Source organism: Cynocephalus volans, chromosome 8 (genome assembly GCF_027409185.1).
Source record: "Cynocephalus volans isolate mCynVol1 chromosome 8, mCynVol1.pri, whole genome shotgun sequence".
Taxonomy (NCBI): Eukaryota; Metazoa; Chordata; class Mammalia; order Dermoptera; family Cynocephalidae; genus Cynocephalus; species Cynocephalus volans.
In genome coordinates this window covers 111,195,941-111,268,029 of record NC_084467.1, presented here as the reverse complement: position 1 = coordinate 111,268,029, position 72,089 = coordinate 111,195,941, and the positions used below count along the sequence as shown (strand labels likewise).

The 72,089-nt window shown below is 42.1% G+C and overlaps 2 protein-coding genes across 2 annotated transcripts; both read right to left on the bottom strand.

The window, feature by feature from the left end:
• Positions 1 to 48,035: 48,035 nt before the first annotated feature.
• On the bottom strand, positions 48,036 to 50,764 carry LORICRIN (loricrin cornified envelope precursor protein). Its single transcript, XM_063106823.1, has 2 exons — positions 50,744 to 50,764; positions 48,036 to 49,523 (listed from the first exon to the last, which is right to left on the bottom strand). Exon 2 carries the CDS (start codon positions 49,498 to 49,500, stop codon positions 48,274 to 48,276), a length of 1,227 nt encoding a protein of 408 aa, XP_062962893.1. The 5' UTR covers positions 49,501 to 49,523; positions 50,744 to 50,764; the 3' UTR covers positions 48,036 to 48,273.
• A 13,648-nt stretch (positions 50,765 to 64,412) lies between these two features.
• LOC134384274 (eggshell protein 1-like) lies at positions 64,413 to 64,890 on the bottom strand. Its single transcript, XM_063105838.1, has 2 exons — positions 64,763 to 64,890; positions 64,413 to 64,683 (listed from the first exon to the last, which is right to left on the bottom strand). Exons 1-2 carry the CDS (start codon positions 64,888 to 64,890, stop codon positions 64,413 to 64,415), a joined length of 399 nt encoding a protein of 132 aa, XP_062961908.1.
• Between the last annotated feature and the right edge of the window lie 7,199 nt (positions 64,891 to 72,089).

The window sequence follows — 72,089 nt, the reverse complement described above, 5'->3', positions numbered from 1 at the left end:
TTTGCTCTGACATCTGGAATACGGCAATGTGAAAGAAAACAGTGGGGAGGAGGGGGGGCTAAGTCTCAGGGATGTAGATGCCCACAAATCATCTCCACTCTGTCCCCTGAAAATCATCTCTGTACCCTGCCCCAGGGCTGCCAGTGGTGCAGGGGAGTGGGAGGAGAGGGGCACAAGGCCAAGGGTGGGGTGGCTCTGGGAAAGGTACACATCTACCAGAAACTTGGAGCCAGACAGAACAATGACCAGGTGTGTTTCTGGCCTAGCAGGTTCTGCCAGGTAGGGAGGACCGAGGGCAGGGCCTTGATTAGAGGGGAGCTCTGGAAGAGGAAAGGTGCTATTAAATGGAAGGAGTGGTGGGCGGGGGTGGAGCTCCTGGGAGGTGTGGCAGGGACCTCCTGGGGGATTTTCCACTGTGGGCTGAAGTGAGAAGTGTCTCCCCAAGGGAAGGAAGATGGGGCTCCCTCACAGAATGGACAAGAGCCCTCTGTTACCCAGGAGCTGCTACAGGAATGAGGAGCTGGGGAATTTCCTCCTACCCTCCAGTGCTCAGCTCACAAGCCACTGCTTCTAAGAGTATGGCTCTCGAGGCCCTTAAATTAGGACTCTCCTATTCTGTTCTTCTGTGGCACTCACTCTGATCATTTGTGATTACTTATTTCTGTGTTTCTCTCTCTCTGTATGTGTGTGTGTACATGTTATATCGTATGAATCTCCCACTGGATTATAAACTCTATGAAAGTGGGAACTGTGTTTACCCCGCTCATGCTCTGTACCTGATCCTGGTGCATAGTATGTGCTCAATTAACATTTTAGGCATGCTGAATCTCAAGGTCTGGGAGCATGCACTGCGATTGTCTCTTGGCTTGTCTTGGAGCAGGCGCAAATACACTAAGTCTGCCTGGGTCTGTTCCAGTTCAGCTTCCACCGACTCATCATAAGGAGGGTGGGAGGAAGGGACTCAGAATGTGAAGATGGAGGGATCAGAAGGAAACTGACTTGGTATCAAACCAAATTACAGCAGATCCACAGAGTGGATACCCATAACTGATAGCTGAGAGGGCTATGTGCCTAATAACATTTGACTGTCCTCTGTGCGTGCAGACTTTGTGCTAGCCACATATACATGTGATTTCATTTAATCCTCAAGACAGCTCTGTAGAGCAGAAACTGTTGTTCTTGTTTGACAGCTGAGGAACCTAGGCTGGGCTTGGAGAGACTGTCACTTCCTTTGGGTCACTTAGCTAGTCCATGTCAGTGCTGAGCTGAATGCTGTCCCTTTGTCCATACCACACCAGCTGTCCTCCAGGTGGCTCAAATCCTTTTGGTGGTTGATCACTGAAGTGGACAAAATATCAGGCCCCCCCCTGACTCAGACAGAGTTCACTGGAGCAATTATTTCCCTTGATCCAACAATATTCTTCAGTTAATAAGAGGATACACATAAAAGCCCTATGTAAATGGTGTAGTTCTGAATTCACACTGTAATAGTATTTGACAGAGTAACAAACCAAGAGGGTTGAAGTATCCAAGTATCCTTGGCCTCATTGGAACTAGAATCTAAAGCAATAGATGATTATATTAATTCTAATCATAGTTTTATGGTTAATATTAATTATTATTAATCTTATAATAATATTAATAGTAACCATAGCAACGCAGTCCAAGATTGCTTTACTTTTCTGGCCACAGCGTCACATCATCACAACACTATTAATCCACCTCTCACCCCATCATGCCCTCACCAGGCCTGTTTTTCAACCTAACTGCAGGACTCCGGTTTGTCTTGATGTAGTGTCATATTAGTAGTGTTTCCCTATAGTTCAAATATGTTGAAATCTTTTTGAATCTTGATTTTGTCATCCTCTATGAGTCATTGCTCATTTTTTTATCTTTAGCACTTTATTCAAATCCTTCATTATCACCCACTCCCCAAACATCCACATGTATCGGGCAGTGAGTGCCGGACACTTTTATGTACATTGCCCCATTTGACCCTCAGAAGAAGGCTGCAAGGAGGGCACTGTTATTCCCAATTTACAGATGGGAAACAGGCTCAATGGAGCTTGAGTGCTCATTTCCCTGCACTACTGTTGCCTTGTGTAGTTTTTGCAGAGATCTACCTCCAGGCTAATGGTAATGTATTAGCAGGCAATCTCTGCTTCTGTTCATTCCACCAAACACATAAGCACTGACAGGCACTATCTATCATCCAATCCCTATAATTCTTTGACTGCTCGAGGGAGAGAGGAACTGTGGCTGGAGTGTGTGTGTGTGTGTGTGTGTGTGTGTGTGCATCTGTGTGGTGCACTGTGTGGTGCACCAACACCACCGGTCATTACTATCAACTAGTCCATTTTGATTGGTGAGCACCCCCAGACATCATTTCATTTATCACCAATATTCTTACGACTCTCAAATCTGGAATTTTCATTATTGTTTTTCACTAAAAGGTAGGAGCTCCTTTAACTCCATTCTTACTCATCCCCCACCATCTCAGTGTTTTTACACTCATGTGATGAGGTTCACGTTTCCAGTGTGCGTCTTCTGGGATTGTGACCAGCTGACACAGAGATGGCCCCATAGTTGTTCAAGTTAGCTTTGGGCACACCACCCTATTACTGAACCAGGCATAGTATTATATTCATGGAGTAAACCACATAGGACCCATGTAAGGATTTTTCAGTTGACCTGTGGCTTGTGTCAGGGGCACAGAGCTTCATGACCCATAGACTTCCGGCGTTTGAGAAAGTTAAAGGTGTGTGGCTGCTTAAAAATCACAGGGAATTTTGCTTTCGATTCTAGTTGCCGTGAAGCCAAGGATACTTGTGCAACCTCTTAGTTTGTTACTCCGTCAAATTTAGGCACCAATAAAATTCTCCAGGTTGCTGTTTAAAGGGAAGAGTGGAATAACTTACAATATCACAAATAAGCTGAAGGATAAAATACTCACATATTCTCAAACTGAGTAAGCTAAGGGCAAGCAATATTGCCTTCCCCTAAGGAGATTTTCATCTGGAGATTGGGTTTGTGAGGGAGGGATGGGACCCACCACACTGACAAATGTTTCACGGGCTCTTCTCCCTGTGAGGTAAGACAGCACCATTTGTTGACAGGGCTGGTTATGGGCTGTGAACTTCAAGGCCTTCCCACATTCTGTTTTTTTTTCTGTCTGGAATGTACCCCACTGAACCCCTATTTGTTTGCATGGCCCATGTATATTCATCGTTCAGTTTCTAGTCTACAGATCATGTCTTCAGAGAAGAACCTCTCCCCACCCCCCAGCCATCTACTCATTCGGAAACTTACTCCTTTCCAACATTTCAACATTTGGAACTACATCCTTAATTCTGTAGTTATTTACTTTATTTTTATTTTTTTAATTTAAATTTTTTTATCGAAATGTATTGATTATACAGATTTGTGGTGCACAGTTATATTTCAGTACGTGCATACAATGTGTAGTCATCAAATCAGGGTAGTTAGCAAATTCACCACTGTAAAAGTTTATCATTTCTTTGTGATGAGAACATTGAAAGCTCTTCTCTTCTAGACATTTGGTAACATGCAGTAAATTATTGTTAATTATGGATGTCTAGCTCGACTGCACACCTATAGAACTACTAAATCACTAATTTCGTCTTTGTAAACTTTATAAAGCAAGTTTCTTGGTGCTATCTTAAGATATGAAACCCCAAACAAAATATCTATTTGTACCTCAAAACTTCTACCTAAGCTTCTTTTATCTTTTAAAAATTATTTTAATTTCAATTGATAAAGAACAAATTTAACACAAAGGTTAACATCCTTAATGAAACAAGAACTCTTAAAAATGAATTAGAAAAATCCAAGCAGAAACTTGGTGAAGGACATGAGCGGGTAAGTTACACACCCCATAGGCACACTCGTGCCTGAGAAGTTCACTAAGGTGTTGTTGTGGGGGGGGGGGGAGGAAGCGGGGAGAGGGTGAGGCCCTGGTACCCCCATCTCAGGGCCTCAGAGGCTTTTGGTTTGGGGCTTCTGGCTCCAGCTCCGTGGTCGCAGGGCCTGGTTGCTCGGAAGGCAGTGGGCGGGCCGAGGCCCCAGGCTACCGCCGTGGTCTTCAGGGCCCCGGGGGAGGATCATTATTTACTTTATATCTATCTTTCTCACTAGACTGTTAGCTTTATGAGGGCAGGGACCTCCCCAGTGTATCCCTAGAATGTCCTCTGCATCTTCTACTGTAAAACAGTGGGGTTGAAAGAGGTGATCTGGGCATCTTCCAGGTCTGAGATGCTTTGGGATCTAAGGGTCTGGGCGTAGTTTCTACCTCCCAGCCGCTGTTGACTTGGAAAGTGGCTGACGGATCAGCAGCCGAAGGGAGCTGGAGTCCCGCCCTGGCTCGCCAGTAGGTGGTGCAGGTGAGCTGGCTCCACGGCCAGGGCGGCGGGCTGGGCAATCCCCTTAGCTGGGCGGCTGCCTGGACTTGCTAGGTGAGGAGGTGGGGCGCTCAGCTGTGCAGGCTCAGGAAGGAAAGGAGCATGGCTGGAGATGCAAACATGCTAGGACAGTTGCTGCAGGGGTGGGCGGGGTGTTGGCATACTGGTACTTCTGCTTTTCGCACATCAGGGTCCACAGTGGCAAGGAAGCCTGCCCTGAGACTTGGAGGTCAGAGGAAACAAGCCTTGCTTCCCCGCGGGTCTCCAGCGCCGCCTTAGGACAGTGGGGTTTCCTTGCCAATACCAAAATCAGCAATGCTCAAGTCCCTTATGTAAAATGGCCTAGTATTTGCATATAACCTATCAATCCTCTCGTATATTTTGAATCATCTCTAGGTTACTTATAATACCTAATACAATGTAAATACTATGTAAGTAGCTGTTATATTGTATTTCTGTGTTGTGTTTATTGTTGTATTTTTTCCTCCCCGCCCCCCCCCCCCCGGAATATTTTCAATCTGTTGTTGGTTGAATCCCTGGATGGGGTATCCACAGACACGGAGGACTGGCTGTATGCATTTAAGGGTTATCCACGTATTTTTCTGGCTTGATAGATCATTTCTTTTTAATCACTGAATAATATTCCATTCTATGACGTGCTACAGTTTGTTTATCCATTCACTTATTGAATATCTTTTTAAAAAAACTCTGCAATTATTAGTTTGTTAATATCATCCAGGCCTTAGCTGTTCAGTATTCCTCTTGAAATTACATAAATGCAAATGGAAAGAATCCAAGTGAAAATTATCTAACAAAACAGCACTCCATCACAAAAGCATGTAACATTACAAGAACGCTATTTTAAAACACAAATACTTTAAGATACAAGAATCTCAAAAACCACAAGATTGCCAAAGTGTTCCCTAAACTGCTAAGCAGATAAACATGACTCTAATGAATGAGTTCGGGTTTCGGAAAGAAAAATCAGATTCAAATACGTTGGATAATTTACTGAGACGCAAAGTTTAAATGTCTTCTTTCCTCACGACTATTTGATTTATAAAGGGACAAACCACAATATAGGAAAATATACCCTGTTTTAGAAGTTGGCCCAATTAATTAAAAATACTTTTAATGGAGAGTCTCAAGTTTCCTGAACAGTCCATATTTAGATAAGCTGGAAAAGAGATTTACAGCCAGCACTTCCGTAGCCTTCACTGGGACTAGCAGCAACAAAAAGTTTCATATGGCAGTCTTGTATCTTAAGCTCATGCTTTTGGGGATATAGTCTAAAGATTTCTTTAATGTGAGAACTGCAAAATATAACTGCCATTTCATGGTAATGGGAGTTAAAGAATATACAGTCCTCATGTAAAGAGTTGAACTTATTTTTCTATTAGTCCCTCAAGGACAGACTTTCAAATACTTGATTCTGATAATCCCATGCTGTGAGTTCCTTGGTTACTCTTCACTTTGTAAATGTAAATGGACTATGTGAAATTTATCAACTGATCAAGATTTTAGAGTTGCAGTTGTGAATGAACATGGTCTCAATTTGACTTTTATTACCCCTATCATGATAGATACAGTGTAGGCAAAAGCTTTTTGTCAGCTAACTATATGAGAAGACAGCACTGTAATAATTCATGTGACTCAAAATGGGCAAAAGCAAAAGACTAGCTTCCCCTCAAGAAAAATTTCAGACCTGTGAAAAGGACAAGAATACTAATAAAAAAAATTGTATTTACTTAGAAGCATTCAGAATGTCAATAAAACAGCTGCCACTTCTTTTTTTTTGCAATTACAGAATGGTATTCAGTTAACAAAACAACAATTATTTAATATAAACTGCATCAGAGACAACTGAAAATGAAAAAAATACCATCCCCATGTATAACTAATTTGTGCTCTGCGCCGACAAGAACCTGCTTTAAATTTTTATGCCAATTTACAACCCCCATACTGTACCAGGTAAGGTTAGTGGCTATTGAAAATACCACCAGGACAGGGCTATGTAAAGACACATTCCGTAGCGTGTTAACTATACAAAAAAGACACAGTTTAAAACAAACCTTACACAGCTTTACATTTCAATTTTTTTCTTTAAAAGGAGTGAGTTGTGTACAGGGGGGTTGAATGCTTTATAGACAAGAAAAAAAAAAAAAACTGCGCTAAAACCAACTTAGCCATCATCATCTTCATATTTTTCTCCTTCATCTTCTTCCTCCTCCTCTTCCTCTTCATCCTCCCATCTTCCTTGTCTTCCTTCTTTTTCTCACTTGTTTCAGTCTTGACAGCTCCCTGTTTTGCTGCATTAGGCTTTCCTTTGGCTTGGTATGCCGTGGTATCCTCTTCATGTTTTCCTTCGTCTTAGCGCCTTCTTTTCATAAGGCTGCTTGTCACCTGCTGCAGTGCGGTTCCACTTCTCCCCCGTTTCTTTGCAACATCACCAATGGATAGGCTGGGATGTTCTCCTTTGGTTTTTGGGTGGTAGGAGGCCTCTCGGGTGCACTGGGATCCTTGAACTCCTTTGTTTCCCCTTTAGGAAGATAAAGGTGTTCACTTCTCTTTCATAACGGGGCCTTGTCTGCCTTTTCCATGTCTTCACATTTTCCTTTCTCTTTAGCAGACATGGTCTTCTACCTCTCTGAGTGCTTCTTAGAAAACTCTGAGAAGCTGACTGAAGCATCTGGTGCTGCTACTTAGCACAAAGAGTGCACGTTATGACGTTTTGCTTGTGGCTTCTTAGGATCTCTTTTGCCCATGTTTAGTTATTTTTCCTTGGTGAGGCACAGAGTCACCCAGTGCCCTCCCGGCTCTCACTTGCCCTGGTGCTGTCTCCATGGAGCTCAATGTACTGTTTGAATGATATCTTGGTTGCTTCCATTTTTTGGTGATTATGAACAAAGCTGCTATAAATATTTGCATGCAGGTTTTTGTGTGGACATAAGTTTTCAAATCAGTTGGCTAGATCCCTAGAAGTATGATTGCTGGATCATATGACAAAACTATGTTTAACTTTGTTAGAAACTGCCAAATTATTTTCAAAAAGAGCTATACCATTTTGTGTTCCCCCAGCTCCACATGCTAACCAGCATTTGGTGTTGTCAGTTGTTCAGATTCTTGCCATTCTAATAGGTGTGTAGAGAATCTCACTGTTGTTTTAATTTGAAATTCCCTAATGCCAAATGATGTTTAGCATCTTTTCATATGCTTATTTGCCATCTGTGTATCTTTTTTTGGTGAGATATCTGTTCAGATACAGTCAGATACATGATGATGTGCTGCATGATGATGTTTTGGTCATTGTTGAACCTCATATATAACAGTGGTCAGAATAATAGGCTGTGCCATATAATGTAGGTGTCTAGTAGGCTATATCATCCAGGTTTGTGTAAGTATGGTCTATGATGTTCATACAACAACAAAATCACCTAATGACACACTTCTCAGAATGTGTCCCTGTCATTAAGTAACACATGACTGTATTTTGCAAATTTTGTAATTGGGTCATTTGTTTTCTTACTGTTGAGTTTTAAGAGTTTTTTGGTATATTTTGAATACAGATCCTTTATTAGATATGTATTTTACAAATATTTTCTCCCAGTCTGTGGCTTATCTTTTCATTCCCTTAATGTTGTTATTCATAGAGCAGAAGTTTTTAATTTTAATGAAATCCAAGTTATCGATTTTCTTTCATAAATTGTGCTTTTGGTGTTGTGTCTCAAAACTCATCAACAAATTCAGGGCCACCTAGATTTTCTCCTAGGTTTTCTTCTAGAAGCTTTATAGTTTCACATTTTACATGTATGTCTATGACCCATTTTGAGTTCATTTTTGTGAAAGGTAGCTTCTTTCTCCAAAAGCCTTTTCCAAGCTGGAAAACTCATACCACTTTTCCGCCCTTTTCTTCATCCATATCCAACATGGGAGGAAGTATTGTAACTGGCTCAGCACTTACACTTTGGATCCAGATGGAACTGGGGCCAAATCTAAATCTCTGTCTCCAGATCTGCCAGATGAGATATATAAGCACATAACTTATAAGGCTATTGTGAAGACTAAATGAGATAATGCAGATGAAATGTCTAAAACAACCAAAAGCATAATAGGTCTCAATTGCATGAACTATTATTTACAACCAATTAGTTGCAAGCCTCATGATTTTGAGCTCAGAAATGTCTCCTGACTATAATCTCTCCCTTCCTTTCCAATGTCATGACATGAGTTAATGTTCTCATCATTCTCACCCAAGTGCATCATTAGTCACATTATTGGCTCAGTTTTCATCCTGCTTATGTTGTAATATTAAAAAAAAAAAAAGAAAGAAAAAGAAAACAATCAATCAAACAAAAACCATGTCTGACCTCTCAGGATCTTGAATTCCCATTACCCACAGTATAAAATAAAAACTCCTTGTTTTGGCACAGCAAGCACTTCACAATATGCACTAAGACCTCCCTTTCTGCATCCACTCCCTTCCGAGTCTCTTTTGTTCTCTTCTGACACAACCAGCACACCCATTCCCTGAATATACCAGACCTGTTCTTAGGTCAGTGCCTCTGAACATGCTTCTCTGTCTGATAACCTAATGGTTCTTAAAATCCCAGTACAAACATCACATCTTCTGTTTATCCCTGATCAATACTCCAAGGCGGAGATCCCTAATTAGAGATCTTGAGAATTCTTGCTTTTCATGTTGTGCTGGGATTTTGGCTTATTTCTTTTTATCACTCATGGGGTTGTGAGTTGCGTGAAGGCTGAGATTCTGTTTTATTCAAAGATGTGCTCCCAGCCCCTAGGTGCTCAATAAACATTTGTGTGGGATGGTTAATGAGCTAGTGGTATTATTGGTTTATCTGTTTGTTTCCCAACTAGATCTAGAGCTCCGGAAGGGGTAGGACCTGTATCCATTCCGTTTTGTGTCTTCAGAGTTCTGCTTAGTTCATGAATGTGGTAGCTGCTTAATAGCTTGTATGAATTGCTTAATAGCTTGGGAAAGTGAGAGATGAATTTCATCATGATAGGGGCAAAGGGATGCCCTCAGGTAAAAATTGCTTGAATGATCCTTACAAGGGTACTTCAAAAAGTTGGTGGAAAAAAAGAATTAAAATTTAAGATAAACCTTTCCATGAAATTTTTGGAGTATCCTTATAGAGGCTGGGGGACTCAGGCTGAGCTAGATTCCAGCAAGGGCACCAGGAATCTCTGCTGGGGGCTCCTTGAAACAGAATTGCCTTCCTCCATGGGAAACGACTTTCTGGCTTCACTTTCGGCCTCTTATCCTTGCTCTATCCCATTCTTCCTGTACTGTAATGCACCTTTCCTGGAGTTTAAGGTGATGATCACAGTTATAATAAACAACAATAACAATAGAAACAAACATAAACTTGGTGTCTTTGGATAGATTAATCTTTCTCAACTTGAATTTCTTTATCTGTACCTGTAAGATGGTTGCTGTGAGATATCCACTCTATTTTCCACAGTGATGAGATGACAATTCTGTTAGTAATGAATTGTTTGTTTTGTATCTCTTAATATTTTGGTATTTTTTTTAGAAAAGACAAAGTGGACCAAGAAAGGTGACAACCAAGTGGCTCTCAATAAATGCCAATGAGGAGCCCAAGGTGTCCTAGCTGCTCAGGGCACACAGTAGGGTCTGCATACTCAAGCCTCTGACTTCAAAGCCAGCACATTTCTTCTATTCCAGGCTATTTGTTTACTGCTAATGTGCATAAGTGATACAGGGACACCCTATCCCTCTTTTATGGAAATAATGACGAATCCCAGTGAGCCCTTGTCAGAAAACTCTGATCACCCACAAGGCTACGAGCCTAGTGTTTGTCTCATTCACTGCAGGTGAATGAGACAAACACTTGCTAGAGTGGAAGGAAACCTGAAACCTTCAGGTTGGAGAGGCTCCAGATGACAGACAGAAGGTGCAATGCTGCTCTTCACCAGAAGGGGGCAGGACATGTTTGTCTGTGTTCACCTACCTAGAATGCAGGTGGAACCTACGCACTTTGAATCAGAGACCCTCCGGTAAATTGAGACCATAAAGCAACAGCAACGTCTTCTTTTAATCTAGACAGAGATTTATAGTTGTGAGACCCGCAGAAGCTGTGTGAAGTAGGCTTCATCACTCTCATTTTGTGGAGGCTCAGATAGATTGAGTGTTCTATCTGTCTAAGGTCAAGCTTTGGAAACCTAAGTCCCAAATCCAGTTATGTTACTCCACATCTTGGATTCTTTTTGGCACATCCCACTGGCTCTTTGGTAGATCTGACAACTTAAAGGATATATTTTTAATAAAGACATTTTCACATATCTACTTCTACCTCCTATTTATCTATAGTCCACCAAAGGATTATCCAGCCCCATTTGGAATTCCCAGTGGCAAGGAACTCACTACCTCTAAATGCTTTCTGCAGGAACAGAGGGAGCAGCTTTGAAGGGTACTGTCCAGTGCTGCATTTCTTGGGTTTGGCCACAGAATTTAGAGAAGTCTTTTATTTATTCATTTATCAAATATATGCTAGTTGTTTACTAAGTAGTCACAAAGTTCATATATCAGTTTGCTTAGACTGCCATAACAAAATACCATAGACTGAGTGGCTTAAAGAACAGACATTTATTTTTTCACAGTTCTGGAGGCTAGAAAGTCTGAGATTAGGGTGCCAGCATGATTGGGTTCTGGTGAGGGCTCTTTTCCTGTCTTGCAGATGACTGTCATCTTGCTGGGGGGGGGGGGAGAGATCTGGTGTCTCTTCTTATAAGGGCACTAATCCTATCAGACCAGAGCCCCACCCTCATGATCTCATCTAACCCTAATTACCTCTCAAAGACCCGATCTCCAAATAGTGTCACATTGGGAATTAGGGTTTCAAATATAAATTTTTGGGGGGGACATAATTCATTTCATAGTCTATATGCCAATTAGTATAAAGTTATATCTGTACTCTCTTCAGTTCTATGTACAAATTTTGAATGTTTCCCCCATATTTGTTTGGACATTTCACTCTATGCTCTCGGTTGAAAGTTGAAGTACTCATGATAGGCTTTGCTACCTAACATAGTATTCCATATCACAGGCTTAATCATGGTACAAAACAACGAAGATTGACTTCTCACTAATAGCAAGTCTGATGTGGGTCAGTGTGGATTCTCTTCCATACAGTCACTTGGATCCAGGCTCCCTTATTTTAAGTGATACCACAAACTTAATATGTGGCTGATGAATAAAACAGACAAGTAAGTGGGCAGACAATGCAGCCTGGTGAGTGCTACCAAGGAAGTTTGTGGAACCCTAAGGGAACAGAGGTGAGGAAACTGGGGGACTAGGAAAGGCTTCTAAAAGAGAAGCATATTTCATTAAAGCCTGAAGAGGTAGTAGGAAGTAACTAGGTGAAGGATAAAAAAGGCTTTTTTGGAGGAAAACTAGCTCATAGGAAGTCACCAAAGCAAGAAACATTAAGATCCATGGACTGAGTAGCTGCAACATGGCCAGTGCAAAAAGTGTGAGTGGGAGTGATGGGCAGTGGAGGCCAACAGGTGGAAGACTGTGGAGGGCCTTCTATGAGAAGCTGAGGAGTTGGGATTAAAGGTAAAGGTAGTCACAGTGAAAGTAGAAACATCATTTAAAACTCTTCTGATAAATTAATATTTTTGAGCACCAACATTGTGCCAAGCACTGTACCCAAGTTATTTCACTTAAGTTTTATGTCTTCCTTTATATAAGAATGATTATCTGCATTTTGAAAATGAAAGAGGAACCTCAGGGAAATTAAATGACACGTCTAATTCTCTGATGCCATATTTAGTGTACTTTTGCTATAACCCACTACCTTGGCCACCAAGTTAAAAGAAACTACAGCAAGTAATAGCCCTGCCCCATGATGATCAAAATGATAGAACTAGTGATTGACAGAGCTGGAGGCAGGCCACTTGCAGACCCATATTCAGCTAGCTGAGCCAAAGCATGCCCACACCCTCAGCTCAGAGAAACAGCTCAGCTGTCACACCCCTGGTGGGCCTGCCCTTGAGTCTTTGAGCCATCACACACAAACACACACACACATATCTGAGAGAGAAACAGCCAGGTTGACGTGCAACTGGTCAGAGAATCAGCATGATGACCCTGCCACTCAAAAACCAGTCCCAGATACCCTGACTCATCACGCGCACACATCCCAGCCTGAGAATTAATCCAGCAACCAAATCCCCAGTGAGCCAGCTCCCAAGATGACTGATTCAGTGTGCACGTGCACACCCAAATGAACCAACCCAGTGAGCCCACCCCTGGCAAAGATGTGCCACTGCCATCACAAACCTACCAAGCATAGGTCACTGAGTCACTCACAGACATAGCAAAAGTGGATTACAGTTGAGGAAACTACACAGAGTCTACACTGCTACACTTATCCAGAACAAAGCCATTGTACTCTACCCAATCAACATTCTAGGAGGCATTTGCAGGTGAAAGTCTTTTCCCACCCAAGTCACTCTACATAATTCAGAAAGGTGACTGTTCCATCAGATGCACAGATATTAATGCAGGAAAACAAGAACCATGAAAAAATTAGGAAACTCGACACCACAAAAGAAACACAATAATGCTCCAGTAACTAATCCCTAAGAATTGGAAATTGCCAACTTGCCAGAAAAGGAATTCAAATGAACAATCTTAGGGGAAACTCACTGAAACACAAGAGAATACAGACAAAAAAATTGAATGAAATCAGAAAAGCAATTCATGATCAGAATAAGATCATAACAAAGAGATATCATGAAAAAAATCAAACAGAAATCTTGGAATTAAAGCATTCATTGAATGAAATAAAAAAGACATCTCAAAGTCTCAACAACAGACTAGATCAAGCAGAAGAAAAAATTTCTGATCTTGAAGACAGCTGTTTTGAAATAACTCAGGAAAAAAAAAAAGAATTAAAGAGAATGAACAAAGCCTACACAATTTTATGGGATCCTATTAAGTGAAAAAATATTCAAATTATGGCATTCCAGATAGAGAAGAAAACAAAACAAGTATCGAAAACCTATTTAATGAAACAATAGCTGAAAACTTCCCTAGTCTTTGGAAAGATACAAACATCTGTGAATGATAATGTGTACATTTTGGTTTTCATCCATGGTTCCTGGCTTGTTCTAACCTTCCCCTGCCTTTCTGTCTTGGAGCTGGCCATAAAGAAATTTTCTGACATACCTTATCTGATTGTATGTCATAAGACCCCAATTACAGAAGGGGTCCTGCCCCATATGCAGGGGCATTGAATGCTGTTCAGGGAGGACAAGAAGATTGGGAACAGACAGGCTTTGCTGGGTTTCCCCACCTGATCTGTTAGTGTTAGATCATACCTTTTTTGTCCAATCACATGTCTGTATGGTTGTCCATGTTTCAATCATGCCTATGTAATGAAGCTTCCATAAAAACCATAGAGACCTGAGTTCATAAAGCTTCCAGACATCTGAACATATGGAGGTTCCTGGAGGGTGGTGCACCAAGAGAAGGCATGTAAGCTCTGTGCCCCTTTCCCCATACCTCACCCTCTGCATCTATTCATCTGCATCCTAGGTAATATCCTTTATAATAAACTAGTAAACATAAATAAATGTTACCCTGAATTCTGTGAGCTGCTGACACAAACTAACCCAACCAATGGAGGGAGTTGTGGGAATGCTGATTTATAGCTAGTTGGTCAGAAGTTCCAGATGCCTGGACTTGCAACTAGCTTCTGAAGTGGGGAGGGAGGACTAGTCTTGTGGGACTGAGCTCCACTGTGGGATCTGATGCTATCTCCAGGTAGATAATGTCAGAATTGAATCGAATTAGAGGACACCCAGCTGGTGTCTGCCACTTGAGAATTGCTTGCTTGCCAGTGGGGAGAAATCTCCACACATTTGGTCACAAAAGTCAGTTTTCTATGTTGATGATTGTGCTGTAAGAGCAAGGAGAATACATTTTGTGTGTGTGTGTGTGTGTGTGTGTGTGTGTGTGTGTGTGTGTGTGTATTTTCACCCCACTCATACACATCCAAATTCAGGATGTTCAAAGGTCCCCAAATAGATTCAACTGAAAAAGATCCCCACCAAGACACATTGTAGTCAAAATTCCCAATGTTAAAGCCAAAGAGAATTCTTTTAACAGCAAGAGAAAAGTGTCAAGTAATTTATAAGGGAATCCCCATTAAACTAACAGCAGACTTTTCAGGCCAGGGGAGAATAGAATAATAAATTCAAAGCACTGAAAGAAAAAAACTGTCAGCCAAGAATATTATACCCAGCAAAGTTATCCTTCAGAAATAAAGGAGAAATAGAGTCTTTCTCAGACAAGCAAAAGTAAGGGAATTTATTACCACAATCCAGGCTTCCAAGAAATACTTAGGGGAGTCCTACACCTAGCAGAGAAAGATTGGTTATAACCATCATAAAACCCCCCAGAAATATAAAACTTATTGGTAGAATAGTAAATACACAAATTAGAAAGAGAAAGGAAACAAACCTTATCAATACAGAAAACCACCAAATCACAAGGATAAATAATAAGAGAGAAAGAAAGGAACAATGAAGACAATCATAAAACAGCCAACAAAATAAGAGAAGTAAGGAAGGAAGGAAAGAAGGAATATCAATATCACACATCAATCATAACCTTGAGGCTTCCAGTCAAGATGGTGGAATAGACAGTCCCCAGCATCACTCTCTCCCACAAATCAACCAATTTGTAACTATTGAAAAGCAATGACAGCTAAGCTGGGGCCACTAGAGCTCTGAGGAAGAGGAGAGACCTATGGAGTTCATGAAAGCAGGAGAAGCCACGATGACAGAAAGAAAGGACTGCTCCCACCATTTTGAGCCTTGGTTGCTTCAAAGCTGGCACAGGTGAGCACAGAGAGCAAGAGCTGGCAGAAGCCACAGCTGTGCCCTTTGTATGAAATTGCTTGGAGGTGGCAGGGGAGAAGAGGGCCTTGGTGGCCCACAGGCCAGCAAGACCACTAAAAGCATTTCTATGGACCCACATAGGAGTGAGGAGCCATAGACAACAGAAAAAAGGAGCCATTCTGAGTCATTGCAAGGGACTGGTGCACAATCTGTCCCATGAGAAGTGTTTGGAGTGCAGGCAGTGGGGGAGACCGGCCCACCGGGGAAACACTGGGGCACAGCATGGACAGCTGATCTCCCCTCCAATTCGTGCAGGACCACTTAGTGGAGACTGTTCAAGAACATATAACTGCACGGGGTGCAGTTTGGTGAAATGACTCAGGCCCAGACTAGAGTTTCCACAAAACCCATGTGTACCAGACCTCACAAGACCCGAAGCACATATGAGGTCAACAATTAAAACCTGAGCTGCACAAAAAGCCTTCCCCAGGGAATCAGCAAAATGAAGCAATTTAGCTTGACTACAGGGCTCAAGTGCTTGTCCCCACAGGAAGTTTCCCCATTTTAGAAGCAAGCAAAGGGACAACAAATTAGTTCCAGCACAGAGTTTAAATGGTGGGACCAGTGAATAATCCAACACAGAACTGAAAGTAAAAACAAAAACCCACAGATCAGAGGCAAAGTTTGATATTATCTAGTAAATGTCTAACCTTACTAAAGAACATCTATAACACGTAGAAGAACTGGTCTCCCCACCAGAATGAGGGGGGTGCCATGTGTCTCAATCATGTCCTGCTCCTTCCTCCTCTTCCCACCCTATTTCTCTGTCCCTTCCACTTTCCCTTTCCCCCCCAAGTACTCCACAACAATATCTTAGAATGAGGCATGGAGGTGGGGGAAGCTGAACCCAGCCACAACCAGGCAAGCTGCTGCCATGACCTTGGGGCCTGGCTGAGGTCCTGAGGCATGGAGCCAAGGGAAGCTGAATCCAGCTGCAAATAAGAAAGCTGCAGCCACTGTCCTGGGCCCCAACAGGGTTCTGATGCACACACCTGGGGCAAGCCGAACCCAGCTGCAGCCAGGTAAGGAGCACACCAAAAACACCATTTCCATGTGAGTGTCCCACTATAGCCACTGCAATTGCCATTGGTAGCAATTGCCATGGCTACCGCAAAAGTGGCTAGTCTCTATAACAGCAGTCACAGCCACTGTGCAGATGGCACGCCAGACTCTCAACTGCATCGACACAAGGAGAGGCACTAGTGAAGATTGAAAAAAAAAAAAGAAGAGGTCCTCTTTCTTCACAAAGCACACTCCAGATTTATGATAATAGGGGAGGACTTGATCACACCTGTCTCAGTACTGGACAGATCATCTAGGCAATAGTTAACCTATCAGAACAGTTAATCTATCAGATGGAGAGATGAAATCTATAGTTATTAGAGGGGGGAGGGAGAGGGAAGAGGGGGAGGGGGAGGGGAAGGGGGTGAGGAGAAAGGGCAGAAGGAATGGATATGATTTGTAACAATGAATATGATATAAAAAATAAATTTAAAAAACTCCTTGAATATAAACAAATTAAATGCCTCAATTAAAAGTCATAGACTGACTGACTGGATACAAAAAGCATGACCTGTCAATATGCTGCCTCCAAGAAACACACCTTACCTACAAAGACACATCTAGACTGAAAGTGAAGGGATGAAAAAAATATTCCATGCAGGTGGAAAACAAAAGCAAGGAAGAGTAGATATACTCAGATAAAATAGACTATAAATCAAAATCTGTACTAAGAGACAAGGAAGGGCATTATATAATACAAAAAGGATCAATACATCAAGAGGTTATAACAATTATAAATATATATGCATGCAACACTGGAATACCCAGATATATAAAGGGAATATCAGAACTACAGGAAGAGATACACACCAATACAACAATAGTTGGGGAGTTTCACACCCCACTCTCAGCATTGGACAGAGTATTGAGACAAAATCAGTAAAGAAATATCAGGTTTAAAAGGTTCCGTAGACTAGATGGACCTAAGAAAAATTTGCACATTTCATTCAAGAGCTGCAGAATACACAATCTTTTCATCAGCACATAGAACATTCTCCAGGATTGACCATATATTAGGCTAAAAAACTAGTTTCAATAAATTAAAAAAAATACAATCATATCAAATATTTTTTTCTGACCATAATGGAATAAAACTAGAAATCAATAAGAACTTTGAAACTACACAAATACATGGAAATTAAACAACATGCTCCTGAATGACCAGTGGGTCAAAGAGGTTAAGAAGGAAATCAAAACATTTCTTGAAACAAGTGAAGATAGAAACCCAACATACCAAAACCTAAGGGATACAGCCAATGCAGTATTAAAAGGAAAGTTTACAGCAATAAGTGCCTACATTAAAAAAAAAAAAGTCACTTTCTTTCACCTTGCAAGACTGAAACAGGAAGTCATGGGTCTGCATTGAATATCCCGTGGGTCAGGACATTTCTGGCGCCCAAACATGGGGCACTGGATACGGGGGACACCGTGAGGAAGACGGCGCATCGGAGGGTCGACCGCTGAAAACGAAAGAGTAAAACCTTTGTCTGCCGCTGGAACCTGCCGTGTCAGGATAAGGAAATCCTGACCCAGCTCCATTCCCAGCCCAGCCCAGTGTGCACAGAGTGGGGAGACGTCCGGCTAGGGAGGCGGAGACTCGGCAGAAAACACACACCCTATGGGGCTGCCACTGCGTGATCCAGCAGGTAGGCTTCACCGCCGCCACCCAGCTCCATTCCCAGACCAGCCCAGTGCACACAAAGTGGGGAGACGTCAAGCTAGGGAGGAGGAGACTCAGCAGAAACCACACACCCTGTGGGGCCGCCACTGAATGCACCAGCAGCCCAGACCAGAGCGCACAGAACAGGGAGAAGTCCAGCACAGGAAGTGGAAGCTCAGCAGAGACCACACACACTGAGGTACTGCCCCATGATCCAGCAGCCCAGTAGAGTCCAAGCTGACCAGAGAGTTGGCTTCCCAGAGAGGCCCAAGACCCGAGGCAACCACACACACAGGTACTAGAGGCCAACTGAGCAGTCACGGAGGTAGCCATACCAAATTGGCAACCAAAGCAACACCTTAGTTAGTCAATAGTGTCAAAACGGTGGACTGTGAAACCCCCTGCCACAATGAATAAACATCAAAAAAAAGATACCAGAAATACAAAAAATCAAGAAAGTACACCACCAAAAGTTAATAAATCTCAAACTATAGATCCTATAGAACAAGAAGCCCTTGAAATGACAGACAAGGAATATCGAGTGATAATTCTAAGGAAACTGAATGAGATACAAGACAACTCAGCTAGACATCATGATGAAATGAGGAAAAGTATATAGGACCTGAAAGAGGAAATGTACAAGGAAATCAATGTCTTGAAAAAAAAAATGTAGCAGAACTTGCTGAACTGAAGAAGTTATTCAGCAAAATAAAAAACACAATGGAGAGTTTAACCAACAGGCTTGTGGAAGTTGGAGAGAACCTCTGAACTTGAAGATGGGCTGTTTGAAATAACACAAGCAGACAAAAAAAAAAAAAAAAAAAAAAAAGAATCAAAGACATTGAAGAAAATCTGAGAGAGATATCAGACAACCTTAAGCGCTCAAATATCCGAGTCATGGGTATTCCAGAAGGGGAGGAAAATGGAGATTGCATTGAAAACATATTCAACAAAATAGTGGCAGAAAACTTCCCAGGTATAGGAAAAATCACAGATCTTCAGATTCAGGAAGCTCAATGATCTCCAAATGTATTCAACCCAAAAAGGTCTTCTCCAAGACATGTTATAGTAAAACTGGCAAAACTCAAAACAAAGAGAGAATCTTAAAAGCTGCAAGAGAGAAGCGTCAAATCACCTATAAAGGAGCCCCAATCAGGCTAACATGAGACTTTTCAACACAAACCCTAAAAGCTAGAAAAAAATAGGATGATATATTCAAAATACTAAAAGACAAAGATTGCCAGCGAAGAATACTCTACCCTGCAAGGCTATCCTTCCAAAGTGAAGGGCAAATAGTATATTTCTCAGACAAACAAAAACTGTGGGAGTTCACCAACACATGACCACCCTTACAAGAAATTCTCAAGAGAGTACTGGGTTTGGTTCCTGAAAAATAACTACCACTGCCATAAAAACCCAAGAAAAATCAAAACCCACTTGTATAATAAAAATGGCCTTCATGAAGAGAAAACAAACAAACAAAAACGCTATCTACAACCTAAGGAACCAACAAACACAGAAAGCAAACAGTAAATCAGAAAGCAAGGAACAAAAGACACCTAAGACAACCAAACAACCAATAAAATGCTAGGAATAAATCAACACCTTTCAATAACAACTCTTAATGTAAAAGGCTTAAATTCCCTAATCAAAAGACACAGACTGGCTGACTGGATTAAAAAGGAGGACCCAACTATATGCTGCCTACAAGAGCAGCATAAAGACTCACATATACTAAGAGTGAAAGGATGGAAAAAGATTTACCATGCAAACAGAAAAGAAAAACGAGCTGGAGTAGCTATTCTTATATCTGACAAAGTAGACTTTAAACTAAAAACCATAAAAAGAGACAATGAGGGACACTACTTAATGATAAAAGGACTGATGCATCAAGAAGACATAACAATCATAAATATGTATGCACCCAATGTTGGAGCAGCCAGATTTATAAAACAAACTCTATTAGACCTAAAGAAGGAAATAGACACTAATACCATAATAGCAGGGGACCTGAACACTCCACTGTCAATATTAGACAGATCATCTGGCATAGAATCAGTAGAGAAACACAAGATCTAAACAAGACTCTAGAACAATTGGAATTGGCAGATATCTACAGAACATTCCACCCAACAACCTCAGAATATTCATTCTTCTCATCAGCACATGGATCATTCTCCAGGATAGATCACATATTAGGTCACAAATCAAGTCTCAACAAATTCAAAAAACTTGGAATTATCCCATGTATTTTCTCAGACCACAATGGATTAAAACTAGAAATCAATAATGAATGAAACTCTGGAAACTATACAAACACATGGAAATTAAACAGCATTCTACTTAATGACATATGGGTCCAAGAAGAAATCAAACAGGAAATCAAAAAAATTATTGAAACTAATGAAAATAATGATACATCATACCAAAACCTGTGGGATACTGCAAAAGCAGTATTAAGGGGGAAATTTATTGCATTAAATGCTCACCTCAGAAGAATGGAAAGAAGGCAAGTGAACAACCTAAAACTTCACCTTAAGGAACTAGAAAAACAAGAACAATCCAAACCTAAAGTTAGCAGACGGAAAGAAATCATTAAGATCATAGTAGAACTTAATGAAATTGAAACCCAAAAAACAATACAAAAGATCAATGAATCAAAAAGTTGTTTTTTTGAAAAGATAAATAACATTGACAAACCATTAGCATGGCTAATAAAAAAAGAAGAGACAAGATTTAAATAACAAAAATTAGAAATGAAAAAGATGATATTACAACTGATCCATCTGAAATACAAGGAATCATTTAAGACTACTATAAACAACTATACACCATCAAATTTGAAAATCTGGAGGAAATGGATAAATTTCTGGACACACACAAGCAACCAAAATTGAACCATGAAGACGTAGAAAATGTGAACAGACCAATAACAATAAAGGAGATTGAAGCTGTTATCAGAAAGCTCCCAACAAAGAAAAGCCCAGGACCAGATGGATTCACAGCAGAATTTTACCAAACATTCAAAGAGGAATTGACACTGATTCTTTACAAACTATTCCAAAAGATTGAAACGGATGCAAATCTCCCAAACTCATTCTAAGAAGCAAACATCATCCTGATACCAAAACCAGGTAAGGATATAACTGAAAAAGAAAACTACAGGCCGATATCCTCGATGAATATAGATGCAAAAATCCTCACTAAAATACTAGCGAACAGAATACAGCAACACATATGTAAAATTATTCACCACGATCAAGTGGGATTCATTCCAGGTATGCAAGGTTAGTTCAACATATGCAAATCAATAAATGTGATACACCATATTAATAAAGTCAAACACAAGGACCATATGATCATCTCTATAGATGCTGAAAAAGCATTTGATAAAATTCAGCATTCGTTCATGACAAAGACCCTCTATAAGTTAGATATAGATGGAAAGTATCTCAACATAATTAAAGCCATATATGACAAACCCACTGCCAATATCATCCTGAATGGGGAAAAGCTGAAAGCTTTTCCTTTAAGAACAGGCACTAGACAAGGATGCCCACTCTCACCACTCCTATTTAATATAGTATTGGAAGTACTAGACAGAGCAGTCAGGGAAGAGAAGGAAATAAAGGGGATCCAGATTGGAAAAGAAGAAGTCAAGCTGTCCCTGTTTGCAGATGACATGATCCTATATATCGAACAGCCTAAAGCCTCTACAAAAAAGCTCTTGGAGGTGATAAATGATTTCAGCACAGTAGCAAGATACAAAATCAACACACAAAAATCAGTAGCATTTCTTTTCTCCAATAGTGAACATGCAGAACGAGAAATCAAGAAAGCCTGCCCATTTACAATAGCCACCAAAAAAATAAAATACTTAGGAATTGAGTTAACCAAGGATGTGAAAAATCTCTATAATGAGAACTACAAACCACTGCTGAGAGAAATTAGAGAGGATACAAGAAGATGGAAAGATATTCCATGCTCTTAGATTGGAAGAATCAACATTGTGAAAATGTCCATACTACCCAAAGTGATATACAAATTCAATGCAATCTCCATCAAAATTCCAAAGACATTTTTCTCAGAAATGGAAAAAACTATCCAGATATTTATATGGAATAATAAAAGACCATGCATAGCCAAAGCAATGCTGAGTAAAAAAAATAAAGCTGGAGGCATAACACTACCTGACTTTAAGCTATACTACAAAGCTATAATAACCAAAGCAGTATGGTACTGGCATAAAAACAGACACACTGATCAATGGAATAGAATAAAGAATCCAGAAATCAACCCACACACTTACTGCCATCTGATCTTTGACAAAGGCACCAAGCCTATTCACTGGAGAAGGGACTGCCTCTTCAGCAAATGGTGCTGGGATAACTGGATATCCATATGAAGGAGAATGAAACTAGATCCATACCTATCACCGTATACTAAAATCAATTCAAAATGGATTAAGGATTTAAATATACACCCTGAAACAATAAAACTTCTTAAAGATAACATAGGAGAAACATTCCAGGAAGTAGGACTGGACACAAACTTCATGAATATGACCCCAAAAGCACAGGCAACCAAAGGAAAAATAAACAAATGGGTTTATATCAAACTAAAGAGCTTCTGCACAGCAAAAGAAACAATTAACAGAGTTAAAAGACAACCAACAGAATAGGAGAAAATATTTGCAAAATATACATCTGACAAAGGATTAATATCCAGAATATATAAGGAACTCAAACAACTTTATAAGAAAAAACAAGCAACCCAATTAAAAAATGGGCAAAAGAGCTAAGTAGGCATTTCTCTAAGGAAGATATACAAATGACCAACAGGCATATGAAAAAATGCTCAACATCACTCAGCATTCGGGAAATACAAATCAAATATACACTGAGATCCCATCTCACCCCAGTTAGGATGGCTAAAATCCTAAGGACTCTGAACGATAAATGCTGGCGAGGTCACACAGAAAAAGGAACTCTCATACATTGTTGGTGGGACTGCAAAATGGTGCAGCCTCTATGGAAAATGGTATGGAGATTCCTCAAGCAATTGCAGATAGAGCTACCATATGATCCAGTGATCCCACTGCTGGGAATATACCCAGAGGAATGGAAATCATCAAGTCGAAGGTATACCTGTTCCCCAATGTTCATCGCAGCACTCTTTACAATAGCCAAGAGTTGGAACCAGCCCCAATGTCCATCATCGGATGAGTGGATACAGAAAATGTGGTTTATCTACACAATGGAATACTATTCAGGTATAAAAACGAATGAAATACTGCTATTTGCAACAACATGGATGGACCTAGAGAGAATTATATTAAGTGAAACAAGTCAGGCACAGAAAGAGAAATACCACATGTTCTCACTTATTGGTGGGAGCTAAAAATAAATAAATAAATTCACACACACACACACACACACACACACACACACACACACACACACACACACAAGAAAAAAAACCGGGTGGGGGGGAGAAGATATAACAACCACAATTCCTTGAAGTTGATAGGACAAGGAAACAGAAAGGACATTGTTGGATGGGAGTGGGGAGAGGGAGGAGGGAGGGAGGTTTCAGTAATGGGCCACAATAATCAACCACATTGTATATTGTCAAAAAAAAAATAGTAAGATTTCAAACGAGAAACCTAACAATGCACCTCAATGAAGTAGAAAAGCAAGAACAAACCAAAATAAATAGAAGAAATGAAACAATAAAAGCGCAAAAAATAAATGAAATCAAGACTAAAAACATAATACAAAAGACAAATCAAATGAAAAGTTGGTTTTTTGAAACAAAAAATAAAATCAACGAACCATTAGCCCGACTAACCAAGAAAAAGAGAAGACCCAAGTAAATAAAATAAAAAATGCAAAAAGAGACAATGCAATTGGTACCACTGAAATACAAAGGATCATTTGAGACTGTTATGAACAACAATATGCCAAAAAATATGAAAACTTAGAGGTAATGAATAAAGTCTTCAGAACATATAACCTACCAAGACTGAACTAAGAAGAAAGAAAGCCTAAAAAGACCAATAAAAAGTAATGAGATTGAATTAGTAATAAGAATTCTCCCAATAAAGAAAAGCTGAGGACTGAATGGTTCACTGTTGAATTCTACCAAACATTTAAAGAACTAATACCAAATATTTCTTAAACTACTTTAAAAAATTGAAGTGAATGAAATTCTTCCAAATTCATATTATGAGGCCAGGATTATCCTGATACCGGGTAAGGACACAAAAACAACAAAAAAACTAAGGCCCGTATCCTTGATGAACATGGGTGCAAAAATCTTAAAAAAAATACAAGTAAACCAAATCAAACAACACATCAAAAAGATTATACACATGATCAAGTGGGATTTATCCCAGGAATGCAAGAATAATTCAACATATACAAATCAATAAACATCATATCAACAAAATGAAAGGAAAAAAATACGATCATCTTGATAGATGCAGAAAAAGCATTTGATGAAATTCAACATCCCTTTATGATAAAAACTGATCAAATTAGATATAGAAGAAAAGTATCTTAATACTAATAAAATAATAATAAAAGTATCTTGATAAAAAGGTTTATATGACAAATGCACAGCTAACATCATACTGAATGGGCAAAACCTGACAGTTTTTCACCTAAAAACTGGAACAAGACAAGAATGCCCACTCTCACCATGTGTATTCAATACAGCACTAGAGGCCCTAGCCACAGTAATTAGGCAAGAGAAAGAAATAAAGGGCATTCATATTGAAAAAGAGGAAGTTGAATAGTCCCTATTTCCAGATCACATGATTTTACATAGAGAGAAATCTAAAGACTCTACCAAAAAATTCCTAGACCTGATAAACAAATTCAGTAAAGTTGCAGGATACAAAATCAACATACAAAAATCAATAGCATTTGTATACACCAACAACAAGCTATCAGAAAAATAGATCAAGAAATCAACTTCATTTATATTAACAACAACAACAAAAAATATCTAGGAATAAATTTAACCAAGGAGCTGAAAGATCTCTACAGAAAAAACTATAAACATTGATTAAAGAAATTAAAAAAGACACACAAAAAATGAAAGACATTGCATGTTCATGAATTGGAAGAATCAATATTGTCAAAATGATGGTAGTACTTAAAGTGATTGACAGATTCAATGCAATCCCCATCAAACCACAAATGACATACTTCCTAGACATAGACAAAACAATTCAAAAATTTATATGGAACAAGAGACCCTGAGTAGCTGAAACAATCCTGAGCAAAAATAACTAAAACAGGGGGCATCACAGTCCCTGACTTCAAAATATACTACAAAGCTATAATAATCAAAACAGAATGGTACTGGCACAAAAACAGACACATAGACCAATGGAACAGAATAGATAATTGAGAAATAAATCCATGTACATACAGATAATTGATTTTTGACAAAGGAGCCAAGAACTACATTGGGAAAAGGATAGTCTCTTCAATAAGTGGTGCTGGAAAAACTGGAGGTTCATATGCAGAAGAATGAAACTAGACCCTTATCTCTCACCATATACCAAACTCAATTCAAAGTAGATTAAAGACTTAATTACATATAAGACTCCTGGAATGTCCATAATTTGAATATTTGTTCCCTTAATACTATCACATAGATCTTCTATGTTTTGTTCATTTTTTTTTATATCCTTTTTTATTTTTTGGCTTCTTACATTATTTCAAAACAGTTTTCTTCAAGGTAAGAAATTCTTTCTTCTGCTTGGTCTAGTCTGTTGCTGGGACTCTTGGATGTATTTTTTAAAAAATTTCATTCAATGAATTCTTTAATTCCAAGATTTCTGTTTGGTTTTTATTAAATGATCTCTCTTTGTTGAATTTTTCACTCAGATCATGAATTGTTTTCTGATTTCACTGAATTATTGAATTATTTGTATTCTTTTGTGTCTCAGTGAGTTTCCTTAAGATTATAAGTTTGAATTCCTTTTCTGGCAAGTCAACAATTTCCAATTCTTTGGGATGAGTTACTGAAGCATTATTTTGTTTCTTTGGTGGTGTCATGTTTCCTAATTTAAAAAAATTTTTTTTGGTTTCCCTGTATTGATATCTGTGCATCTGGTGGAACAGTCACCTCTTTGAGTTTGGTAGAGTGGCTTGGGTGGGAAAAGACTTTCACCTGCAAATGCATTATAAGGTGTTGGTTGGGTAGAGTATAATGGCTTTGTTCTGGAAGGGTGCAGCACTGTAGACTCTGTGTAGTTTCTTCAGCCATAATCCACTTTCTTTATGTCTGTGAGTGACTCAGCAACCTGTGCTTGGGAGGTTTGTGACAGCAGTGGCATAGCTGTGCCAGGGGTGGGCTTGCTTGGTTGGTTCACAAGTTGGGGGTGTGCATGTGCACACTCCGAGTCAGTCATCTTGGGATCTGGCTCACTGGGGATGTGGTTGCTGGATTGATTCTCAGGCTGTTGGTGTGTGTGTGTGTGTGGTGAGTCAGGGTCACCAGGACTGGTTCACCTTTGGCAGGGTCACTGTGTTAATTCTCTGACTGGGAGTGGGCCTACAAGGCGCACATCAACCTGGCTATTTCTTACTCAAATGTGTGTGCAAATAAATGATGGCTCAAAGACTCAAGGGTGGGTCTACCAGAGGTGTGACAACTGGGCTGTTCTCTGAACGAGAGGCCTGAGTGCACTTTGGCTCAACTAGCTGAGTGTGGGTCTGCCAGTGGCCCGTTTGCTGTGCCAATTCTTGGGGCAAGGCGTGAGGTCACTCTTCTCTAAGCAGTTCAGGAGCCGGTCTGCCAAGGGCAGACCTGCTGAGCTGCCTCTCAGGCACTGCGCAAGGCCACTAGGTGGGGCTGCAGCGAGGGGGCACAGCTAGCTACTTCTTGAGCATTGGACAGGTTGGGAGCAGTTCCGATGAGAGGCGAGCCTAGCCAGCTGCCTCTTGGGTGGTGGGTGAGGCCACTAGTTGGGACTGTTGAGGGCGAAACTACCTGGTTGCTTCTCTGGGGGGGGGAGGGCGGGGCATGGACGAGCTTTATTTTCACTGGCGCATGGGCATGTTCATTAGGGTAGGAACCCATGGGCTGTTTTTCCAGGTTGGGGGCCAGGTGCACAGGACTTAGCCAGCTGGCAGGACGGGGCGGGGGGAGGAAGGGGGAGCGGTCTGCCAGAGGTGGGTCTGCCTGGGGATGAGGGGGTGCGTCAGTTCAGCAGGTCTGGGGTTGGCTTCCTAGACATCAGCTTAAGAACAGAAACAAGTCAAGGATGCCCACTCTCACCACTTGTATTAAACACAGTGGTGGAAGTACTAGCCAGAGCCATCAGGCAAGAGAAAGAAATAAAGGCATCCAGATTGACCATCCAACAATGAACTAGCAGAAAAAGAAATCAAGAAAGCAAGCTTCTTTACAATAGTCACCAAAAACAAAAACAAATCCCCAGGAGTAAAATTAATCAAGGAGGTGAAAAATCTGTTTAATGAGAAGTACAAATCACTGTTGAAAGAAATTAAAGAGGACACAAAAAAATTGAAAAATATTCCATGGATTGGAAGAATTAACATTCTGAAAATGCTCATAGTACCCAAAGTGATCTACAGATTTAATGCAATTCCCTTCAAAATACCAATGACGTTCTTCACAGAAATAGAAAGAAATAATCTTAACATTCATATGAATAAACAAAACACCCTGAATACCCAGAGCAATCCTGAGCCAAAAAAAAAAAAAAAAAAAAAAGCTGGAGGCATAGCACTACTTGACTTCAAATTTTACTACAAAGATACAGTAACCAAAATGGAGCATGGTACTGACATAAGAACAGACACTCTGACCAATGGAATATAATAGAATACCCGGAAATCAACCTACATACTTATAGCCAACTGATCTTTGACGAGACACCAAGAACATATGTTGGGGGAAAAGACTGCCTCTTCATACTGGGAAAACTGGACACCCATATGTAGAAGTATAAAACTAGACCCATACCTCTTGTTGTATACCAAAATCAACTCAAAATGGATTAAAGACTTAAATATAAGACCCGAAGCTACAAAGTCCTTAAAGAAAACATAGGGGAAACACTTCAGGTAGTAGGACTGAGCTAAGACTTTATGAATAAAACCCCAAGAGCATAGGCAACAAAAGAAAAAATAAAGAAATGGGATCATATCAAACTAAAAAGCTTCTGCACAGCAAAAGAAACAATTAACAGAGCCAAAAAGTCAACCTATACAGTGGGAGAAAATATTTGCAAACTATGCATCTGACAAGGGATTAATATCCAGAATACACAAGGAACTCAAACAACTTAACTGTAGAAAAGCAAATAACCTGATTAAAAAGTGGGCAAAGGAACTGAACATGCATTTCTCAGAGAAAGATATACAAATGGCTAACAGATACATGAAAATAATCTCAACATCATTAAGCATCAGGGAAATGCAAATCTAAACCACATTGAGATATCATCTAACTCCAGTTAGACTTGCTGTTATCAAAAAGACTGAGATAAGAAATGCTGGAGAGGATGTGGAGAAAGGGGAGCCCTCCTACAGTGTTGGTGAGACTGTAAATTGGTGCAGCCACTATGGAAAACAGTATGGAGGTTCCTCAAAGTAGCATAGATAGAACAGCCATACAATCCAGCAATCTCACTGCTGACTATGTACCCAAAGGAATGGGAATCATCATTTTGAAGTGATACTTGCACTCTTATGTTTATTGCAGTTCTATTTACAGTAGCCTAGAATTGTAATCAACCTAAATGTCCATCATAGGGTGACTGGATAAAGAAGATGTGCTATATGTACACAATGGAATAAGAATGAAATTTTGCCATTTGCAACAACATGCATCAGCTTCGAGAAAATTATGTTAAGTGAAATGAGCCAGGCACAGAAAAAGGAACACCACATGTCTTCACTCATAAGTGGGAGATAAAAATGCATACATACATAGAAAACAAAAGAGAAAGAGAGAGGGAAAAAAGTAAACAACAATCACAATAACAGGATGAACTTTTAGTAGGAGAGAACAAAACTGTGGTTACGATAGTTGGGAAAGGGAGAGGGGAAGGAGCTTTAGGGGGAAATTGGTTAATGGACACAAGGAATGATTACCTTTTGCAATGATGAACATGTTAATTATCCTGATTTGATCATCACACATTGTACACAGGTATTGATATTCAACTCTACCCCACAAATATGTATAATTTATTATTATTCAATAGAATTCAAATAAACCACCTAACATTCCACCTCAAAAATCTAGAAAAGCAGGAACAATCCAATTCCAAATTTAGTATATGAAAAGAAATAATAAAGATTAGAGCATAACTAAATGAGATAGAGACAAAATAGATAAAAAGATTGACAAAACGAAAAGTTAGCATTTTGAAAGGATAAGCAAAATTGACAAATCACTAGATAGACTAAGAAAAAAGAGAGGTAAAATACAAATAAAGAAAATCAGAAATGAAGGAGACATTACAACTGATACCACAGAATTACAAAGATTCATTTGAGACGATCATGGACAACTATATGCCAACAAATGGATGAAATGGATATATCTCTGGACTCATACAGCCCATGAAGACTGAACTAAAAAGAAATAGAAAACCTGAACAAACTGATAATAAGTGTAAAGACTGTGCTCAGTAGTCTCTCAACAAAGAAAAGCTGAGGAATGAATGGATTCACTGCTGAATTATACCAAAAATTTCAGGAATAATTAACACCAATTCATCTCAAACTATTTCAAAAAATTGAAGAAGAGGGAATTCTTTCAAACCAATTCTGTGAGGCTATCAACCTGATACCAAAAACAGATAAGGACATAACAACAACAACAACAACAACAACAACAACAACAACAACAACAACAACAACAACAACAACAAAAAACTGCAGGCCAATATCCCTGATGAGCATAGATGCAAACTTCTTAACAAAATACTGGCAAATCAAATTCAGCAGCACATCAGAAAGATTATACATCATGATCAAGTGGGATTAATTCCAGGGATGCAAGAATGGCTCAATATGTACAAATCAAGAAATGCGTTATATCACATCAAGAAAATGAAAACCAGAAGTCATTGGATCATCTCAATAGATGCAGAAAAATAACTTGATAAAATTCACCATTCCTTCCTGATAAAAACTCTGAATAAAGTAGGCATAGAAGGAAAATATATCATTACAGTAGAGGCCATATATGACAAAGCCACAGCCGACATCATACTGAATGGGGAAAAGTTGAAAGCTTTTCCTCTAAGGAAAGGAACCATACAAGGATGCCCACTTTCACCACTCTTATTCAACATAGTACTGGAATTCCTAGCCAGAGCAATTAGGCAAGAGAAAGATATAAAGGGCATCCAAATTGGGGAAGAGAAAATTAAATTGCCTCCATTTGTAGATGACATAATCTTATATATAGAAAACTTGAAGACTCCACCCAAAAACTCTTAGAACTGATAAACAAATTCAGTAATGTTTCAGGTTACAAAATTAACATACAAAAATCAGTAGTGTTTCTACACACCAACAGTAAAGTAGCTGAAAAGAAAATCAAGAAACCAATGTCATATACAATAGCTATACCCCATCCCCCACCCCCCCAAAACCCCTTGGAATAAATTTAACCAAGGAGGTGACATATTTCTACAAGAGAAACTACAAAACACTGACAAAAGAAATTAAATAGGACACACAAAAACGGAAAGACATTTCATGCTCATGGATTGGAAGAATTAATATTGTCAAAATGACCATAACACTTAAAGTGATTTACAAATTCAATGCAATCTATGTGAAAATAGCAATGATGTTCTTCATAGAAATAGAAAAGACAGTCCGAAAATTTACATAGAACCAGAAAGACCCCAAATACCCATAGCAATTCTGAACAAAAAGAATGAAGCTGGAAGCATTACACTACTTGACTTCTAAATATGTCACAAAGCTATAGTAATCAAAACAGCATGGTACTGGCATAAAAACAGATACATGGACCAATGGAATGGAATGGAGAACTAAGAAATAAGTTTATGTATCTATAGCTAACTGATTTTTGACAAAAGTGCCAAGTGCATACTTTAGAAAAAGGACAATCTCTTCAATATATGGTGCTGAGAATAGTGGATATCCATATGCAGACTTAAAAACAAACAAACAAACTAGACTTCTGTCACCATATGTCAAAATCAACTCAAAATGGGATAAAAACTTAAATGTGAGACCTGAAACTATAAACTACTAGAAGAAAACATAGGTGAAATACTCCAAGACATTGGTCTTGGCAAAATTTTTATGGAGTAGACTTCTAAAGAACAGGCAACAACAGCAAAAGGAGACCAATGGGATTACATCAAACTTAACAGCTTCCACACAGCAAAGGAAAGAATTAACAGAGCAAGAGGCCGCAAACATGATAGGAAATAATATTTGCAAACTATTCATCTGACAAGAGATTAATATCCAGAATATACAAGGAACTGAAACAACTCAACAGCAAAAACACCCAAATAATTCAATTAAAAAATGGACAAGTAACCTGAATAGACAATTCTCAAAAAACATAGTATATGAAAAGCAACTCTCAAAAAACAATTCTCAATATGAAAAAATGCTTGACATCACTGATCATAAGGGAAATGCATGTCAAAACCACAGTGAGATAAATAATCTACCCCAGTTAGAATGGTGATTATCAAAAAACCAGAAAATAACAAATGCTAGTGAGGATATAGAGAAAAGGGAGCTCTTATACACTGTTTTTGGAAATGTAAATTAGTACAGTCATTATGGAAAACAGTACGGAAATTCCTCAAAAAAGTAAAAATGGAACTACCACATGATTCAGCAATCTCACTGCTGCATATTAAGCCAAATGAAAGGAAATTAGCATACCAAAGAGATATCTACACCCCCCATGTTTACAGTACTATTCACAATAGCCAAGATTTGGTATCAACTCAGGTGCCTATTGATAGATGAGTGGATAAAGAAGATGTGTATATATGCACAATGAAATAATACTCAGTCATAAAAAAGAATGAAATCTTGTCATTTGCAATGATATAAATGAGCCTGGAAGACATTATGTTAAGAGAAGTAAGTCAGGCACAGAAAGAGGAATACTACATGTTCTCCTTCATGTGTGGTAGATAAAAAAAAAAGTTGAGCTTGTAGAAGAAGAGAGTAAAATTGTGGTTACTAGAGGCTGGGAATGGAAGGAGGAGGAGGGATAGGAAGAGTTTTATTAACAGATACATAAAACAGCTAGTTAGGACAAATATTTTCTACTGGTCTACAGTAGTGCTAGCCATTAGCAATAATTTATTGTATGTTCTCAAATAGCTAGAAGAGAGGAGTTCAAATACTCTCATTACAATGAATTCATAAATTTTTGTGATGATGAGTATGCTAATTATCCTGATTTGATCATCATATATTGTATACGTGTATTGAAATATAACTCTCTACCCCATTAACAGCTACAATCAATACAAGGGGTCATCAAAAAACTTATGAAAAGATTCGTATTATCTTCTAATTTCATTTTCATGAATTTTTTTGAAGTGTCTTTTTGAAGTATGTGTAAATTGAAAAATGAATAAATTAATAAAAAAATTACTCTGTTTTTAAAATTTCATTCTGATTTATTTATAGTGTTTTTGAGTTGCACTTGGTACCTATATCTTGCTGTAGGTATTACATTACACACACACACCCACTCACATATGTAACTTACCATAGTCTATTGGGATGAACATTTTATCATTTTGAGTTAAATGTACACCTTATGTCCACTAAGGTCCTTTTACTCTTCCATTTATAATATGAGTGTAATTGTCTTAAACATTTCCATTACATACACTGAGAACCACATCAATGCTACGATTATTGTTTCAACTATCAAACATAATTCTTTTTTTCTTTTTTTATTGTTTGTGAATATTCATGAGATACAAAGCTGATTGTCACCCCTTGTGCCCATGACGTGAGGGCCAGATTCATACTGGCAGCATACCCATTACCACAAATTGCATTTGTACCCTGTGTCCCCCACCCAATTATCTCCAACCTCCCTCTCCCTCCCCCTTTCCCCCCGACTCCACTTTGTAGCCCAAGGAATGTTCTCTCCCTCTCCAAGTGCAATGCAATACTGTGGTCTTTCTTTCCTTCCTTCTTTCTCTCTTAGCTCCCACATAAGTTTAAGTACATGTGGTATTTATCCCTCTGTGCTTTGTCTATTTCACTCAACATAAATTTCTCCAGCCTCATCCATGTTTTTGCAAATGGGAGTATTTCATTCTTTTTCATGGCAGAATAGTATTCCATGGTGTATATGTATCACAGTTTCCTTATCTAATCATCCATCTATGGACATTTAGGTTGGTTCCATGTCTTGGCTATTGTAAACAGAGCTGCGATGAACATGGGAGTGCAGGTATCCCTTCGACATCATGATTTCCATTTCTCAGGGTATGAAACCAGAAGTGGGATTGCTGGATTGTATGGAAGATGCATCTGTAGTTGTTTGAGAAACCTCCATACTGTTTTCCATAGTGGTTGTACTTATTTACAGTCCTACCAACAGTGTAGGAGTGTTCTCTTCTCTCCACACCCGCGCCAGCATTTGTTATTTACTGTCTTTTTGATTGTAGCCAGTCTAATTGGGGTGAAGTGGTACCTCAATGTAGTTTTAATTTGCATTTCCCTGATGACTAGTGATGTTGAGCGTTTTTTCATGTACCTGTTGGCCATTTGTATGTCTTCCTTTGAAAAATGTCTATTCAGCTCCTTTGTCCGTTTTTTAATTGGGTTATTTGTTTTTTTTCCTATATAATTGCTTGAGTTCCTTGTATATTACGGGTATTAATCCCTTGTTGGATGCACAGTTAGCAAAATTTTTTCTCCCACTCTGTAGGTTGTCATTTCACTCTGCTCATTGTTTCCTTTGCTGTGCAGAAGCTTTTTAGTTTGATATAGTCCCATTTATTTATTTTTTCTTTTACTTGTGCTTTTTTACTTTTGGGCTCATGTTCATAAAGTCTGTGCCCAGACCTAGTTGCTAAAGTGTTTCACCTATATTTTCCCTTAGTAATGTACAGGTTCAGGTTTTATACTTAAGTCTTTAATCCATCTTGAGTTGATTTTAGTGTACAGTGAGGGGTGCATATCTAGTTTCATTCCTCTGCATATGGATATCCAGTTTTCCCAACACCACTTGTTGAACAGGCAGTCTTTTCCCCAATGTATATTTTTGTTGCCTTTGTTCAATATCAGGTGACTGTAAGCCTGAGGGATGATTTCTGGGTTCTCAATTCTACTCCACTGGTCTGAATGTCTCTTTTTATACCAGTACCATGCTGTTTTGGTTACAATGGCTTTGTAGTATAATTTGAAGTCAGATAGTGTTATGCCTCTGTCTTTATCTTTTTTGCTCAGGATTGCTTTGGCTATTTGGGATTTTTTGTCATTCCATATGAAGAGTAAGATTGTTTTTTCCATTTCTGTGAAGAATGTCATTGGTACTTTGATAGGGATTGCATTGAATCTGTAGATCGCTTTGGGTAGTATAGACATTTTCACAATGTTAATTCTTCCAATACAAGAGCATGGAATATCTTTCCATCTTTTTGTATCTTCTTTCATTTCTTTCAAAAGTGGTTTGTAGTTCTCATTGTAGAGGTCTTTCACCTCCTTGGTTAAATTGATCTTTGGGTATTTTATTTTTTCATGACAATTGTAAATGGGCTTACTTTCTTTCTTTCTCTTTCTGTTAGTTCATCATTTGAGTATATAAATGCAACAGAATTGGGGGCATTTATTTTATTTATTTATTTTTAAAAAAATTTTATTTTCTCGATATACATTGTGGCTGATTATTGCTCCCCATCACCAAAACCTCCCTCCCTTCTCCCCCCCCCAACAATGTCCTTTCTGTTTGCTTGTCATATCAACTTCAAGTAATTGTGGTTGTTATATCTTCTCCCCCTCCCCGGTTTTGTGTGTGTGTGTGTGTGTGTGTGTGTGTGTGAATTTATATATTAATTTTTAGCTCCCACCTATAAGTGAGAACATGTGGTATTTCTCTTTCTGTGCCTGACTTGTTTCACTTAATATAATTCTCTCGAGGTCCATCCATGTTGTTGCAAATGGCAGTATTTCATTCATTTTTATAGCTGAGTAGTATTCCATTGTGTAGATGTACCACATTTTCCGTATCCACTCATCTGATGATGGAAATTGGGGCTGGTTCCAACTCTTGGCTATTGTAAAGAGTGCTGCGATGAACATTGGGGATCAGGTATACCTTCAACTTGATGATTTCCATTCCTCTGGGTATATTCCCAACAGTGGGATAGCTGGGTTGTAGGGTAGATCTATCTGCAGTTGTTTGAGGAACCTCCATACCATTTTCCGTAGATGCTGCACCATTTTGCAGTCCCACCAACAATGTATGAGAGTTCCTTTTTTTCCGCAACCTCGCCAGCATTTATCATTCAGAGTCTTTTGGATTTTAGCCATCCTAACTGGGGTTAGGTGGTATCTCAGTGTGGTTTTGATTTGCATTTCCCGGATGCTGAGTGATGTTGAGCATTTTTTCATATGTCTGTTGGCCATTTGGATATCTTCCTTAGAGAAATGCCAGCTTAGCTCTTTTCCCCATTTTTTAATTGGGTTGCTTGTTTTCTTCTTGTAAAGTTGTTTGAGTTCCTTATATATTCTGGATATTAATCCTTTGTCAGATGTATATTTTGCAAATATTTTCTCCCACTCTGTTGGTTGTCTTTTAACTCTGTGAATTGTTTCTTTTGCTGTGCAGAAGCTTTTTAGTTTGATATAATCCCATTTGTTAATTTTTCCTTTGGTTGCCCGTGCTTTTGGGGTCGTGTTCATGAAGTCTGTGTCCAGTCCTATTTCCTGAAGTGTTTCTCCTATGTTTTCTTTAAGAAGTTTTATTGTTTCAGGGTGTATATTTAAATCCTTAATCCATTTTGAATTGATTTTAGTATACGGTGATAGGTATGGATCTAGTTTCACTCTCCTGCGTATGGATATCCAGTTATCCCAGCACCATTTGCTGAAGAGGCAGTCCCTTCCCCAGTGAATAGGCTTGGTGCCTTTGTCAAAGATCAGATGGCAGTAAGTGTGTGGGTTGATTTCTGGATTCTCTATTCTATTCCATTGGTCAGTGTGTCTGTTTTTATGCCAGTACCATACTGTTTTGGTTATTATAGCTTTGTGGTATAGCTTAAAGTCAGGTAGTGTTATGCCTCCAGCTTTATTTTTTTTGCTCAGCATTGCTTTGGCGATGCGTGGTCTTTTATTGTTCCATATAAATGACTGGATAGTTTTTTCCATTTCTGAGAAAAATGTCTTTGGAATTTTGATGGGGATTGCATTGAATTTGTATATCAATTTGGGTAGTATGGACATTTTCACTATGTTGATTCTTTCAATCCAAGAGCATGGAATATCTTTCATCTTCTTGTATCCTCTCTAATTTCTCTTAGCAGTGGTTTGTAGTTCTCATTGTAGAGATTTTTCACCTCCTTGGTTAACTCAATTCCTAAGTATTTTATTTTTTGGTGGCTATTGAAAATGGGCAGGCTTTCTTGATTTCTCCTTCTGCATGTTCACTATTGGAGAAAAGAAATGCTACTGATTTTTGTGTGTTGATTTTGTATCCTGCTACTGTGCTGAAATCATTTATCAATTCCAACAGTTTTTTTGTAGAGGTTTTAGGCTGTTCGATATATAGGATCATGTCATCTGCAAACAGGGACAGTTTGACTTCATCTTTTCCAATCTGTATGCCCTTTATTTCCTTCTCTTCTCTGATTGCACTGGCTAGTACTTCCAACACTATGTTGAATAGGAGTGGTGAGAGTGGGCATCCTTGTCTAGTTCCTGTTCTTAAAGGAAAAGCTTTCAGCTTTTCCCCATTCAGGATGATATTGGCAGTGGGTTTGGCAGATATGGCTTTAATTATGTTGAGATACTTTCCCTCTATACCTAACTTATAGAGGGTCTTTGTCAAGAATGAGTGCTGAACTTTATCAAATGCTTTTTCAGCATCTATAGAGTTGATCATATGGTCCTTGTGTTTGAGTTTATTAATATGGTGTATCACATTTATTGATTTGCGTATGTTGAACCAACCTTGCATCCCTGGGATGAATCCCACTTGATCGTGATGAATAATTTTTCGTATGTGTTGCTGTATTCTGTTTGCTACTATTTTGGTGAGGATTTTTGCATCTATATTCATCAAGGATATCGGCCTGTAGTTTTCTTTTTTGGTTATATCTTTACCTGGTTTTGGTATCAGGATGATGTTTGCTTTATAGAATGAGTTTGGGAGATTTGCGTCCGTTTCAATCTTTTGGAATAGTTTGTAAAGTATCGGTGTCAATTCCTCTTTGAATGTTTGGTAAAATTCTGCTGTGAATCCATCTGGTCCTGGGCTTTTCTTTGTTGGGAGCTTTCTGATAACAGCTTCAATCTCCTTTATTGTTATTGGTCTGTTCAAATTTTCTACGTCTTCCTGGTTCAGTTTTGGGAGCTTGTGTATGTCCAGAAATTTATCCATTTCCTCCCGATTTTCAAATTTCTTGGCGTATAGTTGTTTATAGTAGTCTCGAATGATTCCTTGTATTTCAGATGGATCAGTTGTAATATCGCCTTTTTCATTTCTAATTTTTGTTATTTGAGTCTTCTCTCTTCTTTTTTTTGTTAGCCATGCTAATGGTTTGTCAATTTTTTTTATCTTTTCAGAGAACCAACTTTTTGATTCGTTGATCTTTTGTATTGTTCTTTGGGTTTCAATTTCATTTAGTTCTGCTCTGATCTTAATGATTTCTTTCCGTCTGCTAACTTTAGGTTTGGATTGTTCTTGTTTTTCTAGTTCTTTAAGGTGAAGTGTTAGGTTGTTCACTTGCCATCTTTCCATTCTTCTGAAGTGAGCATTTAATGCAATAAATTTCCCCCTCAATACTGCTTTTGCAGTATCCCACAGGTTTTGGTATGATGTATCATTGTTTTCATTAGTTTCCATAAATTTTTTGATTTCCTGTTTGATTTCTTCTTGGACCCATATGTCATTAAGTAGAATGCTGTTTAATTTCCATGTGTTTGTATAGTTTCCAGAATTTCGTTTGTTATTAATTTCTAGTTTTAATCCATTGTGGTATGAGAAGATGCATGGGATAATTCCAATTTTTTTGAATTTATTGAGACTTGATTTGTGACCTAATATGTGATCTATCCTGGAGAATGATCCATGTGCTGATGAGAAAAATGAATATTCTGAGGTTGTTGGGTGGAATGTTCTGTAGATATCTGCCAATTCCAATTGGTCTAGAGTCTTGTTTAGATCTTGTGTTTCTCTACTGATTCTTTGCGTAGATGATCTGTCTAATATTGACAGTGGGGTGTTCAGGTCCCCTGCTATTATGGTATTAGTGTCTATTTCCTTCTTTAGGTCTAATAGAGTTTGTTTTATAAATCTGGCTGCTCCAACATTGGGTGCGTACATATTTATGATTGTTATGTCTTCTTGATGGATCAGTCCTTTTATCATTAAGTAGTGTCCCTCATTGTCTCTTTTTATGGTTTTTAGTTTAAAGTCTATTTTGTCAGATATAAGAATAGCTACTCCAGCTCATTTTTCTTTTCTGTTTTCATGGTAAATCTTTTTCCATCCTTTCACTCTTAGTCTGTGTGAGTCTTTATGGGTGAGGTGGGTCTCTTGTAGGCAGCATATAGTTGGGTCCTCCTTTTTGATCCAGTCAGCCAGTCTGTGTCTTTTGATTGGGGCATTTAAGCCTTTTACATTAAGAGTTGTTATTGAAAGATGTTGATTTATTCCTAGCATTTTATTGTTGTTTGGTTGTCTTGGGTGTCTTTTGTTCCTTGCTTTCTGATTTACTGTTTGGTTTCTGTGTTTGTTGGTTCCTTAGGTTGTAGATAGCATTTTTGTTTGCTTGATTTCTCTTCATGAATGCCATTTTTATTATACTAGTGGGTATTGATTTTTCTTGGGTTTTTATGGCAGTGGTAGTTATTTTTCAGGAACCAAACCCAGTACTCCCTTGAGGATTTCTTGTAAGGGTGGTCGTGTGGTAGTGAACTTCCGCAGTTTTTGTTTGTCTGAGAAATATACTATTTGCCCTTCATTTTGGAAGGATAGCCTTGCAGGGTAGAGTATTCTTGGCTGGCAATCTTTGTCTTTTAATATTTTGAAAATATCATCCCATTCCTTTCTAGCTTTTAGGGTTTGTGATGGAAAGTCTGATGTTTGCCTGATTGGGGTTCCCTTATAGGTGATTTGATGCTTCTCTCTTGCAGCTTTTAAGATTCTCTCTTTGTCTCTGAGTTTTGCCAATTTGACTATGACATGTCTTGGAGAAGGCCTTTTTGGGTTGAATACGTTTGGAGATCGTTGAGCTTCCTGGATCTGAAGATCTGTGACTTTTCCTATACCTGGGAAGTTTTCTGCCACTATTTTGTTGAATATGTTTTCAATGGAATCTCCATTTTCCTCCCCTTCTGGAATACCCATGACTCAGATATTTGAGTGCTTGAGGTTGTCTGATATCTCTCTCAGATTTTCTTCCATGTCCTTGATTCTTTTTTCTTTCTTTTTGTCTGCTTGTGTTATTTCAAATAGCCCATCTTCAAGTTCAGAGTTTCTCTCTTCAACTTCTGCAAGCCTGTTGGTTAAACTCTCCATTGTGTTTTTTATTTCGCTGAATAACTTCTTCAGTTCAGCAAGTTCTGCTACATTTTTTTTCAGGACATTGATTTCTTTGTACATTTCCTCTTTCAGATCCTGTATACTTTTCCTCATTTCATCATGATGTCTAGCTGTGTTTTCTTGTATCTCATTCAGTTTCCTTAGAATTATCACTCGAAATTCCTTGTCAGTCATTTCAAGGGCTTCTTGTTCTATAGGATCTAGAGTTTGTGATTTGTTAACTTTTGGTGGTGTACTTTCTTGATTTTTTGTATTTCTGGCATCTTTTTTTTGATGTTTATTCATTGTGGCAGGAGGTTTCACAGTCCACCGGTTTGAGACTAATGACTAACTAGGATGTTGCTGTGGTTGCCAATTTCGTATGGCTCCCTCCGTGACTGCTCAGTTGGCCTCTAGTGCCTTGTGTGTGTGGTTGCCTCGGGTCTTGGGCTTCTCCGGGGAGCCACCTTTCTGGTCAGCTTGGACTCTGCTGGGCTGGTGGATCACGTACCACAGGGTGTGTGATCTCTGTTGAGCTTTCACTTCCTGTGCAGGACTTCTCCCTGTTCCGTGTGCTCTGGCCCAGGCTGTTAGATCGTGCAGTGGCGACCCCACCGGGTGTGTGGTTTCTGTCGAGTCTCCGCCTCCCTGGCTGCACGTCTCCCCACTCTGGGCACACTGTGCTGGGCTGCGGCGTGTCTTCTGCAACCCTCGTCTATCAGCTGGGCCTTCAAGACCCTGCTCGGCACCGCCTTGCCCAGGAAGTCTACCAGGTTTCTGCTAGGCACAGACGACCGGTCGCTATGGGTGCCTTTGTAGCACTGTGTAGATCTTTCTCGGGACTTGTTCACCTTTGTATCCCCCCGGTATGAACCGAGTGTAGCGCCCGCCTGCAGCCAGCTCTCCGGCAGGTTCAAGCGGACCTGGGAACTCTCCTACCACACTATTAGCAACCAGAAATTGGTTAGGCTTTTTTCCCAAACTGGTGGCCGCAGAGATGGTATCTGCCTCCAAGTAACAGGAAGTTTACCGGGGGCTGGAGTCCAGGGTGTGGTGGAGTGACAGTCGGCCTGCCCGTACTTCCTTGCCCTCCGAACACTGGCCAGGGACGCCCCATGCCACCAACCCGCCAGAGAACCGCGGAGGGAGTGGGAGGGGAGGCCGGTCCGCAGGCTCTGGAAAGCCCCACGCCAGGCCAAGCAAGTGGGAATGCTCAGTGGCAGCCGAGCCGGGTGGAGCTGCCCGGACCTGGGAAAATGGAAGCTGCCCCGGTGCGGTGAGTGGCCTGGTGATGCAGGCGGGAGCCGGGTGGGCGTCTGCTGCACACAGGACTGGTCCAGGGGTCACCCACAGGGTTGTGCCAGGTCAGGTGCTCACTCTCTGTCTCTGGTTTGTCGCCTTTCCCGTTCTCAGCCGCTGCCGCCTCGGGCTGTTCAGTCGTGGCATGGCTCGGGCACTCCCAGGAATCTTTAATGCCGGCCTGAAACCTCGAATCCTGAATAGGGCAGCTGGCCACCTTCAGCGCAGCCCCGGCCTCCGGGATCCTGTCGGCATCCACAGCAGCCCTGGCGCCGTGTTCCCTGTTTCGAGACTCGCTTTTGCAGTTGAGAAACAGTTCTTTTCCTACTCCACACTTCAAAGCTGTTGCCTGTAATTGAGGCAGCCTCTCCTGCTGAGGGCAAAGTGGCGGTCACCCCCCACGACCGGCCAGCAGCAGCGGTCCTCCCTTAAGAGATGGCAAGAGGAAGGTCCACAAGTTTCCCGGCTGCCTGAGGCCCAGTGGCCGCCTTTTCCACCTCAGCTACTCCGCGCTAGCCGCTGCAGCCACCGCCATCTTGAAAGTCCCTGGGGGGGGGGGGCATTTATTTTGTATCCTGCAATGTTACTGAAATTATTAACCAGCTCTAGGAGTTTTTTGATAGAGTCTTCAGGTTTTTCTATGTATAGTATCATGTCATCTGCATGTAGGGAAAATTTGACTTTATCTTTTCCAATATGGATTCCCTTTATTTCTTTCTCTTTCCTGATTGCTCTGGCTAGTGCCTCCAGTACTATGTTAAAGAGAAGTGGTGAGACTGGGCATTCTTTTCTTGTACCTGTTCTTAAAGGAAAGGCCCTCAGTTTTTCCCCATTCAGAATGATACTGGCAGTGGGCTTGTCAGAAGTGGCTTTTATTGTGTTGAGATATTTTCCTTCTATACCTAATTTGTTGAGAGTCTTTATCATGAAGGGTTGTTGAATTTTGTCAGATGCTTTTTCAACATTTATTGAGATATTCATATGGCCTTTGTCCTTGAGTTCGTTGATGTGATGTATCACATTTATTGACTTTAGTATGTTGAACCATCCTAGCATCCCCGTATGACTTTCACTTGATCATAATGTATAATTTTTAAAAATATATTGCTGTATTCTGATTGCTAATATTTTGTTGAGGATTTTTTCATCTAGTTTCATCAAGGATATTGGCTTCTAATTTTCTTTTTTTGTTGTGTCTTTATCTGGTTTTGGTATCAGAATTATGTTGGCCTTATAAGATGAGTACGGGAGAGTAGCTTCTGTTTCAATTGTTTGGAATAGTTTGAGGAGAATTGGTATTAACTTCTCTTTAAAAGTTTGCTAGAATTTAGCTGTAAAGCCATTTAGACCCAGACTTTTCTTTGTTGGAAGATTGCTAATTACTGCTTCAGTCTCCTTGCTTGTTATTGGGCTTTTCAGGTTTTCTAGGTTCAGTCTTGGTAGTTTGTATGTGTCTAGAAACTTATCCATTTCTTCCAGATTTTCATATTTGTTGCCATACAATTGTTTATAATAGTCTCTAATGATGCTTTGTATTTCCGTGGTACCAATTGTAATGTCTCTCCTTTCATTTCTGATTTTTGTTATTTGGGTCTTCTCTCTTCTTTTTATGTTAACTTAGCTAATGGTTTGCCTATTTTATTTATCTTCTCAAAAGACCAACTTTTTGTTTTGCTGATCTTTTCTATTGTTTTTGGGTTTCTATTTCATTTAGTTCTGCTCTGATCTTAATTATTTCTTTCCATCTACTACTTTTAGGTTTGTATTGTTGTTGTTTTTCAAATTCTTTAAGTAGTGTTATGTTCTTTATTTAAAGTCTTTACATTCTTTTAATGTAAGCTCTTGCAGTATCCCACAGGTTTTGGTATGATGTATCTTTATTTTCCTTAATTTCTAGAAATTTTTTGATTTCCTGTTTAATTTTTTCTTGGACCCATAGGTCATTCAAGAGCCTGTTATTTGGTTTCCATGTATTTGTATAGTTTCCAGAGTTTTGCTTATTATTAATTTCCAATTTTAGACCATTGTGGTCTGAAAAGATACTTGGAATGATTTCAGTTTTTAAAATTTGCTGAGGCTAGATTTGTAACCTAATATGTGGTCTATCCTGGAGAATGTTCCATGAGCTGATGAGAAGAAAGCATATTCCTTAGTTTTTGGGTGAAATGTTCTGTATATATCTGCCAGGTCCAGTTGGTCTAACGTGTATTTTAAATCCTGTGTCTCTTTGTTGATTTGTTGCCTAGCAGATCTGTCCCATATTGAGAGGGGGTGTTCAGGTCACCCACTGTTAATGTATTAGGGCCTATTTATTTCTTTAGGTCTAAGACTGTTTGCTTTGTATATCTATGTGCTCCAGTATTGGGTGCATATATATTTATGATTGTTATGTCTTCTAGCTGGATAGATACTTTCATCATTATATATTGGCCTTCTTTGGCTCTTTTGTATGTTTTTTGGTTTAAAGTCTATTTTATCCACTATAAAAATAGCTATTCCTGCTCATTTTTGGTTTCCATTTGCATGGTATATCTTTTTCCATCCCTTCACTTTTAGTCTGTGTGTGTCTGTATACGTGAGATGGGTCTCTTGAAGACAACATATACTTGGGTCTAGCTTTTTAATACAGCCAGTTAGTCTGTGTCTTTTGAATAGGGAGTTTAATCCATTCACATTTAGGGTGGTTATTAACAGATATTGTTTAATTCCTGTCACTTAATAGCTTTTTGTTTTAAGTATCTGTTGAATCTTCCTTCCCCTTTTAGTTCTCTTCTTCAATGTTAGTTGGATATTTGAGGTGGTATAATTTAGCTTCTTGCTCCTTCTCACTGGCATTTTTGTTTTAACACCAGGTTTTGCTCTTTCTTGTGTATCTGTGGTAGTGACATTCATTATTCAGATTCCAGATGAAGGACTCCCTTGAGAATTTCTTGCAGGGTTGGCCATGTGGTGGTGAACTCCCACAATTTTTGTTTGTCTGGGAAATACACTATTTTCCCCTCATTTCTGAAGAGAACCTTGCTGGATAATTAATTCTTGGCTGGCAATTTTTTTCTTTTAGTATTTTGAATATACCATCCCACTTTCTTCTCATGTGTCGGGTTTCAGTTGAGAAGTCTGCTGTTAGTCTGATAGGGGTTCCCTTGTAGGTGACTTGACACTTTTCTCTTGCTGCTTTTAGAATTCTTTGTCTTTGAGCTTTGAAAATTTGACTATAACGTGTCTTGGAGAGGATCTTTTTGGATTGAATCTCTTTGGGGACCTTCGGGCTTCCTGGCCCCTGGGAAATTTTCTGTTATTATTTCCTTGAATAGGTTTTCAATACCTTTTCCTTTCTCCTCCCCTTCTGGAATACCCACAATTCAGATGTTAGAGTGCTTGAGGCTATCTCTCTTAGATATTCCTCATTATTTTATATTCTTTTTTCCTTTTTTTGATCTGCCTGGGTTATTTTGAGGAGACCATCTTTGAGATCTGAAATTCTTTCTTCTGCTTGCTCTAGCCTGCTGCTTGAGCTCTCTGTTGTGTTTTTTATTTCAATAAGTGAATCTTTCATCTCTAGGAGTTCCACTACATTCTTTTTAAAGGTATTAATCTCTTTGTAAATTTCCTCCTTCACATTCTGGATATTTTTTCTTGTTTCCTGTGTTTTCAAATTGAGCCTTTATTTTTTATTTCTTCAAGCTTTCTTAAAATCATTGCTCAGAATTCTTTTTTGGACATTTCAAAGATTCCCTGTTCTACGGGGTCTGGAATTTGGGCATTACTATATTCCTTTGGTGGTGTCATATCTTCTTGTTTGTTTGTAGTTCTAGTATTTTTTTTTTATTGATGTTTGGTCATCTGGTAGTGGACTTGCTTCTTCTGTTACTCTGGGGTTGGCTATGAGGATAAAGACTTCTACCTTTATTTGCAGGCTCTACTGGTGACTCTTCTTATATCAATGTAGTCAAGTAAGTGGCAGGTTGCCTATAGAGTGGCCCTGGCTGCTACTGTGGTGGGGAATTGTCCTTGTGATGACAGAAGGTGTGGCGGTGTCTGTATTACACCATCTTGGCTCCTGTTCTAGCATTCCATGGCTGTAGACTGAAGCCCTGGTGCTGTGCCGGTCACAGCTCACCTCTGCGGCTGCTGGGCTATGTGGGCTTCCCTCCCCCCTCAGGGCCTTAGACAGGACCCCGGTGCCACAGGGGTCTGGTCTTGGCTTACCTTGGTGGCTGCTGGGCTGTGTGCATTTCCTTTCCCACCAGGACCTTAGACTGGGCCATGGCACTGTAAGGGTCTCCACTCACCTCAGCAGCTGCTGGGCTGTGTGTGCTACCCTTCCCCCCTGGGGTCTTGGACTGCACCTGGTGCTACAAGGGTCTGGTCTCTGCTCACCTTGGTGGGCTGGGCTGTGTGCACTTCCCTCTGGGCCTTAGATTTAACCCTGGTGCTGGTGCCACAAAAGTTTCTATCAAAATATTCTAAAAAATATTCAGGAGGAAAAGAATACTGTCTTGTATTTACCCATAATCTTACACTTCATATTATTCTTTCTTTATTTTTGGTGCTCCAAGTTGGCTTCTTTTATCATTTCTTTTTTGTTTAAAGTACTTCTGTTCGCCATTCTTTTAGGTTGGATATCCTGGCTACAATTTTTTTTTTTTTGTTTAGTTTTCTTACCTATAAAACTGTCTTTGTTTTACCCTTATTACTGAAGGATACTTTTACTGGATACAGAATTCTGGGTTGACAGTTCTCTTGTGTCACTTGAAAAATGTGGTGCCACTTCTTCCTGGCCTTTATAGCTTCTGTCAAGAAATCTGCTGTCACTAAAATCAAAGTTCTCCTATAGGTGATGTGTCATTTTTTTTTCTGCCTGCTTTCAAGATGTTTTTCTTTGTCTTTAGATTTAGTTGATTATGTCTTTAGATTAGTTTGATTATGATATTTCTTGGTGTGGATTTCTTTGGGTTCATGGTTCACTCATCTTCTTGAATCTGCAGGTTTATCACTTCCATCAGATTTAGGTAATTTTGAACCACTATTTCTTCTAATATTTTTTAGTTCCACACCTTTTCTCCTATTCTTCTTGGACTCTGATGACATGAATGCTAGTTCTTTTTTTTTATCCTGCAGGCTCTTGAGGTTCTGTGTTTTTTCCCAGTCATTTTCTCTGTTGTTGAGATTGGTTAATTTCTACTGATCTATTTTTGAATTCATTTATTCTTTCCCTGTCATCTCTGTTCTGTTCTTGAGTCCATTCATGAGTTTTTTTGTATTTAAGTTCTCATATTCAGTTGTACAGTGAATTTCCACTTGGTTCTTCATTATATCTTTTATTTATTTTCTGAGATTTTGTTTTTTCATTTGTCTCAGGTGTGTTTGTATTTCTTATTAAAACATTTTTATAATGGCTTCTTTAAAATCCCTGACAGATAATCCCCAAGTCTGTGTCATTTCATTGTTGGTATCTATTGACTAAGTCTTTTCTCACTCACTATGGTGGAAATCCAGAATTCCTATTCATCTTTTTCCATGGTGTTTGGCTGAAGTAGAGTGGATATTGTCAAAAATATTTTTTATCTACTAGGCCACCTCTTCCTGATCCTTCAGATAAAGAAAGATTTTCTTGGGACTATTTTTTGTCTGCACCTGTCAACATTATTTGGTTGCAGACTTTCTAGCTCCAAATCTGGGTTACACAGAAGACGAAAAGAAAAGCCAGGGAATTTGCCACTGTGTCAGTCCTTTAGAACTCTAGCTACACTGCCTTCTCTCCACCTCTCAAAGTTTTCCTCTGTTTGTTTTATATATTGTGTCCAGATATTTTTGTTCTTCTTAATAGGAGCCACGAGAAGAAATGTGTCTACTCCATCTTGTCCAGAACTGAAAGTCTAACTTTTATTTGTTAAAAAACATATAAAAATAATGCAGGTTGGACTACTGGACTTTAAGGCTGCTCTCTGTTTTGGTCTCTTTAAGTTACTGATGTAAAATGATGGAGGTGGTGGTAACTATGAATGGAAGAGTTGGGGAGGGTAACTTGTCTTTTTGTTTGTCAGTGACTAGGTAGGAAGGGTACCTTGCTTTAGCAAGAGTTTGGCTTTGAGTAGATCAATAAATTGACGTCTATGTAGAGCTGGTAAAATCAGGATATGAAACAGAACCTGGCCAGACTTATGTTCCATACCTCTTTTGAGGGCTGTGTAACTAACATCCCTTGAAGTAACTGTAGCTTCTTTCTTGCTAATTGGAAAGCTTCCTGTATTTTCCCACGACCTCTCTTGTACTGATGTTCAATACTTCATGCATTTATGCTGTATCTTCCTAAATTGCGTGAAGCTTCTTCAAGAGAGCCAGAAACAGCTCCCCCACTTCCTCCTGTCCCTACTAGTGCCAGTAAGGTGTCTTACACATTGTAGAGGCTCATAAATATCTGATATAATTGTTCTTTCTTCTGTGAGTCTGGGCTACTAATGTGCAGCCACCCTGCTCTCAGACCCTGCAGAGCAGGCTCTTGACAACGACAGACGGCATCTTTCCAGGACAGCCTGTTTTAAAAAAGCACTGAGCTCAGAGGAGACCCACGGTGGCTACCCAACCCACTGTGGGCTGTCTATTGACGTCGCTTCGCAGGATCTTTGTGTTTTGGATCACTCATGATTTTCAGCCATAAGCCAGAGTGCTCACATTTTTGGTCATCGTCTGCCAGCCGTTCCTCCTTCCCTTGCTGACTCCCATCTATTCATTCACCTTCCCCTCAAAAGAATATTTGTTGAATGGATATGAGTATGCATGAATGAAACGAGGAAAGGAGAAAAATGAAATAGAATGGACGAACGTGGAAGCTACAGAGACACCTGGAGACCCAAAGATTCTCATGAATTGCAGATTTATTGACCGAGGAGGCACTGGGGTTGGGAGATAGTTGTATAGAAACCAAGGAGGAAAAACTGCAGAACAAGATGCAGCCTGAGAACTCAATGGCTTTTTCTAGGAGGGTTAAAACGTGAAGGATTTGCAAACCTTGGGCAATATCATGAGAGCGCTAAGCCCACCCGAGCCAGCGGAGAACATCTCCAACTCCTTCGTCTCCGCGGCATCCCGGGGGACTTATTTGCATGGCCAAGTAGGCGCTTGCTTCTGCTGGGTCTGGTGGCAGACAGGGACGCCCTTGCCACTCCCGGAGCCACCCCCGGAGGAGCCGGTGCTACAGCTGGAGCCGCCGCCGCCGCCGGAGGAGCCACCTCCGCAGACAGAGCCGCCCCCAGAGCTGCCTCCGCTGTAGCCGCCGCCGCAGACGCCCCCGCCGCCTCCGCCGCTGTAGAAGCAGCCGCCTTCGCCCCCAGAGGAGCCGCCGCCGCCGGACGACCCCACTCCGCAGCCCTGCTGGGGTGCGCACGAGGTCTGGGTGGTCTGCTGCGAGGAGTAGTAGCCAGAGCCGCCGCCGCCGCCGCCGGAGGAGCCACCTCCGCAGACAGAGCCGCCCCCAGAGCTGCCTCCGCTGTGGCCGCCGCCGCAGACGCCCCCACCGCCTCCGCCTCTGTAGAAGCAGCCGCCTTCGCCCCCAGAGGAGCCGCCGCCGCCAGACGACCCCACTCCGCAGCTCTGCTGGGGTGCGCACGAAGTCTGGGTGGTCTGCGAGGAGAAGTAGCCAGAGCCGCCGCCGCCGCCGCCGCCGGAGGAGCCCCCACCGCAGACAGAGCCGCCGCCGGAGTAGCTGCCGCAGCCGGAGGAGCCCACGGAGGAGCCGCCACCGCAACCGGAGCCGCCGCTAGAGACGCCTCCGTAGCTCTGGCACTGGACCTGCTGGCTTGAGCTGCCGCCGCCGGAGGAGACCCCGCCGCAGCTGGAGCCGCCGCCGCCGGAGTAGCCGCCGCCGGAGGAGACCCCGCCGCAGCTGGAGCCGCCGCCGCCGCCCCCAGAGTACTTTGCGCTCCCCCCGGAACCCCCTCCACAGCTTCCAGAGCTGACCCCAGAGTAGCCGCCGCCGGAGGAGACCCCGCCACAGCTGGAGCCGCCGCCGCCCCCATAGTACTTGACGCCCCCCCCGGAACTCCCTCCACAGCTTCCAGAGCTGACCCCGGAGTAGCCGCCGCCGGAGGAGCCCCCGCCGCAGCCACCGCCGCCGCCGGAGTAGCCGCCGCCTGAGGAGCCCCCGCCGCAGCCGCCGCCGCCGCCGCCGCCGCCGGAGTACTTGACGCTCCCTCCAGAGCCCCCGCCGCAGCCCGATCCGCCGCCGCCGCCGCTATAGAAGCCGCCGCCGCCGCCGCCGCCGCCGGAGGTCTTCACACAGCTCACTGGGGGCTGAGGGGTGGGCTGCTTTTTCTGATAAGACATCTTGTCTGAGGAGGAAGGCGACCCTGGAAGGAGAGCAGAGAGCATGTTTGGACTAGCGGCAAGAAGATGCGGCGGGGAAGGCCACTGCCTCCATGGCAACGGTCACCGTCCCGCTACCAGCCCGCCTGGGCTCAGCGCCCCTTTCAGACGCCCAGACGGACGGCTGTCAGCTGGGACTCTAGGATTGTTGCTTTTGGGAGAGAGATGAGTTCCACCCCGGAATGTCTCAACCCAAGCTTTAAATAGCCCAGTTAGTGGTGCACATTATCCTTCTCCCAGCTCTGCCTCTGACCTCTGTTGTGTGATTTTGGGGCGGATCACCCACACTCCCGCCTGTTTCTCATCTTCTGTAAAATGAGAGGGTATGTCTATTTCCTCTCTCAGATCTCTTTCAATCCCAGCACCAATTCTCTGAGTGCAAATAAGAAATTACCACAAACCTCTATCTAGGATGGGGGATTTTACCCATTCTCAGCACAGCAGAGAGAGGTTTGTTGGAATGTGAGAAGGCTGTTGCATTCCATTTTCTGCAAAAACCTTTAGTTCAGACTCTTGGTCAGTCCCACTAAGCTAGGCTCTGATCCAAGGGCTAGTTATTAGAAAAGGCAGGCTCCACTGTGGTCCTGTCTGGAAACAGGGGAAAAGACCCTGATGGTCCTTAGGATCAGTGTCTCCGACCAGAAGATATCAGCCATCTCTTTTATGATTTGCTGAAGTTCAAGCTTGATAGAGGGGACTGTAACTAATAGGAAGTTGCATCCCAGCATCTCACAAGTTACTTCCCTCTCAGAACATCTGCCTCTGTAAAACGGGAATTGGGTTTCTGTGGCTCCTAAAATCCTTCCCATCAGCAACACTCTCTGAGTCATACTCCCTACTCCCCGAGAGTGGTCTCAGCCTCTCCTCCTGACAGGCTCATGAGGTCCATTCAGCCCATGCACAGGCTGCCTTGGACAGTCTCTGCAGAGTTCCCATCTGTGCCCAGCACCATGCTTGTCCCTATGGGGGTACCAGAGAGGCAAGAGATAGTGTAGTCTTTGTGGAGTTTACATCTGGCCAGAAGATCTGCACAGCAGCAGCTCAGCCCTCACCCCGTTCCTGAATTGTCCCTAAATATGAGTGCAGCTGGGAAGGCAGAGGTTCTATCGATCCTAAAGGGCAGAAAGGCCCGGGTCCACCTAACCTCTGCAGTCCTGGGCAAGACCAGCTGGGAAGATGAGAGAGCCAGTAGAACCACACTTACCCGAAGCACCAAGAAGGGGAGAAGATGCTGGCGATGTGAGGAGTACTGAGCTCCCAAGGCTTTATATTCTTAGAGCCCTGACTCATCTATTGATTTGGGCCAGCCTCTCGTGTTTGGCCTCAGTACGTGACCTATGACTGTTGGCCCCACCTCCCTGTAATTGCAGGCATAGTGTGGCCCATTCATGAGATTTCGGCATTCTTGAGATAGGCAGCTTAGTGTGTGACTGGCAACTTCTCTGATGCAACTGTGTGGCAGGCTGGTCAGCGGGGATGGCCAGCCAGAGTAGATGGCAGACATTGTTTCCAAAATCTCTGGCACGGAGCATATGCCAGATGACTAAAAGGCCATGCTTGAGGAATAGGTCCCAAACTCTTGAGATACTGTAAGAGAGTAAAACTGGAGGTCTCAGTTCTTGGTTCAAAGTGTAGGACCTTTCAAATCCCACTGTTTGATTTCCTATCCCATTGTTCTGGAAACCCTCAGAACTTTAGGACCTGTCCCTCCTTTGCCAAAGATTTCTCTCCCAGGGTTTCACGTGTGCTTAGCTGGGGTGTTTCTGACCTGATCACTGGGTTGTGAGGGTGCATGAGCTCCTGGCACCCAGTTCTGGACTGCACACCACGGACAGTGCTGTAACTAATGTGACACTGGTGGCTGCTCTGATTTGTCTGTGGAGACAGCAAGTGTTGATGGTTAATACTGACTTTCCTTACAGAGGAGCAAACTAAAGAGATGGACCATGTTGTCCTTCCCTTCTGTGGAACACCATGGCCCTTTGGCACTGGTGTCCTGTGGTGTTATGTGGCAACGCTGACCTCAGCCTGAGGAGCAGCCATGGAATTGGATGGACTTGAGATTAGTGTGATCGGGTTTGGGTGCTCCCTTTGCTGCTTGCCAGCTGTGTCACCTTGGGCAAAGTCATAGCACTTTGTGCAGTATCTGCACATAGGAAGCACTCAGTAAGTATTTGTTGACTGTTGAATGATCAATATTTCTGGTCCTCAGTCACCTTGACCCTCAGTTATCTGATAGTAATAGTAATACCTATTTCACAGGCCTGTGAAAAAGGAATAGTTATGTGAAGTGTAGAAGGTGATGCTGTGCTTTTTGTTGTTTTCTTACCTAACAAGCTCATTTTTGTTTCCAACCTGGTCTGTCCTTGGACATCAAGGCTAGGAGGATGGCTCGAGGCAAGCTCAACTCTTCTCCTAGGAGAGTAACCCAAAAGTTCCCTGCTGACCCTGGGCCAGCAGTAGCATCCCTGCACTGGAAGAGCTGCATGGCACGCCCCCCTTCTTTCATCACCGGAACTCAGTTGCTATTGTTCAAGATACCACATTTGAACTTTGTTCCACCCAGCTGTGTGTTGAAACGACAGCTCCGATAATAAATTGACTGTTAATTAGAGTTTTAATGATCCGAACGATCCTGATTAGACTGTGGCCTTCAGAAACTTGTGGCACTGGTTTCTGTTTGAACAGCATGAACCCTGGTAAATCCAGAAGGAACCCAGGTGCTCTCCTCTTTAGAGAATACCCAGGAAAGAGAAGCCAGGTATGTGTTGGAGAAGGCACATTTCTCAGCTTGAAGCTGAGGCACCATAGAAATTTTGGAGGGAATCAGGTCCCAACTAGTGAGTGCTGTGGGTATAAAAAAGAACAGTTTTATAACATCAATAAGATACAGTCATATCAAACTTTATTTGTCGATGTAGTTATTATTTTGTAAATAAAGTTCTGTCAATAAGCTTTAAAAGAAGAAAGAACAGTTTTATTCTGTCAGGCCACACTTGAGAGGAGGAGGTGTGGACCATGGCTCCCAGCCCTCGTCTGTGGGCCCATGTCGACCTATTCCCATGTGTTCACCAGTCCTAGGAAAGGTGCCTGTAAAGGGATGTCAGCAAGGTATTCTTGGGAAGGCGTTTGAAGAGGTGGCCTTCTTAACTTTTTTTGTGTTAAAATGTCATTTCTTTTAAAAGTAATGCTAACAAGAGGCTGTAAATGTTTCTTTCATGTCCTTAAGTGTCAAAATGAAAATTTGGCAGTCATATAATGGTTACCACATTTTTAAGGGAGATAGATATTAGTTCTGCATGGGATTCTAAAATTTGGGAACATCAAGTGCAGTTGACCCCAAAGAGCTAATAATCTTCAAATTGTTCACGTTGATTTTAAGGGTTTGTTTTCTTCAACGAAAAATATGATTTTTTTGTTTATAATTCTTTATTCATTAATCCGGCCAGCACAAGTGTACTGGGCTCTATGCTAAGCACCCGAGAAGAGCCAGAAAGCTTTTCAAAGCTGTGCATGGATCTCCTTGGTAGAGTTGGGGGTGGGGGGTGGTGCTCCATGCCTGCCTCTGCTACCCTATAGAGCATTTAATAAGAAAACACTAAACACTTTTAACTAGTATCTCTACTTTGCTACCATGTAGAAGAGGCTACTATGACATGATATTGACAGTAGTTCCATATCTTGTGGCTCTCAGGCCCTGAGTTAATCTTGCCCGAGGTGTGAATATACAAGCCTGGTTTCCCATTTTATCCCTTTAGACCAGAAGTAGTCCTGATGGGATATCTGTGTGGACAGCAACTGATTAACACCTTTCATCATATCAGTGATGAAATAATGGGAGCTTGTAGAATTATGACAGATAGGTATTTGAAGTTTTATAAGACTTGGAATGTCATATTTTAAAAAATTTATAGTCTTTAGACACCCCTTGAAATATATGCTTGCTAGTACATCTGACTTCTGCAGGGTGACAGATTAGGACATGGCTCCTGTCTGTATTTGTAACCTTAGAGGTGATGGGCTCTTAAAGCAGATGCTTCCCAGTGCCCAGCCTGGTGTTAGGCATTAATAGGTGCTCAGTAAGTCCTGGTGGAATTGAAGGGAACCAATCAAGACCTGTTGACTGACAGTGGTTGAGAGATGATCCTTTCAGATGATTAGAAGTGCAGGGTTTCAGCTTGGAGCCACAGGTAAAACCAGCCACTGCGTACAGTGAACATACCCTGTGCAGAGAATCCAGGGGTCAGCTGTAGAAATGACATTGGCTAGTGGAATTTCATTCTGCTTCCCCTGACTGCCCTCCCAATATTTATCTGGTGGGCAGGCCCCATATAGGAGGGGTGTGCATGTGTATATGCATGTTTGTGTTTGTGTGCATGTGTGTGTGTGAGATGTGGTGATTCTTCAGAAATGTGGCATTCCAGGGTGTTACGAACACAACGGGGCTTATCCACAATCACAGGTCAGTCATTTGGAGAAAATCCAGCTTCTGATCCATAAAGCCCAAAAAAGTTGGATACTCATTTTTCCTGCTTCTCGGCTTGGTTTATCTTTGGTGGAGGCTCACATCTTCTTAATCCAGGCATCTTTGGAGCAGGAGAAGAGGAGGTAGAGAAGACAGTGTGAGGCTGTCCTGCTATGATGCATGGCCTGGTGACTTCACAAGCTGTGTTAGGATTTAGGAGAGGAGGAGCCGGGGAATCACTCTGAGAAGGCTGCTTCTCTGAGGGGAAGCACATGGCCCCTGTCCTCCTGGGCCCCAGTCTGAGGAAAGATTACAGCTCTTGAGTTTGGGGAGCCCCAGTCTGATAGAACCTGCTCATCACAACCCTTAAACATCCAAAGCCACACACATGCATTTTCGTGACCTAGTGCTGACTACCTATGTAAGTGAGGTTAAAAGGGCAATGGGGGCCGGCCCCGTGGCTCATTCGGGAGAGTGCGGCGCTGGTAGCGCTGAGGCCGCAGGATCGGATCCTATATAGGGATGGCCGGTGTGCTCACTGGCTGAGCGTGGTGCAGACCACACCATGCCAAGGGTTGCGATCCCCTTACCGGTCAGAAAAAAAAGAAAAAAAAAAAAAAAAGGGCAATGGGTGATTTGTAAAGAATAAGATGGACATAGGTTGGGGGAATGGGGGCTTTGGTAGGCAGAAATGGAGCTTGGAAGTCCTTTGCATTGTTGACAGGGAATGGGAACAGTTTGCTCTTACAGTCCTGGCCCAAGAAGTGTCTCAGAGCCCCAGACATGCCCTGGGCTATCATTTCTGTCCTCTCTCCAGCCCTCCTGGGCCAGCAGTTTGAAGGGGTGGCTGTCCCTGGGTGTTATGTGGGGAGAACAGCTTAGAGGTGTGGTAGAAGGACAGCTCTGAAGTGGCTCATGACTGCTGGAATTTCCTCTCCAGGAAGCTTCCCTGGATTCATCCCACCCACTTATTCTATCTCCCTCACCACTTTCTCTTTCCAAGGCCTCCAGGAATGATGTGCTAGTCACAGCCTGCTAATGACATGTCCATTTAACTTGTCTTCTTTTTCAAGTTATAACTCTGCTCGAGGGCAGGCTCCCCTTTACTCTGCATCTTAATATTTAAAAAGTTTATAGCTCCTGGGGCTTTATCAGGACATTTGACTCTTAAGCTGGCCCTCCTGTGGGTGCCCCTGGAGCTCATCATTTTGCCGAAGGTGAGGATCACAGGTAAGTTGTTCAAATATTCCTGAAGAGCTTATAGGTGCATGCAGGGTGAGCAATGCACCTAGGGACCGTGCTTGCCTGGGCTCGCACACTTCCCGTGTGGATGACTCTTCGGCTTATGGGCCACTGTCACATATCTTTATGCCTCACAACAGTCCCATGTGCCCAGTGATAACCTCATTTCCAGGTAAGAAAGTAGCTTATGGAGGCTAATGGATTTGCCCAAATTCCCACAGCCTTTAAATGGCAAAGCCAGGATTCAGACTCAGTTCTTTTAATTCTAAATCTTGCGTTCTTTCCAAGCACCACACACTTCTCTCTGGATCAATAGGAACTGAATGAAGGGATGAGTCCCAGCCAGGCTCAAGTTCAGGCAGGGAGCAGAGGATGCTTTTGTGAATGCTCCCAACTCCTTTGGGACAATTTTATGCATTGATAGCCTTTGGGAGCTGGAAGGACATGAAGAGATCTTCCAGTCAACCCTCTCATTTGTAGAGATCAATAAAGAAACCAAGGTCCAGAGAGGCTAAACCACTTTTAAAGTCCACCCAGCAGGGCTGAGACTAGAACCTGGGTGTCTGGATGCCCAGCTCAGTATTCCTTCCACTGTAGATTTGGGTTGTGGTTTTCTGCTTTCTCCTGACCAGAGTATTTCTGGGTGCTGGCAGTAAGAGGAGGCAGTAGTTAAAATGTCAGTAAAAGTATTTCTTAGTTGAGTCCAACTGGATGGAGGAAGCTGCTGGGCCTGGGGAACTCTAGCCTCTGGGCCTGGAAGTAAATGATTTATATCACAGGTCCAGCTTTCACAGCCCAAGAGCTTTGTAGCCTGAGGGCTCAGGGCCTACATCCTGAGCTCCTATATAAACTTTATGAGCAGGGAGGAGCAGTGAGCAGCATTTGTCGGCCCCTGTCCTGCTCTGAGATAGGGAATGTTGCCTGAGGCCTCTCAGGACTTTCCTGAATGATGGTAGTTGGTGGTCTGAGAATGTTGGCTCCTTGACCAGCCTGTCTGTCTACTGATATTCCTAGGGTGGATTTGCATGTTGTTCTGAATCACAAGTCAAATGGAATCATGGAATTAATATGACAGAAAGAAAAAAGCACAAGCATTTCAAATCTCCAGACTTTTAGGCTCTTTGGCCTAGAAGCTTTAACCCATGTTTTCTAGCCATGTTCTACCTTAGATGACCCGTGCCAGCCTACTTTGTTGCCTTTACTGGGGACCATTGAAAAGCAAGGCAAGATAAGTGTTCTCTCTATTTTGGTTTTAAATCCAATTTTGATTCTTAAATACTACTTTCAGGAATTCCCTGTGGCTGCAGTGGGCTTTGTGTGTGACTTCTTTCTTACCCACAAACTATTAGCATAATTTACAACTAAAAACCAGAATCTATATCCCATCTCTGTCTTTACCACAGACCTTGTTCCTTAGACTTGCTGGTTATCCTAAATTTTTGCTCATTCTTCAAACTATAGTCCTTACTTTGATAGCTGAACTTGTTGAATTCAGGTGGATGACTTGGGGCAAACCTTCCCACTGCTTAAATGATCACATTTTAGTTGGTGGGTCTCTAGTGACTTCTTTGTTTGGTTCCATCCATGTAATCAGAGAATTCCAAGGTAGGGACTGTGGAACCAAGATTCACATCTGGTACAGGTTTCTAGGACCTTCCCTTCTGGCCTGGGAACACCATCCAGGCAAAATTGGATTCCCTTAAATCTCCATATCCGCATTTAACTCAAGGGTGGACTTCAGAGTGAATATTTAATAAATATTTGTTGATCAGCCAAGGAAATGATGACAATTTAGTGTCATAGTGCAGGGCAAATAGAATCTCATTTAGTTTTCCATGGAAAGCAGTTTAAATTAAGTGGCCATGGTGAAATACTTTCCCCTGCCACCCCTCATCTTTAATCCAAAGTGCCTGATTCCCCCACTGCTTCTTGCCTTTTATTTTTTAGAATGCCCTTTGAATCATGCCTTCCCAGAAACTGTGTGCGCCTGTGATCTGATGGTCAGCCTCCTGGACTGGGCCTGAAGCAGAGCCTGGTTAGTCTCTGGTCTGTTCTGAGGGTAGGGATCAGAGTATTTCCTTTGCTGAGGTCTTGGCATCTTGGGGGGCCAGTGCTCCTAACCTGGCCTAAGCATTAATGACTTGTGAGCCTGGGCAAAGACCTGCTTCCTGACCTCAGTTTCTCCATCTAAAAGACAATCTGACTCCCTCCCATCCCAGTTTCCTTTTGGCCCCTCCTTCCCACGACCCCTCTCTGGACAGGGAGGAGGGAGAGATGACGGTGGCCAGAGGCAGTGATAGGGAAGAAACTTGGTGGGATGACAAGAATCACAGGCCTCTGGGAAAACGGCATGGGAACTTCATACCTCCCTTGGGTGCCAGCCTCAGACTCGAATCAGAGGAATTTTGGGAACTTTTCTCATGAGAGCATTTCTGCCCCTGAGCTGAATGTGGAGGAGGAGGGAGGGATATAGCAGGAGGGCTGGGGGAGGAAAGTTGGCCTGCTAAGAATAACCTTTGCAGAGTGTCATTACCCAGGGTGGGTATAATTGCACAGGATTAGGAAAGGCATGTGGGCAGGCTGCGGTTGCTTTAGATCCTCCTGCAATTAACATATGCCACTTTGGATCCCAGAGGAAGGATTAATTTGTGTGATGTGTATACATAGGTCTATGTGTGTATATGTGCTCCTGGGCAGTGAATCCCCTGGTGGTGGAACTGACCCACTTACCCTCTAGTAAGTCATTCTGCTGTACAAATGTGCATGCATGTGTGCATGCACACACATACACACAACAGGCAGTTTTACTACACATTTGAAAAGCAAAGAAAAAAGTCACCTATAATTCCAGTATCCAAATACAACTGATATTAAAATCTTGGAGAGTATTTTTATCTTGTTTTTTTTCCCCATCTATACTCCCCTTTATATAAACTCTCAATTGTGGGTTCTGACTCTCCATGTGACACTTGTCATACACATACCCCCATGCCACTTCATGGTCTCTGTGACCATTAGTTTTAATGGCTATACTCCATTGCCCACTCCTCTTCCTACCACTTGGACTTCCAGCTCTCCTGCACCCTCTGTACCCTTGAAAATGCTTTATTGAATTTCTTTGGTTCTTAGTTGTCTCCCTGGTAGACTGCCTGCAGGGAGTTTACCTTCCTTTGCGTACAGTGTTGGCTGCACAGTAGGTGAAGAGAAAGGTTTGCTTAGCGTGGACCACCCTCTCTCGCCACAACCCTTTACTTATTGGCTCCCCTAACTTCCTTGTGTGTAACCTGTGCCTCAATTTCCCTAGACTCTATCTTGCTCCATAGAATCATTGATTTTCCCCCAAATGCTGTTTTCCTCTTGTCTCCTTAAATGTTATCTTCTCTTCATGAGCTTCTAGGCCAGGATGCCCCTGGGAATGTGTGGTCTGAAGGAACACCTTTTGGTGTGTGTGTGAGAGGGTGTGAGGAAGGGGAAGAGAAGGAGCAGACAATCTAGTGGGGGACTTTGGAAAATAAGTCACTTAGAACACTTATGTGCAACGTGCTAAGTACCTGAGGGAGGAGGGATGCAGAGAAAAGAAGTAACTGGAAAAACCTTCTTGGAAGAGGTGAATTTTGAGTAAGGATTGGAAAACAGTGAAAACTGTAGATAGATTTCTCCAGATTTGGGCTTTGGCTGTCACATTGCTTTTGCATGCACACGTGCGTGTGTGTGTGCAATTTGTATATACGTGTATATCTTTGTGTGTTGTGTGTGTATACATCTGTGAGTGTATATGTAATGGCTGTACATATATCTATTTGTGTGATGTTTGTACACACGTCTATGTGTGTATATGTGAAGCATGTACATATGTCTGTGTGTGTATGTGTGTGTCTTCTCTCCTCAGAACCCCACCCTCCACAGACTTCACCATCTCTCCTTATGCCCCACTCTTTCTCAAGCCAGTTTCTTTTCTCCTAGGAAGGTGAACAAGATTGCCAGCCCTCCTTTGTGACTCAGGGATTGCTCTCTCATTCTTACTTGTCAGCCAGCCCTAGGTGTCCACGGTAACTGGGGGACTGCATTGTTCCTGTATAACAATGTTACTGCAGAACTGACCCACATCATTCTCCACCAGCTGTGTCTCTAGCAATACAGTGAATTTGCCCTGGTTACAACATTTTTCTACTACTAATCTTCAGTGTCTCCATATCAGGATCAAGTCCAGATTTCTTAGCTCAGAGGGCCTTTTGTGGTTCAGTTTCTGCCCACCTCTGACATTGCCCTCCAAACTCAGCAGCCCCCTCACCTACTGAGTCAGGTTCTTTTTAGTGCCTTCATATTTTTTGCTATGCTTTCCCCTGCATCTGCAAATGCCCCTCTCCTCAATTTGCCTAACTTCTATTAACCTTCCAATACTCTATCAGACGTCACTCTTCCAGGAAACCTTCCTCGGCATCCTAGTCTGATTGAGAGTGCTTCGTCCTGCAGCTCAGTGAGCCTGTTTCTCTCTAGACTGGGGTGTCCTTGCAGGGGCTGGGTCTTGTTCATCATCTCAAGCTCCGGCATGATGCCTGCCATAGCCCATAATGAATGCGGGTAGAATGATGTGGTGTGTCACGTCGGCCCACTTCTGCAATTGTTAGTGACCTGGATATTAGATGTTTTATCCTGGGTGGGGAAGACGTTAAGTTGTTGTCTTATTTTCACCTACCCAACAAGATTGTTTGCTCCCGGAAGGCAGGGATGACATTGCAGCTCTTAGTAAACCTGGAGCCCATGGGCATGCCAGGCAGTGAGTCAGTATGTGTTGAAAGAAAGGAAAAAAGAGGAAGAATGAAGGAGAGAATGTGGAGGCAACGAAGAGGAGAGGAAGGTATAAAGGATAGGAGAATTGTCTCAAGATTTGTAACAATGTTGGTTTGAGTCTAGTCAGAATAATATCCTCTCTCCCAACACAATTCTGGGTTCTCTTCTCTAAATCTGGCAACTCCAAGAAATTATAAGGCCTGTTTGGCCTGAAAAGAGGGAGGTAATCAATATTATAGCATTTTAGAAGTTTTAAAGGGGATGTCATCACAGGTTTATGAATTATTGATGTTATTTCATTATCAACGTGATTGTGATGTTAATATCTAAGTAAATTATTCATGGCATTTAGTTGCTTTCCATGTTAGTCAGGATATTTTACTCCGTGTAATCCCTGCTGGGTCCCGTACGGATTGCAGAAGAGTTACATAAAATGAAGTGTGCTTGCTGCTAGCGAGTCACAAGCACTCATTTTAATAGCTATGTATGGCTTTTAATGAGTACTAGAACCAGCTCTTCAGATTTAAGATTTTGTGGATATTATTGGTTAGGATGAGATAAAGGAAGGTAACACTATGGTAATATATTTTTAAAAATAAAATTGACTAAGTAAAAACAGTGAGTTGATCTAGAGAAAACTACTAAATAAAAGTATTAAATTAAATAAAAAGTATTAAGTAAGTTAGGTAGGTCGTACATGCATATAGGAGAAACTGAAGGAGGTATGTGGATTATGGAGGTTTAGGAAGCACCAGATTAAAACACAAGTCCTACTGTTTCTCTGGGGAATACAGAGCTGTGAGGCAGGAGTCCTGCCCCTGTGTACAGCTAAGCTAGGGGGGCGAGGGAGGTTCGGAAGTGCGAGAACAGATCCATCCCTCTCCCTGCCAGATGGATCGTTGGACTCAGGAGGTGACCCAGAGCCTCTGTCTCTGGAGGCAGGTCAGAGGCAGGCCGTGAAGAAGGCATGTGTCCTTGGAACCCCTAGTCCTACCTGTAGTGCCTCCGGCTTCTACTCTTCCACCTCTAGCTCTTATCGAAAATGGTCCCTGGTGAGACTTTGGCGACTGAATCGGTGTCAAGAGACTTGTGGTGGAATCTTGGTTATATCACTTGCCTGTGGGACCACAAGCATGTTACTGAACTTTTCTGTGTATTTACGTGTAAAATGGCTTTGATTTGCCTACATCTTGAAGCAGTTCTGAGGGTTAAACAAAATCTGTGATGTGGGAAAGCTACTGCAAAAGACTTGGCGTTTGACTAAGTGTTTGTTCAACTCTAGGAAAGATTGTACAATTCATTTAAATTAGAGTGGAGGTAGTTGGAGTAGTTCAAGGTGGGTCTGCATTCAGGGAGCGTAGTTTATCAGCATCAGAATTATAGTTGAAAGGATAAAGTTCTAATGGTAAAATGTTAGGTGTCAGTGACAGGATGAGGGTGGAGGAGAGATCAGGAGAAATATTTCAGTGACAGATTTTTCTGGTGGGTTGGTGTGGAGTTGGAGGCTGGCTAGCCTCATTCCTTTTGTCTGGTTCTCTCTCATTTCTTTCTTGGAGTTGCTCACTTAATACTGTTATTAGCAATGATAACAACTACTGTTTGTTGAGCACATCCTATGTGTTCATACTATGTTAAGTGCTCTCCGTGTGTTAAATCATTCAAATCTCACCTTACTCTGTGGTACTCTTATCCACATTTTATTTATTTATTTATTTATTTATTTTTTTGTCCTTTTTCGTGACCGGCACTCAGCCAGTGAGTGAGTGCACCGGCCAGTCCTATATAGGATCCGAACCCGCGGCGGGAGCGTCGCAGCGCTCCCAGCGCCGCACTCTACCAAGTGCGCCACGGGCTCGGCCCATCCACATTTTATAGATGACAAAAATGAGGTGCAAGGAGCACAAAGAGTTTGTCAAGGTCACATGCTGAAAAGTAACTGAGCCCAGACTACAGTCAGGTTTCTGTGACTCTAAAGCCCATACTTATTCACAACTCTGCCATCCTGTGTGACTCTTCTGCATCAATGTCAGCATCAGCAAATATTTTCTGAGAGCTGTCTAGTTGTCACACACTGCTCTAGACAGAGATAAAATAGACAAAAAAATCCCCTGCCTCTGTGGAATGCACAGCATAGCTCAATGAGTTATATGTTACAGTTCACTGATATATTGAAATGGTTAACTGAGCTACTGAACATAGCTCTGTGGGACGAGGACTGGGTTTCATGCAATGCTGGGCAGCTCACTTTGCACTATTGAACTCAGTTTCCTCATCTATGCAATGAGTGGACTGGGATAGCTGATCTCCAAATTTCATTTAGCTTTCATAAGACTGTAAACTTCAGGAGGGAAGGACTAAATGCTTCCCTCATAAACTTAGGAAATGACTAGATTACTCTCACGTTTCCTTGCACAAATATGCTGGCAGACTGATTTTCCCTTTGTCTGGTGGCCACTCTCCCACTGAAACCACTGGCATTGGGTTGAAGCGGCATGTGGAGAGTTCAGCCCAAGCAGAATTTGGGTCAGAAGGTCACTTTGTTGGGTTTGGTTCTTCAGCCCTGGGGATCTTCAAGGCTGTGGTCTCTGAGGAACCCAAAAAATAAAGGACACTGAGAAGATGGAATTAAAGCTGATTTATTAAGCTTCCATGATAGAATAGAGGAGACTACTGTGGCTCCCTTCAGCAGGAAATGCTCAGGCTTTGGGATTCCAAATCAACCTTGCTTTGGGTTGGATGGAAAGAAGGTTCTTAGCCAAGCCAGATATTATCTCTTGCAAGAAATCTCTTCCAGCACTAGTTTATATGCCCCCTTTCTGTGTCCCTGTAATAGCCTTAGCTTACCTTTTTTTTTTTAAAAAAAAAAACCCAACCCAAACCCGGTTTCCATAGTGTGTTTGCATCATGTGTTGCATGTCCGTCTCCCTTGCTGGACCAAGAACTCCTTGAGGATAGGACTGAAACTGGTTAATCATTAAGCCTCCAGTACTTATCCCAGTGTCTGTCATACAGTGGTGCCCCATAAGTGTAGTTTAAATAAAACTAAGGCAGAACATTCTGGCCAAGATGATTGTATCCAGTGGGGAGCAGGTAATCAGACTTTTGAGAGAAGAGGAAAAAGAAGAGAAAAAGAATGTAATTTAGGAGATGACTGGCATTTGTGGCCCTACGAGGATGTTAGTTCATTGGAGGATGAGCTTGTCCTGGTGAATAGGCCATTCATCCCACCTTGGGGGCCCTTGGTGGCACCACTACTAGCACCATCATTATCATCATCACTTAGGAGTTGGCTATGAACAGGACGTGTGGATGCCACACTTAATCCCCAGCCTTGCTCAGCATAGGATCAGACCTGGGAAACCCAATAAAATTCAGAGGAATGTGCCAGGAAGGGGTGGGGGCAAGGTGACATTAATTGCTGCTCTCATTGTGCCTAATCCCCTAGTGAATCAAATATGAGACAATGGAAGTGCTTCAGCCAAACCCTTGGCTGGTGGAAATGGAATTAGCCTGGTTTGAGTCCAAATTACTTGTTTTTGTTGGAATGAGTTTCAGAAATGCCATTGAGTTCCAGAGATGCCACTGCTGTTGTGGTTACTCTGTGTTACTCTGTGTGGACAGACTGTTGTAGGCAAGGCAATTTGTTTTTCTTTAAAATAAATTGTTTTCTGATTCCTGAGCCTAATTACTTACCTTGCTATCTCTGGCAGAACAGGCCGAGTGTCCCTCAGGAGGGCTCAGCCTCTGTGGGAGTGCTGGGCCAGGTGTGGTCAGTGGGGCCTTGCTGCCACCACTGGAATGTGGCCTCACACTCCTACTTGGTGACATCATGACACGGGAAGTGGCAATTAGCAAGACCAGGCTCTGACAGGTCTGGCTGAGGCTTACTCAGGGTGGGCTGAGAGAGACCCTAAGAGCCAGCCTTGGCGTGCTTACCTCACTCTCTTCTCATTTTTCTTTCTCTCAGATACACACAGGAAATTGCCATCATGGACAAACCCCAAATGGAGTAGACATGGAAGGCTGAGATCCAGAACAAACTGCTGTGGCTGGGGAGGAGGAAGTGAAGTCCTAGAGTACCCAGCCTGGGCAGTATCAATGTGTTTGCTGCCCTCTTTCCAGGCTACTTTCCACGTACCTTGTCCTCACTTGTCCTGCCAGATGGCAGCAGAAAAAATGAGGAGGCTTTGGTTTCAGTAGCCACATAATCAGCCCTAGATCTAGAGTTGCTTTTTTCTTTGTGCCTAGTTTGACTTCAACACCTCTATTTTCATCTTCACTAATACCATTGCTACCATGTCTATATTGCTATTACTTTCAATATTATCCAAATGCCAACACCCTATTGTTATCATCTGCTACAACAGCACCACCCCTACCGCTCATTCTCACCGCCTCCACCAGCTCCATCACCTTCATCACCTCCACCACTACCACCATTACCACCACGGTCACAAGGACTGCCACGCCACTTCCACTCTTTCTCACCGTTGCTATCACCACCACCACCTCTGCGACCTCCATCATCTTCACAACCTACATCATCTCCACTGTCACCACCTCCATCATATCCACTGCCACCACTATTATCATATCCATTACCTTTAGCAATACCAACCCTGTCATAACCATCATTATCTCCACCACTACCAGCATCACCACGATATTACCACAAATATTATCATGCAACTTCCACTCATTGTTATCATTACCAACACCACCAACATTGCCTCCACCACCACCTCCACCATTACAACCGCCACCATCAGAGTCACCTCCACCACCACTACCATCACCACCTCTACCACCTTCACCTCCACCTCCACCACCACCACTGCCACCTCCACCTCCATCACAACCTCCACCACAACCTCCACCACCTCCACCACCACCACCACCATCTCCTCCACCACCACCACCTCCACCACCACATCCACAACCTAAATCACCTCCACCACCTTCACCACCACCACCACGACCACCACCACCTCCACCACCTCCACCTCCTCCACCACCTCCACCATCACGTCCACAACTTCCACCACCACGTCCACAACCTCCACCACCACGTCCACAACCTAAATCACCTCCACCACCACCACCACCACCTCTACCATCTCCACCACCACCACCTCCACCACCACCACCACCTCTACCATCTCCACCACCACCACCTCCACCACCACCACCACCTCCACCACCACCACCACCACCATCACCACCACCTCCACCACTACCACCACCACCACCACCACCACCACCACCACCACCACCACCACGTCCACAACCTAAATCACCTCCACGTCCACCACCACCACTGCCACCTCCACCTCCATCACAACCTCCACCACAACTTCCACCACCTCCACCACCACCACCACCATCTCCTCCACCACCACCACCTCCACCACCACATCCACAACCTAGATCACCTCCACCACCTTCACCACCACCACCACCTCCACCACCACCACCACCACTTCTACCATCTCCACCACCACCACCTCCACCACCACCACCACCACCACCTCCACCACCACCACCACCACCTCTACCATCTCCACCACCACCACCTCCACCACCACCACCACCACCATCACCACTACCTCCACCACCACCACCACCATCACCTCCACCACCACCACCACCACCACCACCACGTCCACAACCTAAATCACCTCCAACACCACCACCACCACCTCCACCTCCACCACCTTCACCACCGCCACCACCACCTCCACCAACTCCACCACCACTTCCACCTGCACCACCATCACCACCACCACCACCTCCACCACATTCACCACCATCTACACCACAACCACCTTGTCCACAACCTAAATCACCTCCACCACCACCACCTCCACCTCCACCACCTCACCACTGCCACCACCACCTCCACCAACTCCACCACCACCTCCACCTGCACCACCTCTACAACCACCTCCACCTCCACCACATTCACCACCATCACCGCATCCACCACAACCACCATCTCCACCACCACTACCATCTGCACCACCACCACCACCCCGACCCTCAACACCTCCAGCACCTCCACCACTACCTCCACAACCACCAAACCACCACCACCTCCACCACCACCTGTACAACCACCTCCACGTCCACCACCACTGTCACCACCACCACCTCCACCACTTCCACTCCCCCCCCACCACCATCTCCACCACCACCACCACCATTACCACCACCACCACCTCCACCACCACAACCACCATCTCCACCACCACTACCATCTGCACCACCACCACCACCCCGACCCTCAACACCTCCAGCACCTCCACCACTACCTCCGCAACCACCAAACCACCACCACCTCCACCACCACCTGTACAACCACCTCCACGTCCACCACCACTGTCACCACCACCACCTCCACCACTTCCACTCCCCCCCCCCCACCATCTCCACCACCACCACCACCATTACCACCACCACCACCTCCACCACCACCACCACCACTACCACCTCCACCACCATGACCACCTCTACCAACATCTCCACCACCACCATCACCCCCCCCACCACCTCTACCACCACCACCACCACCACTGTCACCACCTCTACCACTTCCTTTACCACCATCACCACCTCCTCCACCTCCACCACCACCACCATCACCATCACCAATGCCACGACTTCCACCACCACCTCTGCAACCATCTCCACCTCCACCACTTCCACCCCCTGTACCACCAATATCACCACCACCACCACCACCACCTCTACCACCACCACCACCCCCTCCGCCACATTGCTACCATTATTTATTCTCGTCATTACTACCACTACCACCACCATCATCACCTTTGCCACTTTTTCTCACCAGCGCCATCACAACTAGCGTGTAAAAAGGGAAGACTTAGGGGATGAGTAGCCATATATTCATGATTAAAGGGCTTCAGAAGAATGGTTAATCCTATATATGGATAATGAAGCTAGAGTTAGAAAAACAGACAGAAATGATAGGAATTATAAGTGATTTAGGTGTATGTGAGCAATGTCTTTCATGGAAGTAGCAGAGACCAGAGGGTTAAGTTTGGGAATAAAAAATTATGCGTTTAATTTGGAGCTTGTTTAATTTATCTGCCTAAGGTGACAACCAGCTGGGGTCGTCTCCCAGTCCAGTCACTCTCTGATGCTCGAATCACCTCTGTAGAATCGCTTAAGAGTAGAAACTAAGCTAATTCATTTTATATTAGGGAACTCATTTAACCTTAAAGTGGCTGGTTCCTTCTGACTACTTTTATTTTATGTTTTTAATCAATCTGTAATACTGGAATCCATTATCTTTTCAACATTTAAAATGTTTTAGGTCAGGATGAAATTCTTTCTGATCCCACTTCCCAATCCTTGTTCCTTTAGCTCTTCACACAGTCAACCTATGTTGTAATGTGATTTTTTTTTTGTAGATAATTTTCTCTCTTTTTGTACATATTTAGAAACAATATGGTATTATGTCATGTGCATATTTTACTCAAATAGTATACTTTATGTATCTGTCTGCCACTTGCTTTTTGTTTTTTTCACTCAACAGCTAATTGGCACAATGGTTAAAAGGATGGACCCTGAAGCCGGATTGCTTGGATTCAGATCACAGTTTTATCCCTTGACAGTTGGGTGATCTAAATTATTTAACCTCCCTTAGCCTCTGTTTCCTTCTTTGTAAACTGGGATTATAATATACCTATCTCCATAGGGTTCTTTTGAGGATTAGATGAGTTAATTTATGTCAGCACTCAGAACCATGCCTGGCACAGCCTGTTGACAGGTATAAAGTCACATTTTTGCTTGTCAAATTTTTTAGTAATTTATAGGTTATTCTGCCACAGTTTATTTAAACATTCCTAAATTGATGGACACATAGCTTACTCTGATTTTCACTATTGCAAACAAGGCTCCAACCGTATTTTTACATATGTCTCTGAATGCACATAAATAATAGTTTCTTAAAGGTGAATGAGAAATAAGATTGATGCATTTTATCACTTTGAAGCTTTTATTAGAAAAATATAATGATAAAGAGTAGATATCTGCCTCTTGTTTCTTCCACCTGTTGGTTTTAGTTCTACCTCTTTGGCAGCCAGAGCCACGTGACAAACTGAGGTAGAAGACCCTAGTGGTTAGGACTAATAACCTCAGGTTCATATCACTTTGGGGGTAGGGAGGAGTCACCTTTTGAGGGGTGGTCTTACTATGTGCTGGGCCTTCTTCTAAGCATTTATATATAATAACTCATTGAATCACTATGATGTAGATACCCTGACTATCTGTCTTTCACTCATGAGGAAATGCAGGCAAAAAGAAGCAATGTAATTACTCAAGGTCACACAGCTGGAAGTGACAGATCCTTTATACAGTGTGAATGTTAAGTCAGTCAATGTAAAACTCTTAGTATTCTACTCACCACATGGAAAACAGTCAACACATGTTAGTATCATTCTAGGGATGACTGGTGATGATTAGAGCTATAGAGTTATTGTGATCACTATTATCGTTGCTACCTTGAGACTGTGATAGAACTCATCTCTGGGACATTCATTTAATTTGTTTTAACAAAATGATAGCGAAACAGTGGTTTCAAGCTCTGATTGACAAATCTGTGTTATTTATTCTATAGACACAGAACACATTCTTAAAATTTGCAGGGACTTGCTGATAAAATTGCCATAATTAGGACCTGTGTGGTTTGCCCACACATAAGATAAATGCAGATATAGTTAAATGTAAAGTAGGTACATAGAAATACTTGTTTGTGATGGAACAGAAACTGGTGGATGTGGGGTTGAATTATGCTGGATGTCCAGGGAACCTTGGCCCTGAGGCGTGAGGTGGAGAGATCAGCTGGTATGAGATGGTGGAGTGTGGAGGCAGACTGAAAAGGAATTTCTTTCTGATCCAGAAAATTATGCTGGAACAAGAAAGAAACAGCATTTATTCATTCATTGAACATCTACTTTGTGATAGAAGTTGGAGATACAAAGATGAACAAGACACAGTCGCTGCCTCAAGGAGCTCACACTGCAGTATGGAGGACAGAAATGTAAATGAATGATGGCGAGACAGGGTGCCACACATGGACACAAAATCGGGGTGTGTAGAAGGTGTGGTTGGAGCACCAGGAGGGTCTTCCTAGCGGAGAAGATGCTTGAGCCAGAGCCCTTCAGAATATGTAAGAGGGACAAACAGGTGGGGGAGGAATCAGGGTGGAGGGAAGAGCTTATGCAGACATGTGGGGATAGCACAGCTGGGCACGTGGAGGCCATTGCAGGGCTTTGGAGGGACGCAGGGGAGGGGTGAGATACAGCATGTCATGGAGGGGCCTGAAAGCCGTATTAAGGCGTTTTGACTTTTATCTTGAAGGATATGAGCAGCTGCCAAAGGTTTTTTTGATAGGAAAGAAGCATGATTATATCCTAATTTCACAGGATAAGTTGTTTCTTTAAATACTGAGGAGAAGCTAAGCTGCCTTGAGGTCGGAGCAGGTGTGCTGGAGAAAAAGAGGCCAGCAGAGATGGATCAGAACCAGGTAGGTGCTGGCAGTGGCCTTGGGAAATGTTAGCAGGTAGATATCAGGAATCATGACAGAGTTTGACTGGCTGCGTTGCTCTGTCTGACGGTGTCATATGGAACAAACAAATAAATCATTGAATACCTTTGTCCTGACCGGTAATCCCAGAGTTATTTCATTTAATTCTTAGAATAACTTGTGAATTTGGCGTTGTTGTTATTCCCATCTTATAGCTGAGTAAATGAAAGCTCAGAGTTGCTGAGGAAGTTGCCTGAAACTGCATAGTGTGTAGGCGCTAGAGTGTTCCTTTGGGCTCCTGCACAGTCCAGGGCTATTTTGCCACAACATGGCAGCCGTCTTCAGAAGGCAGAGAGAAAACAGAGTTCATTATGCTGGGATGCAGCATCACTTTGTGAAGCTGTGGAAAGCAGAGACCCTATGCAGCATGCGCTTGGTCTGTGCCCAGAGAGGATTCACTCTGTAGTAAAGAGGCCCTACCGGCCCCGCTAGTGCTGGAGGTGATTGATGATCAGGTGTCCTGCTGAGGAGAAGGGATGTGGGGAGAACTAGAAGCAAGTGTGTGCTCCAGGCTTCTCCTCTCTCCCAGATTGGAGGCAGCAGGTGAGACTGGCAGGGTTTGCAGGAGGACTAGGAACCTCTGGCTTTCATCACAAGGAAAAAGCTAGATCAGCACAAATTCACCCCTTCTGGAAAAACTGCTCCCAGCACATGCCTGCTTCTGTCTATAAATCTCAGTAGAGCAATTTGGCAACCTGGCTCCTCAGCTGCTGTCTTTCTTCTGCAAAGTTTCAGTGATAAGAAAAATGGGATTTCTTAACTGCTTGCTGTAAGACTAAAGGGTGGAGGGGGCCATGGTGAAATGGGGTACCACCCCACCCCACCCTGCAAGGCTTCCTGCCACATTAGGAGCTTGGGTCTTGGGTACTTCTAGACAGCCACAGCCTATAAGTTCAGGAACCTACCCACTAGGTTCCTGAACTCCTCAGTTTAATTCTTTAGTTCTTCAGATACTTTCATTTACCACTTACAGTGTGTCAGCCACTTGCCAAGAGTTTTATGATGGACTTAATTTTACCTCCATAATAACTCTGAGAAATAGGTACTAATTTTTCCATTTTACAGATAAAAATCTGTGCTGCCCATTACCACTAGTGTCCATTTGATGCCACGTCCATTGCCATTCAGTGTACATCGGTAGACAACGTGGTGAATGCCTGGAGACAGCAGAGGACACGGCCACAAGTCCCCATCATGGCAGTCCTCTGGCAGGCTGCTCCCAGGATCAAATGAGAAAATGGGCATGAATGTGTTTTATAGACCATAAAGTGCGGCATGCCTCTAGGGACTAACATTCTGGCAGGAATAAAGGTTCAGCACGCCGCAAAAGTTGAGTAACACTGCCCCATGTAGACCAGCAAGCTTTGGAGACCTGTCACTTGTGACTGCCCCACCACACACTTCAACTAGGTGGCAGTTGTCTTAGCCTTTAAGGTGCTAGCTTGCTCACAAGCTGTGAGGGTATGCCTGTCCCCCCCCCAGGCCACCACCCACATATTCCAGCTCCTTCCACAATGCCTGACCTGGAGCTGGGAGAACACTCAGAGGAGAAAGGTCAGGCACCTGGCAGCCCCTCGTCCTGGGGTGGGGCAGGGGAGCTCCTGCTTCCTTGTGGTCCTGAATCCCTGTTTGCCTTAACCTATGCTCAAAGGTCTGAGAAGCACAAGCACATGGAAAAAGCTGGAGGGTCTTCATTAATTAGTTCTTAATTAATTAATTTGCATTTGTAATGAACTTTCATCTCCTGTTCCCTCAAGTGCCTAAGTGAAGAATCTTTTATTGTATTACATTTTATTTGTTTATTAATGTACTGCTCTTAAGCCCATAACAAAGGGTGAGAAATAGAAAATCAGAACCAAGGAAAGGAAAACAGATCAGATACAGGAATCAAAAGGATAAGATTTTTGCATATGTTAATTAGCTTGATTTAGCCATTCCACAATGTGTATAAATATATCAAGACATTGTGTTGTACACCATAAATATATACATCTTTTGTCAATTAAAAAATAAAATAAAATAAAATAATACAGAAATAAAAAACAGAAAACACTCTCCAAAGGACAAGTTTTTTCTTTTTCAAATTTTTTCTTTTTCAAACCATGAACAAAATATCTAACTTTTGATTACAAAAGCAATGCATGCTTACTTAGAGCATTTATAAAAGACAGAATACATCAATAATAAAAATAACCTTTAGAATTGATTACACTGGTATTATTTTAGAGTATATAATTGCATATTTATGGTTTTAGAGACCACCTTTTTTACAAAACAGTAATATATCACTTCGACAGCATGTTCAATGACAATAATATTCTGTTGCATAGATATATCTCAATTTAATTAATTCTCTACTGCTAACTCACATTATTGCCTTTTTCTTTGCTCTTTTAAAATTGTTGCCATAAGCATCCTTGTACATCTTAGTCTGTAAACATC

Excerpts from the sequence above, each read along its gene's own strand:
- LORICRIN (XM_063106823.1), bottom strand. The coding sequence starts at position 49,500 with ATGTCTTATCAGAAAAAGCAGCCCACCCCTCAGCCCCCAGTGAGCTGT.
- LOC134384274 (XM_063105838.1), bottom strand. The coding sequence starts at position 64,890 with ATGGAGGTGGAGGTGGCAGTGGTGGTGGTGGAGGTGGAGGTGAAGGTG. Across the intron at positions 64,684-64,762 it reads GAGGTGGTGGTGGAGGCAAT|TGGTGGAGATAATGATGGTT; the intron begins GTTGGTGGTGTT and ends TGATGCTGGTAG.